A 72,089-nucleotide genomic window follows, 5' to 3' on the forward strand; every position below is an offset into this window, starting at 1 on the left:
GCGGTGTAGATATTTCCATGTTTATGCAGATAGTGGTGTAGATATCTCCATCTTAATACAGATGGCGGTGTAGATATTTAAATGTTCATACAGATGGCGGTGCAGATATTTCCATGTTCATACAGATGGCGGTGTAGATATTTCCATGTTCCTACAGATAGCGGTGTAGTTATTTCCATGTGTAAAGAGATAGCTGTGTAGATATTTCCATGTATAAGCAGATAGCTGTGTAGATATTTCCGTTTTCATGCAGATAGCGGTGTATGTATTTCCCTGTTCAAACAGTTAGCCGTGTAGGTATTTCCATGTACATAAAGATAGCGGAGTAGATATTTCCATGTTCATCCACATGGCTGTGTAGATATATCCATGTTCATACAGATGGCGGTGGAGATATTTCCATGTTCATACAGATAGCGGTGTAGATATTTCCATGTTCATACAGATAGCGGTGAAGATATTTCCATGTTCATACAGATAGTGGTGTAGGTATTTCCATGTTCATACAGATAGCGGTGTAGATATTTCCATGTTCATCCTGATGGCTGTGTAGATATTTCCATGTTCATACAGATAGCGGTGTAGATATTTCCATGTTCATACAGATAGCGGTGTAGATATTTCCATGTTCATCCAGATGGCTGTGTAGATATTTCCATGTTCATACAGATGGCGGTGAAGATATTTCCATGTTCATACAGATGGCGTTGTAGATATTTCCACGTTCATACAGATAGCTGTGTAGATATTGCCATGTTCATACCGATAGTGGTGCTGATACTTCCATGTTTATACAGGTAGCGGTGTACATATTTCCGTGTTTATACAGGTAGCGGTGTAGATATTTCCATGTTCATACAGATAGCGATGTAGATATTTCCATGTTTATACAGATAGCGGTGTAGATATCTCCTTCTTAATACAGATGGCGGTGTAGATATTTATATGTTCATACAGATGGCGGTGCAGATATTTCCATGTTCATACAGATGGTGGTGTAGATATTTCCATGTTTATAGAGGTAGCGGTGTAGTTATTTCCATGTGCAAAGAGATAGCTGTGTAGATATTTCCATGCATATGCAGATAGCTGTGTAGATATTTCCATTTTCATGAAGATAGCGGTGTAGATATTTCCATGTTCAAACAGATAGCAGTGTAGATATTTCCATATTCATACAGATAGCGGTGTGCATATTTCCATGTTTATACAGATAGCGGTGAAGATGTATGCATGTTTACACAGATAGCGGTGTAGATATTTCCATGTTCATACAGATAGCGGTGTAGATATTTCCATGTTCATCCAGACGGCTGTGTAGACATATCCATGTTCATACAGATGGCGGTGAAGATATTTCCATGTTCATACAGATGGCTGTGTAGATATATCCATGTTCATACAGATGGCGGTGAAGGTTTTTCCATATTCATACAGATTCCGGTGTAGATATTTCCATGTTCATACAGATACCGGTGCTGATATTTCCATGTTTATACAGGTAGCAGTGTAGATATTTCCATGTTTATACAGATAGCGGTGTAGATATTTCCATGTTTATACAAGTAGTGGTATAGATATTTCCATTTTTATACAGATAGCGGTGTAGATATCTCCATCTTAATACAGATGGCGGTGTAGATATTTATATGTTCATACAGATGGCGGTGCAGATATTTCCATGTTCATACAGATGGCAGTGAAGATATTTCCATGTTCATACAGATGGCGGTGTAGATACTTCCATGTTCATACTGATAGCGGTGCTGATATTTCCATGTTTATACAGGTAGCGGTGTAGAGATTTCCATGTTTATACAGATAGCAGTGTAGATATTTCCATGTTTATACACATAGCGGTGTAGATATTTCCATGTTTATACAGATAGCGTTGTAGATATCTCCATCTTAATACAGATGGCGGTGTAGATATTTATATGTTCATTCAGATGGCGGTGCATATATTTCCATGTTCATACAGATGGCGGTGTAGATATTTCCATGTTCATACAGATAGCGGTGTAGTTATTTCCATGTGTAAAGAGATAGCTGTGTAGATATTTCCATGTATATGCAGATAGCTGTGTAGACATTTCCATTTTCATGCAGATAGCGGTGTATATATTTCCCTGTTCAAACAGTTAGCTGTGTAGATATTTCCATGTTCATAAAGATAGCATTGTAGATATTTCCATGTTTATACAGATAGCGGTGAAGATGTATGCATGTTTACACAGATAGCGGTGTAGATACTTCCATGTTCATCCAGATGGCTGTGTAGATATATCCATGTTCATACAGATAGCGGTGTAGATATTTCCATGTTCATACAGATAGCGGTGCAGATATTTCCATGTTCATCCAGATGGCTGTGTAGATATATCCATGTTCATACAGACGGCGGTGAACAAATTTCCATGTTCATACAGATAGCGGTGTAGATATTTCCATGTTCATACAGATAGCGGTGTAGATATTTCCATGTTCATACAGATAGCGGTGTATGTATTTCCATGTTCATACAGATCGCGGTGTAGATATTTCCATGTTCATCCAGATGGCTGTGTAGATATATCCATGTTCATACAGATAGCGCTGAAGATATTTCCATGTTCATCCAGAGGGCTGTGTAGCTATTTCCATGTTCACACAGATAGTGGTGTAGATATTTCCATGTTCATACAGATAGCGGTGTAGATATTTCCATGTTCATACAGATAGCCGTGTAGATATTGCCATGTTCATACCGATAGCGCTGCTGATACTTCCAGGTTTATACAGGTAGCGGTGTACATATTTCCGTGTTTATACAGGTAGCGGTGTAGATATTTCCATGTTCATTCAGATAGCGGTGTAGATATTTCCATGTTTATACAGACAGCGGTGTAGATATCTCCTTCTTAATACAGATGGCGGTGTAGATATTTATATGTTCATACAGATGGTAGTGCAGATATTTCCATGTTCATACAGATGGTGGTGTAGATATTTCCATGTTTATAGAGATAGCGGTGTAGTTATTTCCATGTGCAAAGAGATAGCTGTGTAGATATTTCCATGTATATGCAGATAGCTTTGTAGATATTTCCATTTTCATGCAGATAGCGGTGTAGATAATTCCATGTACAAACAGATAGCGGTGTAGATATTTCCATGTTCATACAGATAGCGGTGAGGATATTTCCATGTTTTTACAGATAGCGGAGAAGATGTATGCATGTTTACACAGATAGCGGTGTAGATATTTTCATGTTCATACAGATAGCGGTGTAGATATTTCCATGTTCATCCAGACGGCTGTGTAGACATATCCATGTTCATACAGATGGCGGTGAAGATATTTCCATGTTCATACAGATGGCTGTGTAGATATATCCATGTTCATACAGATGGCGGTGAAGATTTTTAAATGTTCATACAGATGGCGGTGTAGATACTTCCATGTTCATACTGATAGCGGTGCTGATATTTCCATGTTTATACAGGTAGCGGTGTAGATATTTCCATGTTTATACAGATAGCAGTGTAGATATTGCCATGTTTATACACGTAGCGGTGTAGATATTTCCATGTTTATACAGATAGCGGTGTAGATATCTCCATCTTAATACAGATGGCGGTGCAGATATTTATATGTTCATTCAGATGGCGGTGCCGATATTTCCATGTTCATACAGATGGCGGTGTAGATATTTCCATGTTCATACAGATAGCAGTTTAGTTATTTCCATGTGTAAAGAGATAGCTGTGTAGATATTTCCATGTATATGCAGTTAGCTGTGTAGACATTTCCATTTTCAAGCAGATAGCGGTGTATATATTTCCCTGTTCAAACAGTTAGCGGTGTAGATATTTCCATGTTCATAAAGATAGCAGTGTAGATATTTCCATGTTTATACAGATAGCGGTGAAGATGTATGCATGTTTACACAGATAGCGGTGTAGATATTTCCATGTTCATCCACATGGCTGTGTAGATATATCCATGTTCATACAGATAGCAGTGTAGATATTTCCATGTTCATACAGATAGCGGTGCAGTTATTTCCATGTTCATCCAGATGGCTGTGTAGATATATCCATGTTCATACAGATGGCGGTGAAGATATTTCCATGTTCATACAGATAGCGGTGTAGATATTTCCATGTTCATACAGATAGCGGTGTAGATATTTCCATGTTCATACAGATAGCGGTGCAGATATTTCCATGTTCATCCAGATGGCTGTGTAGATATATCCATGTTCATACAGATAGCGGTGTAGATATTTCCATGTTCATCCAGATGGCTGTGTAGCTATTTCCATGTTCATACAGATAGTGGTGTAGATATTTCCATGTTCATACAGATAGCGATGTAGATATTTCCATGTTCATACAGATAGCCATGTAGATATTGCCATGTTCATACCGATAGCGGTGCTGATACTTCCATGTTTATACAGGTAGTGGTGTACATATTTCCGTGTTTATACAAGTAGCGGTGTAGATATTTCCATGTTCATATAGATAGCGGTGTAGATGTTTCCATGTTTATACAGATAGCGGTGTAGATATCTCCTTCTTAATACAGATGGTGGTGTAGATATTTATATGTTCATACAGACGGCGGTGCAGATATTTCCATGTTCATACAGATGGTGGTGTAGATATTTCCATGTTGATACTGATAGCGGTGTGGATATTTCCATGTTTATACAGATAGCGGTGAAGATGTATGCATGTTTACACAGATAGTGGTGTAGATATTTCCATGTTCATACAGATAGCGGTGTAGATATTTCCATGATCATCCAGACGGCTGTGTAGACATATCCAGGTTCATACAGATGGCGGTGAAGATATTTCCATGTTGATACAGATGGCTGTGTAGATATATCCATGTTCATACAGATGGCGGTGAAGATTTTTCCATGTTCATACAGATGGCGGTGTAGATATTTCCATATTCATACAGATAGCGGTGCTGATATTTCCATGTTTATACAGGTAGCAGTGTAGATATTTCCATGTTTATACAGATAGCGGTGTAGATATTTCCATGTTTATACACATAGCGGTGTAGATATTTCCATGTTTATACAGATAGCGGTGTAGATATCTCCATCTTAATACAGATGGTGGTGTAGATATTTATATGTTCATACAGATGGCGGTGCAGATATTTCCATGTTCATACAGATGGCGGTGAAGATATTTCCATGTTCACACAGATGGCGGTGTAGATACTTCCATGTTCATACTGATAGCGGTGATGATGTTTCCATGTTTATACAGGTAACGGTGTAGATATTTCCATGTTTATACAGATAGCGGTGTAGATATTTCCATGTTTTTACACATAGCTGTGTAGATATTTCCATTTCCATGCAGAAAGCGGTGTAGATATTTCCATGTTCAAACAGATAGCGGTGTAGATATTTCCATGTTTTTACACATAGCTGTGTAGATATTTCCATTTTTATACAGATAGCGGTGAAGCTGTATGCTTGTTTACACGGATAGCGGTGTAGATATTTCCATGTTCATACAGATAGCGGTGTAGTTATTTCCATGTGTAAAGAGATAGCTGTGTAGATATTTCCATGTATATGCAGTTAGCTGTGTAGACATTTCCATTTTCAAGCAGATAGCGGTGTATATATTTCCCTGTTCAAACAGTTAGAGGTGTAGATATTTCCATGTTCATAAAGATAGCAGTGTAGATATTTCCATGTTTATACAGATAGCGGTGAAGATGTATGCATGTTTACACAGATAGCGGTGTAGATATTTCCATGTTCATCCAGATGGCTGTGTAGATATATCCATGTTCATACAGATAGCGGTGTAGATATTTCCATGTTCATACACATAGCGGTGCAGATATTTCCATGTTCATTCAGATGGCTGTGTAGATATATCCATGTTCATACAGATGGCGGTGAAGATATTTCCATGTTCATACAGATAGCGGTGTAGATATTTCCATGTTCATACAGATAGCGGTGTAGATAATTCCATGTTCATACAGATAGTGGTGTAGATATTTCCATGTTTATACAGATAGCGGTGTACGTATTTCCAAGTTCATACAGATAGCGGTGTAGATATTTCCATGTTCATCCAGATGGCTGTGTAGATATATCCATGTTCATTCAGATAGCGGTGTAGATATTTCCATGTTCATCCAGATGGGTGTGTAGCTATTTCCATGTTCATACAGATAGTGGTGTAGATATTTCCATGTTCATACAGATAGCGATGTAGATATTTCCATGTTCATACAGATAGCCATGTAGATATTGCCATGTTCATACCGATAGCGGTGCTGATACTTCCATGTTTATACAGGTAGCGGTGTACATATTTCCGTGTTTATACAGGTAACGGTGTAGATATTTCCATGTTCATATAGATAGCCGTGTAGATATTTCCATGTTTATACAGATAGCGGTGTAGATATCTCCTTCTTAATACAGATGGCGGTGTAGATATTTATATGTTCATACAGACGGCGGTGCAGATATTTCCATGTTCATACAGATGGTGGTGTAGATATTTCCATGTTCATACAGATAGCGGTGTGGATATTTCCATGTTTATACAGATAGCGGTGAAGATGTATGCATGTTTACACAGATAGTGGTGTAGATATTTCCATGTTCATACAGATAGCGGTGTAGATATTTCCATGTTCATACAGATAGCGGTGTAGATATTTCCATGTTCATCCAGACGGCTGTGTAGACATATCCATGTTCATACAGATGGCGGTGAAGATATTTCCATGTTGATACAGATGGCTGTGTAGATATATCCATGTTCATACAGATGGCGGTGAAGATTTTTCCATGTTCATACAGATGGCGGTGTAGATATTTCCATGTTCATACAGATAGCGGTGCTGATATTTCCATGTTTATACAGGTATCAGTGTACATATTTCCATGTTTATACAGGTAGCAGTGTAGATATTTCCATGTTTATACCGATAGCGGTGTAGATATTTCCATGTTTATACACATAGCGGTGTTGATATTTCCATGTTTATACAGATAGCGGTGTAGATAAATCCATCTTAATACAGATGGTGGTGTAGATATTTATATGTTCATACAGATGGCGGTGCAGATATTTCCATGTTCATACAGATGGCGGTGAAGATATTTCCATGTTCACACAGATGGCAGTGTAGATACTTCCATGTTCATACTGATAGCGGTGATGATATTTCCATGTTTATACAGGTAGCGGTGTAGATATTTCCATGGTTATACAGATAGCCGTGTAGATATTGCCATGTTTATACACGTAGCGGTGTAGATATTTCCATGTTTATACAGATAGCGGTGTAGATATCTCCATCTTAATACAGATGGCGGTGTAGATAATTATATGTTCATTCAGATGGCGTTGCAGATATTTTCATGTTCATACAGATGGCGGTGTAGATATTTCCATGTTCATACAGATAGCGGTGTAGTTATTTCCATGTGTAAAGAGATAGCTGTGTAGATATTTCCATGTATATGCAGATAGCTGTGTTGCCATTTCCATTTTCAAGCAGATAGTGGTGTATATATTTCCCTGTTCAATCAGTTAGCGGTGTAGATATTTCCATGTTCATAAAGATAGCAGTGTAGATATTTCCATGTTTATACAGATAGCGGTGAAGATGTATGCATGTTTACACAGATAGCGGTGTAGATATTTCCATGTTCATCCAGATGGCTCTGTAGATATATCCATGTTCATACAGATAGCGGTGTAGATATTTCCAAGCTCATACAGATAGCGGTGCAGATATTTCCATGTTCATCCAGATGGCTGTGTAGATATATCCATGTTCATACAGATGGCGGTGAAGATATTTCCATGTTCATACAGATAGCGGTGTAGATATTTCCATGTTCATACAGATAGCGGTGTAGATATTTCCATGTTCATACAGATAGCGGTGTATGTATTTCCATGTTCATACAGATAGCGGTGTAGATATTTCCATGTTCATCCAGATGGCTGTGTAGATATATCCATGTTCATACAGATAGCGGTGTAGATATTTCCATGTTCATCCAGATGGCTGTGTAGCTATTTCCATGTTCATACAGATAGTGGTATAGATATTTCCATGTTCATACAGATAGCGATGTAGATATTTCCATGTTCATACAGATAGCCGTGTAGATATTGCCATGTTCATACCGATAGCGGTGCTGATACTTCCATGTTTATACAGGTAGCGGTGTACATATTTCCGTGGTTATACAGGTAGCGGTGTAGATATTTCCATGTTCATATAGATAGCGGTGTAGATATTTCCATGTTTATACAGATAGCGGTGTAGATATCTCCTTCTTAATACAGATGGCGGTGTAGATATTTATATGTTCATACAGACGGCGGAGCAGATATTTCAATGTTCATACAGATGGTGGTGTAGATATTTCCATGTTCATACAGATAGCGGTGTGGATATTTCCATGTTTATACAGATAGCGGTGAAGATGTATGCATGTTTACACAGATAGTGGTGTAGATATTTCCATGTTCATACAGATAGCGGTGTAGATATTTCCATGTTCATCCATACGGCTGTGTAGACATATCCATGTTCATAAAGGTGGCGGTGAAGATATTTCCATGTTGATACAGATGGCTGTGTAGATATATCCATGTTCATACAGATGGCGGTGAAGATTTTTCCATGTTCATACAGATGGCGGTGTAGATATTTCCATGTTCATACAGACAGCGGTGCTGATATTTCAATGTTTATACAGGTAGCAGTGTAGATATTTCCATGTTTATACCGATAGCGGTGTAGATATTTCCATGTTTATACACATAGCGGTGTAGATATTTCCATGTTTATACAGATAGCGGTGTAGATATATCCATCTTAATACAGATGGTGGTGTAGATATTTATATGTTCATACAGATGGCGGTGCAGATATTTCCATGTTCATACAGATGGCGGTGAAGATATTTCCATGTTCACACAGATGGCAGTGTAGATACTTCCATGTTCATACTGATAGCGGTGCTGATATTTCCATGTTTATACAGGTAGCGGTGTAGATATTTCCATGTTTATACAGATAGCAGTGTAGATATTGCCATGTTTATACACGTAGCGGTGTAGATATTTCCATGTTTATACAGATAGCGGTGTAGATATCTCCATCTTAATACAGATGGCGGTGCAGATATTTATATGTTCATTCAGATGGCGGTGCAGATATTTCCATGTTCATACAGATGGCGGTGTAGATATTTCCATGTTCATACAGATAGCAGTTTAGTTATTTCCATGTGTAAAGAGATAGCTGTGTAGATATTTCCATGTATATGCAGTTAGCTGTGTAGACATTTCCATTTTCAAGCAGATAGCGGTGTATATATTTCCCAGTTCAAACAGTTAGAGGTGCAGATATTTCCATGTTCAGAAAGGTAACAGTGTAGATAATTCCATGTTTATACAGATAGCGGTGAAGATGTATGCATGTTTACACAGATAGCGGTGTATATATTTCCATGTTCATCCAGATGGCTGTGTAGATATATCCATGTTCATACAGATAGCGGTGTAGATATTTCCATGTTCATACAGATAGCGGTGCAGATATTTCCATGTTCATCCAGATGGCAGTGTAGATATATCCATGTTCATACAGATGGCGGTGAAGATATTTCCATGTTCATACAGATAGCGGTGTAGATATTTCCATGTTCATACATATAGCGGTGTAGATATTTCCATGTTCATACAGATAGCGGTGTATGTATTTCCATGTTCATACAGATAGCAGTGTAGATATTTCCATGTTCATCCAGATGGCTGTGTAGATATATCCATGTTCATACAGATAGCGGTGTAGATATTTCCATGTTCATCCAGATGGCTGTGTAGCTATTTCCATGTTCATACAGATAGTGGTGTAGATATTTCCATGTTCATACAGATAGCGGTGTAGATATTTCCATGTTCATACAGATAGCCGTGTAGATATTGCTATGTTCATACCGATAGCGGTGCTGATACTTCCATGTTTATACAGGTAGCAGTGTACATATTTCCGTGTTTATACAGGTAGCGGTGTAGATATTTCCATGTTCATACAGATAGCGGTGTAGATATTTCCATGTTTATACAGATAGCGGTGTAGATATCTCCTTCTTAATACAGATGGCGGTGTAGATATTTATATGTTCATACAGATGGCGGTGCAGATATTTCCATGTTCATACAGATGGTGGTGTAGATATTTCCATGTTTGTAGAGATAGCGGTGTAGTTATTTCCATGTGCAAAGAGATAGCTGTGTAGATATTTCCATGTATATACAGATAGCTGTGTAGATATTTCCATTTCCATGCAGATAGCGGTGTAGATATTTCCATGTTCAAACAGATAGCGGTGTAGATATTTCCATGTTCATACAGATAGCGGTGTGGATATTTCCATGTTTATACAGATAGCGGTGAATATGTATGCATGTTTACACAGATAGCGGTGTAGATATTTCCATGTTCATACAGATAGCGGTGTAGATATTTCCATGTTCATCCAGACGTCTGTGTAGACATATCCATGTTCATACAGATGGCGGTGAAGATATTTCCATGCTTATACAGAAGCTGTGTAGATTTATCCATGTTGATACAGATGGCGGTGAAGATTTTTCCATGTTCATACAGATGGCGGTGTAGATATTTTCATGTCCATACAGATAGCGGTGCTGATATTTCCATGTTTATACAGGTAGCAGTGTCGATATTTCCATGTTTATGCAGATAGTGGTGTAGATATTTCCATGTTTATACACATAGCGGTGTAGATATTTCCATGTTTATACAGATAGCGGTGTAGATATCTCCATCTTAATACAGATGGCGGTGTAGATATTTATATGTTCATACAGATGGCGGTGCAGATATTTCCATGTTCATACAGATGGCGTTGAAGATATTTCCATGTTCATACAGATGGCGGTGAAGATACTTCCATGTTCATACTTATAGCGATGCTGATATTTCCATGTTTATACAGGTAGCGGTGTAGATATTTCCATGTTTATACAGATAGCGGTGTAGATATTTCCATGTTTATACACATAGCGGTGTAGATATTTCCTTGTTTATACACATAGCAGTGTAGATATCTCCATCTTAATACAGATGGTGGTGTAGATATTTATATGTTCATACAGATGGCGGTGCAGATATTTCCATGTTCATACAGATGGCGGTGTATATATTTCCATGTTCATACAGATAGCGGTGTAGTTATTTCCATGTGTAAAGAGATAGCTGTGTAGATATTTCCATGTATATGCAGATAGCTGTGTAGACATTTCCATTTTCATGCAGACAGCACTGTATATATTTCCCTGTTCAAACAGTTAGCGGTGTAGATATTTCCATGTTCATAAAGATAGCAGTGTAGATATTTCCATGTTCATACAGATAGCAGTGTAGTTATTTCCATGTGTAAAGAGATAGATGTGTAGATATTTCCATGTATATGCAGATAGCTTTGTAGACATTTCCATTTACATGCAGATAGCGGTGTATATATTTCCCTGTTCAATCAGTTAGCGGTGCAGATATTTCCATGTTCATAAAGACAGCAGTGTAGATAATTCCATGTTTATGCAGATAGCGGTGAAGATGTATGCATGTTTACACAGATAGCGGTGTATATATTTCCATGTTCATACAGATAGCGGTGTATGTATTTCCATGTTCATACAGATAGCAGTGTAGATATTTCCATGTTCATCCAGATGGCTGTGTAGATATATCCATGTTCATACAGATGGCGGTGAAGATATTTCCATGTTCATACAGATAGCGGTGTAGATATTTCCATGTTCATACAGATAGCGGTGTGGATATTTCCATGTTTATACAGATAGCGGTGAAGGTGTATGCATGCTTACACAGATAGCGGTGTAGATATTTCCATGTTCATACAGATAGCGGTGTAGATATTTCCATGTTCATCCAGACGGCTGTGTAGACATATCCATGTTCATACAGATGGCGGTGAAGATGTTTCCATGCTTATACAGAAGCTGTGTAGATTTATCCATGTTGATACAGATGGCGGTGAAGATTTTTCCATGTTCATACAGATGGCGGTATAGATATTTGCATGTCCATACAGATAGCGGTGCTGATATTTCCATGTTTATACAGGTAGCAGTGTCGATATTTCCATGTTTATACAGATAGTGGTGTAGATATTTCCATGTTTATACACATAGCGGTGTAGATATTTCCATGTTTATACAGATAGCGGTGTAGATATCTCCATCTTAATACAGATGGCGGTGTAGATATTTATATGTTCATACAGATGGCGGTGCAGATATTTCCATGTTCATACAGATGGCGGTGAAGATATTTCCATGTTCATACAGATGGCGGTGTAGATACTTCCATGTTCATACTGATAGCGGTGCTGATATTTCCATGTTTATACAGGTAGCGGTGCAGATATTTCCATGTTTATACAGATAGCGGTGTAGATATTTCCATGTTTATACACATGGCGGTGTAGATATTTCCATGTTTATACACATAGCAGTGTAGATATCTCCATCTTAATACAGATGGCGGTGTAGATATTTATATGTTCATTCAGATGGCGGTGCAGATATTTCCATGTTCATCCAGATGGCTGTGTAGATATATCCATGTTCATACAGATAGCGGTGTAGATATTTCCATGTTCATACAGATAGCGGTGCAGATATTTCCATGTTCATCCAGATGGCTGTGTAGATATATGCATGTTCATACAGATGGCGGTGAAGATATTTCCATGTTCATACAGATAGCGTTGTAGATATTTCCATGTTCATACAGATAGCGGTGTAGATATTTCCATTTTCATACAGATAGCGGTGTATGTATTTCCATGTTCATACAGATCGCGGTGTAGATATTTCCATGTTCATCCAGATGGCTGAGTAGCTATTTCCATGTTCATACAGATAGAGGTGTAGATATTTCCATGTTCATACAGATAGCGGTGTAGATATTTCCATGTTCATACAGATAGCCGTGTAGATATTGCCATGTTCATACCGACAGCGGTGCTGATACTTCCATGTTTATACAGGTAGCGGTGTACATATTTCCGTGTTTATTCAGGTAGCGGTGTAGATATTTCCATGTTCATACAGATAGCGGTGTAGCTATTTCCATGTTTATAGAGATAGCGGTGTAGATATCTCCTTCTTAATACAGATGGCGGTGTAGATATTTATATGTTCATACAGATGGCGGTGCAGATATTTCCATGTTCATACAGATGGTGGTGTAGATATTTCCATGTTTATAGAGATAGCGGTGTAGTTATTTCCATGTGCAAAGAGATAGCTGTGTAGATATTTCCATGTATATGCAGATAGCTGTGTAGATATTTCCATTTTCATGCAGATAGCGGTGTAGATATTTCCATGTTCAAACAGATAGCGGTGTAGATATTTCCATGTTCATGCAGATAGCGGTGTGGATATTTCCATGTTTATACAGATAGCGGTGAAGATGTATGCATGTTTACACAGAGAGCGGTGTAGATATTTCCATGTTCATACAGATAGCGGTGTATATATTTCCATGTTCATCCAGACGGCTGTGTAGACATATCCATGTTCATACAGATGGCGGTGAAGGTATTTCCATGTTCATACAGATGGCTGTGTAGATATATCCAGGTTCATAGAGATGGCGGTGAAGACTTTTCCATGTTCATACAGAAGCGGTGTAGATATTTCCATGTTCATACAGATAGCGGTGCTGTTATTTCCATGTTTATACAGGTAGCAGTGTAGATATTTCCATGTTTATACAGATAGCGGTGTAGATATTTCCATGTTTATACACATAGCGGTGTAGACATTTCCATGTTTATACAGATAGCGTGTAGATATCTCCATCTTAATACAGATGGCGGTGTAGATATTTATATGTTCATACAGATGGCGGTGCAGATATTTCCATGTTCATACAGATGGCGGTGAAGATATTTCCATGTTCATACAGATGGTGGTGTAGATACTTCCATGTTCATACTGATAGCGGTGCTGATATTTCCATGTTTATACAGGTAGCGGTGTAGATATTTCCATGTTTATACATATAGCGGTGTAGATATTTCCATGTTTATACCCATAGTGGTGTAGATATTTCCATGTTTATACATATAGCGGTGTAGATATGTCCATCTTAATACAGATGGCGGTGTAGATATATATATGTTCATTCAGATGGCGGTGGAGATATTTCCATGTTCATACAGATAGCGGTGTAGTTATATTCCATGTGTAAAGAGATAGCTGTGTAGATATTTCCATGTATATGCAGACAGCTGTGTAGACATTTCCATTTTCATGCAGATAGCGGTGTATATATTTCCCTGTTAAAACAGTTAGCGGTGTAGATATTTCCATGTTCATAAAGATAGCAGTGTAGATATTTCCATGTTTATACAAAAAGCGGTGAAGATGTATGCATGTTTACACAGATAGCGGTGTAGATATTTCCATGTTCATACAGATAGCGGTGTAGATATTTCCATGTTCATCCAGACGGCTGTGTAGACATATCCATGTTCATACAGATGGCGGTGAAGATATTTCCATGTTCATACAGATGGCTGTGTAGATATATCCAAGTTCATACAGACGGCAGTGAAGATATTTCCATGTTCATACAGATAGCGGTGTAGATATTTCCATGTTCATACAGATAGCGGTGTAGATATTTCCATGTTCATACAGATAGCGGTGTATGTATTTCCATGTTCATACAGATAGCGGTGTAGATATTTCCATGTTCATCCAGATGGCTGTGTAGATATATCCATGTTCATACAGATAGCGTTGTAGATATTTCCATGTTCATCCAGATGGCTGTGTAGCTATTTCCATGTTCATACAGATAGTGGTGTAGATATTTCCATGTTCATACAGATAGCGGTGTAGATATTTCCATGTTCATACAGATAGCCGTGTAGATATTGCCATGTTCATACCGATAGCGCTGCTAATACTTCCATGTTTATACAGGTAGCGGTGTACATATTTCCGTGTTTATACAGGTAGCGGTGTAGATATTTCCATGTTCATACAGAAAGCGGTGTAGATATTTCCATGTTTATACAGATAGCGGTGTAGATATCTCCTTCTTAATACAGATGGCGGTGTAGATATTTCTATGTTCATACAGACGGCAGTGCAGATATTTCCATGTTCATACAGATGGTGGTGTAGATATTTCCATGTTTATAGAGATAGCGGTGTAGTTATTTCCATGTGCAAAGAGATAGCTGTGTAGATATTTCCATGTATATGCAGATAGCTTTGTAGGTATTTCCATTTTCATGCAGATAGCGGTGTAGATATTTCCATGTTCAAACAGATAGCGGTGTAGATATTTCCGTGTTCATACAGATAGCGGTGTGGATATTTCCATGTTTTTACAGATAGCGGTGAAGATGTATGCATGTTTACACAGATAGCGGTGTAGATATTTTCATGTTCATACAGATAGCGGTGTAGATATTTCCATGTTCATCCAGACGGCTGTGTAGACATATCCATGTTCATACAGATGGCGGTGAAGATATTTCCATGTTCATACAGATGGCTGTGTAGATATATCCATGTTCATACAGATGGCGGTGAAGATTTTTCCATGTTCATACAGATGGCGGTGTAGATATTTCCATGTTCATACAGATAGCGGGGCTGATATTTCCAAGTTTATACAGGTAGCAGTGTAGATATTTCCATGTTTATACAGATAGCGGTGTAGATATTTCCAGGTTTATACACATAGCGGTGTAGATATTTCCTTGTTTATACAGATAGCGGTGTAGATATCTCCATCACAATACAGATGGCGTAGTAGATATTTATATGTTCATACAGATGGCGGTGCAGATATTTCCATGTTCATACAGATGGCGGTGAAGATATTTCCATGTTCATACAGATGGCGGTGTAGATACTTCCATGTTCATACTGATAGCGGTGCTGATATTTCCATGTTTATACAGGTAGCGGTGTAGATATTTCCATGTTTATACAGATAGCGGTGTAGGTATTTCCATGTTTATACACATAGCGGTGTAGATATTTCCATGTTTATGCAGATAGTGGTGTAGATATCTCCATCTTAATACAGATGGCGGTGTAGATATTTAAATGTTCATACAGATGGCGGTGCAGATATTTCCATGTTCATACAGATGGCGGTGTAGATATTTCCATGTTCCTACAGATAGCGGTGTAGTTATTTCCATGTGTAAAGAGATAGCTGTGTAGATGTTTCCATGTATAAGCAGATAGCTGTGTAGATATTTCCGTTTTCATGCAGATAGCGGTGTATGTATTTCCCTGTTCAAACAGTTAGCCGTGTAGGTATTTCCATGTGCATAAATATAGCGGAGTAGATATTTCCATGTTCATCCACATGGCTGTGTAGATATATCCATGTTCATACAGATGGCGGTGAAGATATTTCCATGTTCATACAGATAGCGGTGTAGATATTTCCATGTTCATACAGATAGCGGTGAAGATATTTCCATGTTCATACAGATAGTGGTGTAGGTATTTCCATGTTCATACAGATAGCGGTGTAGATATTTCCATGTTCATCCTGATGGCTGTGTAGATATTTCCATGTTCATACAGATAGCGGTGTAGATATTTCCATGTTCATACAGATAGCGGTGTAGATATTTCCATGTTCATCCAGATGGCTGTGTAGATATTTCCATGTTCATACAGATGGCGGTGAAGATATTTCCATGTTCATACAGATGGCGTTGTAGATATTTCCACGTTCATACAGATAGCTGTGTAGATATTGCCATGTTCATACCGATAGCGGTGCTGATACTTCCATGTTTATACAGGTAGCGGTGTACATATTTCCGTGTTTATACAGGTAGCGGTGTAGATATTTCCATGTTCATATAGATAGCGATGTAGATATTTCCATGTTTATACAGATAGCGGTGTAGATATCTCCTTCTTAATACAGATGGCGGTGTAGATATTTATATGTTCATACAGATGGCGGTGCAGATATTTCCATGTTCATACAGATGGTGGTGTAGATATTTCCATGTTTATAGAGGTAGCGGTGTAGTTATTTCCATGTGCAAAGAGATAGCTGTGTAGATATTTCCATGCATATGCAGATAGCTGTGTAGATATTTCCATTTTCATGCAGATAGCGGTGTAGATATTTCCATGTTCAAACAGATAGCAGTGTAGATATTTCCATATTCATACAGATAGCGGTGTGCATATTTCCATGTTTATACAGATAGCGGTGAAGATGTATGCATGTTTACACAGATAGCGGTGTAGATATTTCCATGTTCATACAGATAGCGGTGTAGATATTTCCATGTTCATCCAGACGGCTGTGTAGACATATCCATGTTCATACAGATGGCGGTGAAGATATTTCCATGTTCATACAGATGGCTGTGTAGATATATCCATGTTCATACAGATGGCGGTGAAGGTTTTTCCATATTCATACAGATTCCGGTGTAGATATTTCCATGTTCATACAGATAGCGGTGCTGATATTTCCATGTTTATACAGGTAGCAGTGTAGATATTTCCATGTTTATACAGATAGCGGTGTAGATATTTCCATGTTTATACAAGTAGTGGTATAGATATTTCCATTTTTATACAGATAGCGGTGTAGATATCTCCATCTTAATACAGATGGCGGTGTAGATATTTATATGTTCATACAGATGGCGGTGCAGATATTTCCATGTTCATACAGATGGCAGTGAAGATATTTCCATGTTCATACAGATGGCGGTGTAGATACTTCCATGTTCATACTGATAGCGGTGCTGATATTTCCATGTTTATACAGGTAGCGGTGTAGAGATTTCCATGTTTATACAGATAGCAGTGTAGATATTTCCATGTTTATACACATAGCGGTGTAGATATTTCCATGTTTATACAGATAGCGTTGTAGATATCTCCATCTTAATACAGATGGCGGTGTAGATATTTATATGTTCATTCAGATGGCGGTGCATATATTTCCATGTTCATACAGATGGCGGTGTAGATATTTCCATGTTCATACAGATAGCGGTGTAGTTATTTCCATGTGTAAAGAGATAGCTGTGTAGATATTTCCATGTATATGCAGATAGCTGTGTAGACATTTCCATTTTCATGCAGATAGCGGTGTATATATTTCCCTGTTCAAACAGTTAGCTGTGTAGATATTTCCATGTTCATAAAGATAGCATTGTAGATATTTCCATGTTTATACAGATAGCGGTGAAGATGTATGCATGTTTACACAGATAGCGGTGTAGATACTTCCATGTTCATCCAGATGGCTGTGTAGATATATCCATGTTCATACAGATAGCGGTGTAGATATTTCCATGTTCATACAGATAGCGGTGCAGATATTTCCATGTTCATCCAGATGGCTGTGTAGATATATCCATGTTCATACAGACGGCGGTGAACAAATTTCCATGTTCATACAGATAGCGGTGTAGATATTTCCATGTTCATACAGATAGCGGTGTAGATATTTCCATGTTCATACAGATAGCGGTGTATGTATTTCCATGTTCATACAGATCGCGGTGTAGATATTTCCATGTTCATCCAGATGGCTGTGTAGATATGTCCATGTTCATACAGATAGCGCTGAAGATATTTCCATGTTCATCCAGAGGGCTGTGTAGCTATTTCCATGTTCATACAGATAGTGGTGTAGATATTTCCATGTTCATACAGATAGCGGTGTAGATATTTCCATGTTCATACAGATAGCCGTGTAGATATTGCCATGTTCATACCGATAGCGCTGCTGATACTTCCATGTTTATACAGGTAGCGGTGTACATATTTCCGTGTTTATACAGGTAGCGGTGTAGATATTTCCATGTTCATTCAGATAGCGGTGTAGATATTTCCATGTTTATACAGACAGCGGTGTAGATATCTCCTTCTTAATACAGATGGCGGTGTAGATATTTATATGTTCATACAGATGGCAGTGCAGATATTTCCATGTTCATACAGATGGTGGTGTAGATATTTCCATGTTTATAGAGATAGCGGTGTAGTTATTTCCATGTGCAAAGAGATAGCTGTGTAGATATTTCCATGTTTATGCAGATAGCTTTGTAGATATTTCCATTTTCATGCAGATAGCGGTGTAGATAATTCCATGTACAAACAGATAGCGGTGTAGATATTTCCATGTTCATACAGATAGCGGTGAGGATATTTCCATGTTTTTACAGATAGCGGAGAAGATGTATGCATGTTTACACAGATAGCGGTGTAGATATTTTCATGTTCATACAGATAGCGGTGTAGATATTTCCATGTTCAAACAGATAGCGGTGTAGATATTTCCATGTTCATGCAGATAGCGGTGTGGATATTTCCATGTTTATACAGATAGCGGTGAAGATGTATGCATGTTTACACAGAGAGCGGTGTAGATATTTCCATGTTCATACTGATAGCGGTGCTGATATTTCCATGTTTCTACAGGTAGCGGTGTAGATATTTCCATGTTTATACAGATAGCGGTGTAGGTATTTCCATGTTTATACACACAACGGTGTAGATATTTCCATGTTTATACAGATAGCGGTGTAGATATCTCCATCTTAATACAGATGGCGGTGTAGATATTTATATGTTCATTCAGATGGAGGTGCAGATATTTCCATGTTCATACAGATGGCGGTGTAGATATTTCCATGTTCATACAGATAGCGGTGTAGTTATTTCCATGTGTAAAGAGATAGCTGTGTAGATATTTCCATGTATATGCAGATAGCTGTGTAGACATTTCCATTTTCATGCAGATAGCGGTGTATATATTTCCCTGTTCAAACAGCGTTGTAGATATTTCCATGTTCATAAAGATAGCAGTGTAGATATTTCCATGTTTTTACAGATAGCGGTGTAAGATGTATGCATGTTTACACAGATTGCGGTGTAGATATTTCCATGTTCATACAGATGGCTGTGTAGATATTTCCATGTTCATACAGATAGCGGTGTAGTTATATCCATGTGTAAAGAGATAGCTGTGTAGATATTTCCAAGTATATACAGATAACTGTGTAGACATTTCCATTTACATGCAGATAGCGGTGTATATATTTCCCTGTTCAAACAGTTAGCGGTGTAGATATTTCCATGTTCATAAAGATAGCAGTGTAGATATTTCCTTGTTTATACAGATAGCGGTGAAGATGTATGCATGTTTACACAGATAGCGGTGTAGATATTTCCATGTTCATCCAGAGGGCTGTGTAGATATATCCATGTTCATACAGATAGCTGTGCAGATATTTCCATGTTCATACAGATAGCGGTGCAGATATTTCCATGTTCATCCAGATGGCTGTGTAGATATATGCATGTTCATACAGATGGCGGTGAAGATATTTCCATGTTCATACAGATAGCGTTGTAGATATTTCCATGTTCATACAGATAGCGGTGTAGATATTTCCATTTTCATACAGATAGCGGTGTATGTATTTCCATGTTCATACAGATCGCGGTGTATATATTTCCATGTTCATCCAGATGGCTGTGTAGATATATCCATGTTCATACAGATAGCGCTGAAGATATTTCCATGTTCATCCAGAGGGCTGTGTAGCTATTTCCATGTTCATACAGATAGTGGTGTAGATATTTCCATGTTCATACAGATAGCGGTGTAGATATTTCCATGTTCATACAGATAGCCGTGTAGCTATTGCCATGTTCATACCGATAGCGGTGCTGATAGTTCCATGTTTATACAGGTAGCGGTGTACATATTTCCGTGTTTATACAGGTAGCGGTGTAGATATTTCCATGTTCATACAGATAGCGGTGTAGCTATTTCCATGTTTATACAGATAGCGGTGTAGATATCTCCTTCTTAATACAGATGGCGGTGTAGATATTTATATGTTCATACAGATGGCGGTGCAGATATTTCCATGTTCATACAGATGGTGGTGTAGATATTTCCATGTTTATAGAGATAGCGGTGTAGTTATTTCCATGTGCAAAGAGACAGCTGTGTAGATATTTCCATGTATATGCAGATAGCTGTGTAGATATTTCCATTTTCATGCAGATAGCGGTGTAGATATTTCCATGTTCAAACAGATAGCGGTGTAGATATTTCCATGTTCATGCAGATAGCGGTGTGGATATTTCCATGTTTATACAGATAGCGGTGAAGATGTATGCATGTTTACACAGAGAGCGGTGTAGATATTTCCATGTTCATAAAGATAGCGGTGTAGATATTTCCATGTTCATCCCGACGGCTGTGTAGACATATCCATGTTCATACAGATGGCGGTGAAGATGTTTCCATACTTATACAGAAGCTGTGTAGATTTATCCATGTTGATACAGATGGCGGTGAAGATTTTTCCATGTTCATACAGATGGCGGTATAGATATTTCCATGTCCATACAGATAGCGGTGCTGATATTTCCATGTTTATACAGGTAGCAGTGTCGATATTTCCATGTTTATACAGATAGTGGTGTAGATATTTCCATGTTTATACACATAGCGGTGTAGATATTTCCATGTTCATACAGATAGCGGTGTAGTCATTTCCATGTGTAAAGTGATAGCTGTGTAGATATTTCCATGTATATGCAGATAGCTGTGTTGCCATTTCCATTTTCAAGCAGATAGTGGTGTATATATTTCCCTGTTCAAACAGTTAGCGGTGTAGATATTTCCATGTTCATAAAGATAGCAGTGTAGATATTTCCATGTTTATACAGATAGCGGTGAAGATGTATGCATGTTTACACAGATAGCGGTGTAGATATTTCCATGTTCATCCAGATGGCTGTGTAGATATATCCATGTTCATACAGATAGAGGTGTAGATATTTCCATGTTCATCCAGATGGCTGTGTAGCTATTTCCATGTTCATACAGATAGTGGTGTAGATATTTCCATGTTCATACAGATAGCGGTGTAGATATTTCCATGTTCATACAGATAGCCGTGTAGATATTGCCATGTTCATACCGATAGCGCTGCTGATACTTCCATGTTTATACAGGTAGCGGTGTACATATTTCCGTGTTTATACAGGTAGCGGTGTAGATATTTCCATGTTCATTCAGATAGCGGTGTAGGTATTTCCATGTTTATACAGACAGCGGTGTAGATATCTCCTTCTTAATACAGATGGCGGTGTAGATATTTATATGTTCATACAGATGGCAGTGCAGATATTTCCATGTTCATACAGATGGTGGTGTAGATATTTCCATGTTTATAGAGATAGCGGTGTAGTTATTTCCATGTGCAAAGAGATAGCTGTGTAGATATTTCCATGTTTATGCAGATAGCTTTGTAGATATTTCCATTTTCATGCAGATAGCGGTGTAGATAATTCCATGTACAAACAGATAGCGGTGTAGATATTTCCATGTTCATACAGATAGCCGTGTAGATATTGCCATGTTCATACCGATAGCGGTGCTGATACTTCCATGTTTATACAGGTAGCGGTGTACATATTTCCGTGGTTATACAGGTAGCGGTGTAGATATTTCCATGTTCATATAGATAGCGGTGTAGATATTTCCATGTTTATACAGATAGCGGTGTAGATATCTCCTTCTTAATACAGATGGCGGTGTAGATATTTATATGTTCATACAGATGGCGGAGCAGATATTTCCAAGTTCATACAGATGGTGCTGTTGATATTTCCATGTTCATACAGATAGCGGTGTGGATATTTCCATGTTTATACAGATAGCGGTGAAGATGTATGCATGTTTACACAGATAGTGGTGTAGATATTTCCATGTTCATCCATACGGCTGTGTAGACATATCCATGTTCATAAAGATGGCGGTGAAGATATTTCCATGTTGATACAGATGGCTGTGTAGATATATCCATGTTCATACAGATGGCGGTGAAGATTTTTCCATGTTCATACAGATGGCGGTGTAGATATTTCCATGTTCATACAGATAGCGGTGCTGATATTTCCATGTTTATACAGGTAGCAGTGTAGATATTTCCATGTTTATACCGATAGCGGTGTAGATATTTCCATGTTTATACACATAGCGGTGTAGATATTTCCATGTTTATACAGATAGCGGTGTAGATATATCCATCTTAATACAGATGGTGGTGTAGATATTTATATGTTCATACAGATGGCGGTGCAGATATTTCCATGTTCATACAGATGGCGGTGAAGATATTTCCATGTTCACACAGATGGCAGTGTAGATACTTCCATGTTCATACTGATAGCGGTGCTGATATTTCCATGTTTATACAGGTAGCGGTGTAGATATTTCCATGTTTATACAGATAGCAGTGTAGATATTGCCATGTTTATACACGTAGCGGTGTAGATATTTCCATGTTTATACAGATAGCGGTGTAGATATCTCCATCTTAATACAGATGGCGGTGCATATATTTATATGTTCATTCAGATGGCGGTGCAGATATTTCCATGTTCATACAGATGGCGGTGTAGATATTTCCATGTTCATACAGATAGCAGTTTAGTTATTTCCATGTGTAAAGAGATAGCTGTGTAGATATTTCCATGTATATGCAGTTAGCTGTGTAGACATTTCCATTTTCAAGCAGATAGCGGTGTATATATTTCCCTGTTCAAACAGTTAGCGGTGTAGATATTTCCATGTTCATAAAGATAGCAGTGTAGATATTTCCATGTTTATACAGATAGCGGTGAAGATGTATGCATGTTTACACAGATAGCGGTGTAGATATTTCCATGTTCATCCACATGGCTGTGTAGATATATCCATGTTCATACAGATAGCAGTGTAGATATTTCCATGTTCATACAGATAGCGGTGCAGTTATTTCCATGTTCATCCAGATGGCTGTGTAGATATATCCATGTTCATACAGATGGCGGTGAAGATATTTCCATGTTCATACAGATAGCGGTGTAGATATTTCCATGTTCATACAGATAGCGGTGTAGATATTTCCATGTTCATACAGATAGCGGTGCAGATATTTCCATGTTCATCCAGATGGCTGTGTAGATATATCCATGTTCATACAGATAGCGGTGTAGATATTTCCATGTTCATCCAGATGGCTGTGTAGCTATTTCCATGTTCATACAGATAGTGGTGTAGATATTTCCATGTTCATACAGATAGCGATGTAGATATTTCCATGTTCATACAGATAGCCATGTAGATATTGCCATGTTCATACCGATAGCGGTGCTGATACTTCCATGTTTATACAGGTAGTGGTGTACATATTTCCGTGTTTATACAAGTAGCGGTGTAGATATTTCCATGTTCATATAGATAGCGGTGTAGATGTTTCCATGTTTACACAGATAGCGGTGTAGATGTCTCCTTCTTAATACAGATGGCGGTGTAGATATTTATATGTTCATACAGACGGCGGTGCAGATATTTCCATGTTCATACAGATGGTGGTGTAGATATTTCCATGTTGATACTGATAGCGGTGTGGATATTTCCATGTTTATACAGATAGCGGTGAAGATGTATGCATGTTTACACAGATAGTGGTGTAGATATTTCCATGTTCATACAGATAGCGGTGTAGATATTTCCATGATCATCCAGACGGCTGTGTAGACATATCCAGGTTCATACAGATGGCGGTGAAGATTTTTCCATGTTCATACAGATGGCGGTGTAGATATTTCCATATTCATACAGATAGCGGTGCTGATATTTCCATGTTTATACAGGTAGCAGTGTAGATATTTCCATGTTTATACAGATAGCGGTGTAGATATTTCCATGTTTATACAGATAGCGGTGTAGATATTTCCATGTTTATACAGATAGCGGTGTAGATATCTCCATCTTAATACAGATGGTGGTGTAGATATTTATATGTTCATACAGATGGCGGTGCAGATATTTCCATGTTCATACAGATGGCGGTGAAGATATTTCCATGTTCACACAGATGGCGGTGTAGATACTTCCATGTTCATACTGATAGCAGTGATGATGTTTCCATGTTTATACAGGTAACGGTGTAGATATTTCCATGTTTATACAGATAGCGGTGTAGATATTTCCATGTTTTTACACATAGCTGTGTAGATATTTCCATGTTTATACAGATAGCGGTGTATATATCTCCATCTTAATACAGATGGCGGTGAAGATATTTATATGTTCTTTCAGATGGCGGTGCAGATATTTCCATGTTCATACAGATGGCGTTGTAGACATTTCCTTGTTCATACAGATAACGGTGTAGTTATTTCCATGTGTAAAGAGATAGCTGTGTAGATATTTCCATGTATATGCAGTTAGCTGTGTAGACATTTCCATTTTCAAGCAGATAGCGGTGTATATATTTCCCTGTTCAAACAGTTAGAGGTGTAGATATTTCCATGTTCATAAAGATAGCAGTGTAGATATTTCCATGTTTATACAGATAGCGGTGAAGATGTATGCATGTTTACACAGATAGCGGTGTAGATATTTCCATGTTCATCCAGATGGCTGTGTAGATATATCCATGTTCATACAGATAGCGGTGTAGATATTTCCATGTTCATACACATAGCGGTGCAGATATTTCCATGTTCATTCAGATGGCTGTGTAGATATATCCATGTTCATACAGATGGCGGTGAAGATATTTCCATGTTCATACAGATAGCGGTGTAGATATTTCCATGTTCATACAGATAGCGGTGTAGATAATTCCATGTTCATACAGATAGTGGTGTAGATATTTCCATGTTTATACAGATAGCGGTGTACGTATTTCCAAGTTCATACAGATAGCGGTGTAGATATTTCCATGTTCATCCAGATGGCTGTGTAGATATATCCATGTTCATTCAGATAGCGGTGTAGATATTTCCATGTTCATCCAGATGGGTGTGTAGCTATTTCCATGTTCATACAGATAGTGGTGTAGATATTTCCATGTTCATACAGATAGCGATGTAGATATTTCCATGTTCATACAGATAGCCATGTAGATATTGCCATGTTCATACCGATAGCGGTGCTGATACTTCCATGTTTATACAGGTAGCGGTGTACATATTTCCGTGTTTATACAGGTAACGGTGTAGATATTTCCATGTTCATATAGATAGCCGTGTAGATATTTCCATGTTTATACAGATAGCGGTGTAGATATCTCCTTCTTAATACAGATGGCGGTGTAGATATTTATATGTTCATACAGACGGCGGTGCAGATATTTCCATGTTCATACAGATGGTGGTGTAGATATTTCCATGTTCATACAGATAGCGGTGTGGATATTTCCATGTTTATACAGATAGCGGTGAAGATGTATGCATGTTTACACAGATAGTGGTGTAGATATTTCCATGTTCATACAGATAGCGGTGTAGATATTTCCATGTTCATCCAGACGGCTGTGTAGACATATCCATGTTCATACAGATGGCGGTGAAGATATTTCCATGTTGATACAGATGGCTGTGTAGATATATCCATGTTCATACAGATGGCGGTGAAGATTTTTCCATGTTCATACAGATGGCGGTGTAGATATTTCCATGTTCATACAGATAGCGGTGCTGATATTTCCATGTTTATACAGGTATCAGTGTAGATATTTCCATGTTTATACAGGTAGCAGTGTAGATATTTCCATGTTTATACCGATAGCGGTGTAGATATTTCCATGTTTATACACATGGCGGTGTTGATATTTCCATGTTTATACAGATAGCGGTGTAGATAAATCCATCTTAATACAGATGGTGGTGTAGATATTTATATGTTCATACAGATGGCGGTGCAGATATTTCCATGTTCATACAGATGGCGGTGAAGATATTTCCATGTTCACACAGATGGCAGTGTAGATACTTCCATGTTCATACTGATAGCGGTGATGATATTTCCATGTTTATACAGGTAGCGGTGTAGATATTTCCATGTTTATACAGATAGCCGTGTAGATATTGCCATGTTTATACACGTAGCGGTGTAGATATTTCCATGTTTATACAGATAGCGGTGTAGATATCTCCATCTTAATACAGATGGCGGTGTAGATAATTATATGTTCATTCAGATGGCGTTGCAGATATTTCCATGTTCATACAGATGGCGGTGTAGATATTTCCATGTTCATACAGATAGCGGTGTAGTTATTTCCATGTGTAAAGAGATAGCTGTGTAGATATTTCCATGTATATGCAGATAGCTGTGTTGCCATTTCCATTTTCAAGCAGATAGTGGTGTATATATTTCCCTGTTCAAACAGTTAGCGGTTTAGATATTTCCATGTTCATAAAGATAGCAGTGTAGATATTTCCATGTTTATACAGATAGCGGTGAAGATGTATGCATGTTTACACAGATAGCGGTGTAGATATTTCCATGTTCATCCAGATGGGTCTGTAGATATATCCATGTTCATACAGATAGCAGTGTAGATATTTCCAAGTTCATACAGATAGCGGTGCAGATATTTCCATGTTCATCCAGATGGCTGTGTAGATATATCCATGTTCATACAGATGGCGGTGAAGATATTTCCATGTTCATACAGATAGCGGTGTAGATATTTCCATGTTCATACAGATAGCGGTGTAGATATTTCCATGTTCATACAGATAGCGATGTATGTATTTCCATGTTCATACAGATAGCGGTGTAGATATTTCCATGTTCATCCAGATGGCTGTGTAGATATATCCATGTTCATACAGATAGCGGTGTAGATATTTCCATGTTCATCCAGATGGCTGTGTAGCTATTTCCATGTTCATACAGATAGTGGTGTAGATATTTCCATGTTCATACAGATAGCGATGTAGATATTTCCATGTTCATACAGATAGCCGTGTAGATATTGCCATGTTCATACCGATAGCGGTGCTGATACTTCCATGTTTATACAGGTAGCGGTGTACATATTTCCGTGGTTATACAGGTAGCGGTGTAGATATTTCCATGTTCATATAGATAGCGGTGTAGATATTTCCATGTTTATACAGATAGCGGTGTAGATATCTCCTTCTTAATACAGATGGCTGTGTAGATATTTATATGTTCATACAGACGGCGGAGCAGATATTTCAATGTTCATACAGATGGTGGTGTAGATATTTCCATGTTCATACAGATAGCGGTGTGGATATTTCCATGTTTATACAGATAGCGGTGAAGATGTATGCATGTTTACACAGATAGTGGTGTAGATATTTCCATGTTCATACAGATAGCGGTGTAGATATTTCCATGTTCATCCATACGGCTGTGTAGACATATCCATGTTCATAAAGGTGGCGGTGAAGATATTTCCATGTTGATACAGATGGCTGTGTAGATATATCCATGTTCATACAGACGGCGGTGAAGATTTTTCCATGTTCATACAGATGGCGGTGTAGATATTTCCATGTTCATACAGACAGCGGTGCTGATATTTCAATGTTTATACAGGTAGCAGTGTAGATATTTCCATGTTTATACCGATAGCGGTGTAGATATTTCCATATTTATACACATAGCGGTGTAGATATTTCCATGTTTATACAGATAGCGGTGTAGATATATCCATCTTAATACAGATGGTGGTGTAGATATTTATATGTTCATACAGATGGCGGTGCAGATATTTCCATGTTCATACAGATGGCGGTGAAGATATTTCCATGTTCACACAGATGGCAGTGTAGATACTTCCATGTTCATACTGATAGCGGTGCTGATATTTCCATGTTTATACAGGTAGCGGTGTAGATATTTCCATGTTTATACAGATAGCAGTGTAGATATTGCCATGTTTATACACGTAGCGGTGTAGATATTTCCATGTTTATACAGATAGCGGTGTAGATATCTCCATCTTAATACAGATGGCGGTGCAGATATTTATATGTTCATACAGATGGCGGTGCAGATATTTCCATGTTCATACAGATGGCGGTGTAGATATTTCCATGTTCATACAGATAGCAGTTTAGTTATTTCCATGTGTAAAGAGATAGCTGTGTAGATATTTCCATGTATATGCAGTTAGCTGTGTAGACATTTCCATTTTCAAGCAGATAGCGGTGTATATATTTCCCTGTTCAAACTGTTAGCGGTGTAGATATTTCCATGTTCATAAAGATAGCAGTGTAGATATTTCCATGTTTATACAGATAGCGGTGAAGATGTATGCATGTTTACACAGATAGCGGTGTAGATATTTCCATGTTCATCCACATGGCTGTGTAGATATATCCATGTTCATACAGATAGCAGTGTAGATATTTCCATGTTCATACAGATAGCGGTGCAGTTATTTCCATGTTCATCCAGATGGCTGTGTAGATATATCCATGTTCATACAGATGGCGGTGAAGATATTTCCATGTTCATACAGATAGCGGTGTAGATATTTCCATGTTCATCCAGATGGCTGTGTAGATATATCCATGTTCATACAGATAGCGGTGTAGATATTTCCATGTTCATCCAGATGGCTGTGTAGCTATTTCCATGTTCATACAGATAGTGGTGTAGATATTTCCATGTTCATACAGATAGCGATGTAGATATTTCCATGTTCATACAGATAGCCATGTAGATATTGCCATGTTCATACCGATAGCGGTGCTGATACTTCCATGTTTATACAGGTAGTGGTGTACATATTTCCGTGTTTATACAAGTAGCGGTGTAGATATTTCCATGTTCATATAGATAGCGGTGTAGATGTTTCCATGTTTATACAGATAGCGGTGTAGATATCTCCTTCTTAATACAGATGGCGGTGTAGATATTTATATGTTCATACAGACGGCTGTGCAGATATTTCCATGTTCATACAGATGGTGCTGTAGATATTTCCATGTTGATACTGATAGCGGTGTGGATATTTCCATGTTTATACAGATAGCGGTGAAGATGTATGCATGTTTACACAGATAGTGGTGTAGATATTTCCATGTTCATACAGATAGCGGTGTAGATATTTCCATGATCATCCAGACGGCTTTGTAGACATATCCAGGTTCATACAGATGGCGGTGAAGATATTTCCATGTTGATACAGATGGCTGTGTAGATATATCCATGTTCATACAGATGGCGGTGAAGATTTTTCCATGTTCATACAGATGGCGGTGTAGATATTTCCATATTCATACAGATAGCGGTGCTGATATTTCCATGTTTATACAGGTAGCAGTGTAGATATTTCCATGTTTATACAGATAGCGGTGTAGATATTTCCATGTTTATACACATAGCGGTGTAGATATTTCCATGTTTATACAGATAGCGGTGTAGATATCTCCATCTTAATACAGATGGTGGTGTAGATACTTATATGTTCATACAGATGGCGGTGCAGATATTTCCATGTTCATACAGATGGCGGTGAAGATATTTCCATGTTCACACAGATGGCGGTGTAGATACTTCCATGTTCATACTGATAGCGGTGATGATGTTTCCATGTTTATACAGGTAACGGTGTAGATATTTCCATGTTTATACAGATAGCGTTGTAGATATTTCCATGTTTTTACACATAGCTGTGTAGATATTTCCATGTTTATACAGATAGCTGTGTAGATATCTCCATCTTAATACAGATGGCGGTGAAGATATTTATATGTTCTTTCAGATGGCGGTGCAGATATTTCCATGTTCATACAGATGGCGTTGTAGACATTTCCATGTTCATACAGATAGCGGTGTAGTTATTTCCATGTGTAAAGAGATAGCTGTGTAGATATTTCCATGTATATGCAGTTAGCTGTGTAGACATTTCCATTTTCAAGCAGATAGCGGTGTATATATTTCCCTGTTCAAACAGTTAGATGTGTAGATATTTCCATGTTCATAAAGATAGCAGTGTAGATATTTCCATGTTTATACAGATAGCGGTGAAGATGTATGCATGTTTACACAGATAGCGGTGTAGATATTTCCATGTTCATCCAGATGGCTGTGTTGATATATCCATGTTCATACAGATAGCGGTGTAGATATTTCCATGTTCATACACATAGCGGTGCAGATATTTCCATGTTCATCCAGATGGCTGTGTAGATATATCCATGTTCATACAGATGGCGGTGAAGATATTTCCATGTTCATACAGATAGCGGTGTAGATATTTCCATGTTCATACAGATAGCGGTGTAGATAATTCCATGTTCATACAGATAGCGGTGTAGATATTTCCATGTTTTTACAGATAGCGGTGTATGTATTTCCAAGTTCATACAGATAGCGGTGTAGATATTTCCATGTTCATCCAGATGGCTGTGTAGATATATCCATGTTCATTCAGATAGCGGTGTAGATATTTCCATGTTCATCCAGATGGGTGTGTAGCTATTTCCATGTTCATACAGATAGTGGTGTAGATATTTCCATGTTCATACATATAGCGATGTAGATATTTCCATGTTCATACAGATAGCCATGTAGATATTGCCATGTTCATACCGATAGCGGTGCTGATACTTCCATGTTTATACAGGTAGCGGTGTACATATTTCCGTGTTTATACAGGTAACGGTGTAGATATTTCCATGTTCATATAGATAGCCGTGTAGATATTTCCATGTTTATACAGATAGCGGTGTAGATATATCCTTCTTAATACAGATGGCGGTGTAGATATTTATATGTTCATACAGACGGCGGTGCAGATATTTCCATGTTCATACAGATGGTGGTGTAGATATTTCCATGTTCATACAGATAGCGGTGTGGATATTTCCATGTTTATACAGATAGCGGTGAAGATGTATGCATGTTTACACAGATAGTGGTGTAGATATTTCCATGTTCATACAGATAGCGGTGTAGATATTTCCATGTTCATCCAGACGGCTGTGTAGACATATCCATGTTCATACAGATGGCGGTGAAGATATTTCCATGTTGATACAGATGGCTGTGTAGATATATCCATGTTCATACAGATGGCGGTGAAGATTTTTCCATGTTCATACAGATGGCGGTGTAGATATTTCCATGTTCATACAGATAGCGGTGCTGATATTTCCATGTTTATACAGGTAGCGGTGTAGATATTTCCATGTTTATACAGATAGCCGTGTAGATATTGCCATCTTTATACACGTAGAGGTGTAGATATTTCCATGTTTATACAGATAGCGGTGTAGATATCTCCTTCTTAATACAGATGGCGGTGTAGATATTTATATGTTCATACAGACGGCGGTGCAGATATTTCCATGTTCATACAGATGGTGGTGTAGATATTTCCATGTACATACAGATAGCGGTGTGGATATTTCCATGTTTATACAGATAGCGGTGAAGATGTATGCATGTTTACACAGATAGTGGTGTAGATATTTCCATGTTCATACAGATAGCGGTGTAGATATTTCCATGTTCATCCAGACGGCTGTGTAGACATATCCATGTTCATACAGATGGCGGTGAAGATATTTCCATGTTGATACAGATGGCTGTGTAGATATATCCATGTTCATACAGATGGCGGTGAAGATTTTTCCATGTTCATACAGATTGCGGTGTAGATATTTCCATGTTCATACAGATAGCGGTGCTGATATTTCCATGTTTATACAGGTATCAGTGTAGATATTTCCATGTTTATACAGGTAGCAGTGTAGATATTTCCATGTTTATACCGATAGCGGTGTAGATATTTCCATGTTTATACACATAGCGGTGTTGATATTTCCATGTTTATACAGATAGCGGTGTAGATAAATCCATCTTAATACAGATGGTGGTGTAGATATTTATATGTTCATACAGATGGCGGTGCAGATATTTCCATGTTCATACAGATGGCGGTGAAGATATTTCCATGTTCACACAGATGGCAGTATAGATACTTCCATGTTCATACTGATAGCGGTGATGATATTTCCATGTTTATACAGGTAGCGGTGTAGATATTTCCATGTTTATACAGATAGCCGTGTAGATATTGCCATGTTTATACACGTAGCGGTGTAGATATTTCCATGTTTATACAGATAGCGGTGTAGATATCTCCATCTTAATACAGATGGCGGTGTAGATAATTATATGTTCATTCAGATGGCGGTGCAGATATTTCCATGTTCATACAGATGGCGGTGTAGATATTTCCATGTTCATACAGATAGCGGTGTATGTATTTCCATGTTCATACAGATAGCGGTGTAGATATTTCCATGTTCATCCAGATGGCTGTGTAGATATATCCATGTTCATACAGATAGCGGTGTAGATATTTCCATGTTCATCCAGATGGCTGTGTAGCTATTTCCATGTTCATACAGATAGTGGTGTAGATATTTCCATGTTCATACAGATAGCGATGTAGATATTTCCATGTTCATACAGATAGCCGTGTAGATATTGCCATGTTCATACCGATAGCGGTGCTGATACTTCCATGTTTATACAGGTAGCGGTGTACATATTTCCGTGGTTATACAGGTAGCGGTGTAGATATTTCCATGTTCATATAGATAGCGGTGTAGATATTTCCATGTTTATACAGATAGCGGTGTAGATATCTCCTTCTTAATACAGATGGCGGTGTAGATATTTATATGTTCATACAGACGGCGGAGCAGATATTTCCATGTTCATACAGATGGTGGTGTAGATATTTCCATGTTCATACAGATAGCGGTGTGGATATTTCCATGTTTATACAGATAGCGGTGAAGATGTATGCATGTTTACACAGATAGTGGTGTAGATATTTCCATGTTCATACAGATAGCGGTGTGGATATTTCCATGTTTATACAGATAGCGGTGAAGATGTATGCATGTTTTCACAGATAGTGGTGTAGATATTTCCATGTTCATACAGATAGCGGTGTAGATATTTCCATGTTCATCCATACGGCTGTGTAGACATATCCATGTTCATAAAGGTGGCGGTGAAGATTTTTCCATGTTCATACAGATGGCGGTGTAGATATTTCCATGTTCATACAGATAGCGGTGCTGATATTTCCATGTTTATACAGGTAGCAGTGTAGATATTTCCATGTTTATACCGATAGCGGTGTAGATATTTCCATGTTTATACACATAGCGGTGTAGATATTTCCATGTTTATACAGATAGCGGTGTAGATATATCCATCTTAATACAGATGGTGGTGTAGATATTTATATGTTCATACAGATGGCGGTGCAGATATTTCCATGTTCATACAGATGGCGGTGAAGATATTTCCATGTTCACACAGATGGCAGTGTAGATACTTCCATGTTCATACTGATAGCGGTGCTGATATTTCCATGTTTATACAGGTAGCGGTGTAGATATTTCCATGTTTATACAGATAGCAGTGTAGATATTGCCATGTTTATACACGTAGCGGTGTAGATATTTCCATGTTTATACAGATAGCGGTGTAGATATCTCCATCTTAATACAGATGGCGGTGCAGATATTTATATGTTCATTCAGATGGCGGTGCAGATATTTCCATGTTCATACAGATGGCGGTGTAGATATTTCCATGTTCATACAGATAGCAGTTTAGTTATTTCCATGTGTAAAGAGATAGCTGTGTAGATATTTCCATGTATATGCAGTTAGCTGTGTAGACATTTCCATTTTCAAGCAGATAGCGGTGTATATATTTCCCTGTTCAAACAGTTAGCGGTGTAGATATTTCCATGTTCATAAAGATAGCAGTGTAGATATTTCCATGTTTATACAGATAGCGGTGAAGATGTATGCATGTTTACACAGATAGCGGTGTAGATATTTCCATGTTCATCCACATGGCTGTGTAGATATATCCATGTTCATACAGATAGCAGTGTAGATATTTCCATGTTCATACAGATAGCGGTGCAGTTATTTCCATGTTCATCCAGATGGCTGTGTAGATATATCCATGTTCATACAGATGGCGGTGAAGATATTTCCATGTTCATACAGATAGCGGTGTAGATATTTCCATGTTCATACAGATAGCGGTGTAGATATTTCCATGTTCATACAGATAGTGGTGCAGATATTTCCATGTTCATCCAGATGGCTGTGTAGATATATCCATGTTCATACAGATATCGGTGTAGATATTTCCATGTTCATCCAGATGGCTGTGTAGCTATTTCCATGTTCATACAGATAGTGGTGTAGATATTTCCATGTTCATACAGATAGCGATGTAGATATTTCCATGTTCATACAGATAGCCATGTAGATATTGCCATGTTCATACCGATAGCGGTGCTGATACTTCCATGTTTATACAGGTAGTGGTGTACATATTTCCGTGTTTATACAAGTAGCGGTGTAGATATTTCCATGTTCATATAGATAGCGGTGTAGATGTTTCCATGTTTATACAGATAGCGGTGTAGATATCTCCTTCTTAATACAGATGGCGGTGTAGATATTTATATGTTCATACAGACGGCTGTGCAGATATTTCCATGTTCATACAGATGGTGGTGTAGATATTTCCATGTTGATACTGATAGCGGTGTGGATATTTCCATGTTTATACAGATAGCGGTGAAGATGTATGCATGTTTACACAGATAGTGGTGTAGATATTTCCATGTTCATACAGATAGCGGTGTAGATATTTCCATGATCATCCAGACGGCTGTGTAGACATATCCAGGTTCATACAGATGGCGGTGAAGATATTTCCATGTTGATACAGATGGCTGTGTAGATATATCCATGTTCATACAGATGGCGGTGAAGATTTTTCCATGTTCATACAGATGGCGGTGTAGATATTTCCATATTCATACAGATAGCGGTGCTGATATTTCCATGTTTATACAGGTAGCAGTGTAGATATTTCCATGTTTATACAGATAGCGGTGTAGATATTTCCATGTTTATACACATAGCGGTGTAGATATTTCCATGTTTATACAGATAGCCGTGTAGATATTGCCATCTTTATACACGTAGCGGTGTAGATATTTCCATGTTTATACAGATAGCGGTGTAGATATCTCCATCTTAATACAGATGGAGGTGCAGATATTTATATGTTCATTCAGATGGCGGTGCAGATATTTCCATGTTCATACAGATGGCGGTGTAGATATTTCCATGTTCATACAGATAGCAGTTTAGTTATTTCCATGTGTAATGAGATAGCTGTGTAGATATTTCCATGTATATGCAGGTAGCTGTGTAGACATTTCCATTTTCAAGCAGATAGCGGTGTATATATTTCCCTGTTCATACAGTTAGCGGTGTAGATATTTCCATGTTCATAAAGATAGCAGTGTAGATATTTCCATGTTTATACAGATAGCGGTGAAGATGTATGCATGTTTACACAGATAGCGGTGTACATATTTCCATGTTCATCCAGATGGCTGTGTAGATATATCCATGTTCATACAGATAGCAGTGTAGATATTTCCATGTTCATACAGATAGCGGTGCAGTTATTTCCATGTTCATCCAGATGGCTGTGTAGATATATCCATGTTCATACAGATGGCAGTGAAGATATTTCCATGTTCATACAGATAGTGGTGTAGATATTTCCATGTTCATACAGATAGCGGTGTAGATGTTTCCATGTTCATACAGATAGCGGTGCAGGTATTTCCATGTTCATCCAGATGGCTGTGTAGATATATCCATGTTTATACAGATGGCGGTGAAGATATTTCCATGTTCATACAGATAGCGGTGTAGATATTTCCATGTTCATAGAGATAGCGGTGTAGATATTTCCATGTTCATCCAGATGGCTGTGTAGATATATCCATGTTCATACAGATAGCGGTGTAGATATTTCCATGTTCATCCAGATGGCTGTGTAGCTATTTCCATGTTCATATAGATAGTGGTGTAGATATTTCCATGTTCATACAGATAGCAATGTAGATATTTCCATGTTCATACAGATAGCCGTGTAGATATTGCCATGTTCATACCGATAGCGGTGCTGATACTTCCATGTTTATACAGGTAGTGGTGTACATATTTCCGTGTTTATACAAGTAGCGGTGTAGATATTTCCATGTTCATATAGATAGCGGTGTAGATATTTCCATGTTTATACAGATAGCGGTGTAGATATCTCCTTCTTAATACAGATGGCGGTGTAGATATTTATATGTTCATACAGACGGCGGTGCAGATATTTCCATGTTCATACAGATGGTGGTGTAGATATTTCCATGTTGATACAGATAGCGGTGTGGATATTTCCATGTTTATACAGATAGCGGTGAAGATGTATGCATGTTTACACAGATAGTGGTGTAGATATTTCCATGTTCATACAGATAGCGGTGTAGATATTTCCATGATCATTCAGACGTCTGTGTAGACATATCCATGTTCATACAGATGGCGGTGAAGATATTTCCATGTTGATACAGATGGCTGTGTAGATATATCCATGTTCATACAGATGGCGGTGAAGATTTTTCCATGTTCATACAGATGGCGGTGTAGATATTTCCATGTTCATACAGATAGCGGTGTAGTTATTTCCATGTGTAAAGAGATAGCTGTGTAGATATTTCCATGTATATGCAGTTAGCTGTGTAGACATTTCCATTTTCAAGCAGATAGCGGTGTATATATTTCCCTGTTCAAACAGTTAGAGGTGTAGATATTTCCAAGTTCATAAAGATAGCAGTGCAGATATTTCCATGTTTATACAGATAGCGGTGAAGATGTATGCATGTTTACACAGATAGCGGTGTAGATATTTCCATGTTCATCCAGATGGCTGTGTAGATATATCCATGTTCATACAGATAGCGGTGTAGACATTTCCATGTTCATACAGATAGCGGTACAGATATTTCCATGTTCATCCAGATGGCTGTGTAGATATATCCATGTTCATACAGATGGCGGTGAAGATATTTCCATGTTCATACAGATATCAGTGTAGATATTTCCATGTTCATACAGATAGCGGTGTAGATAATTCCATGTTCATACAGATAGCGGTGTAGATATTTCCATGTTTATACAGATAGCAGTGTATGTATTTCCAAGTTCATACAGATAGCGGTGTAGATATTTCCATGTTCATCCAGATGGCTGTGTAGATATATCCATGTTCATTCAGATAGCGGTGTAGATACTTCCATGTTCATCCAGATGGCTGTGTAGCTATTTCCATGTTCATACAGATAGTGGTGTAGATATTTGCATGTTCATACAGATAGCGATGTAGATATTTCCATGTTCATACAGGTAGCCATGTAGATATTGCCATGTTCATACCGATAGCGGTGCTGATACATCCATGTTTATACAGGTAGCGGTGTACATATTTCCGTGTTTATACAGGTAACGGTGTAGATATTTCCATGTTCATATAGATAGCGGTGTAGATATTTCCATGTTTATACAGATAGCGGTGTAGATATCTCCTTCTTATACAGATGGCGGTGTAGATATTTATATGTTCATACAGACGGCGGTGCAGATATTTCCATGTTCATACAGATGGTGTTGTAGATATTTCCATGTTCATACAGATAGCGGTGTGGATATTTCCATGTTTATACAGATAGCGGTGAAGATGTATGCATGTTTACACAGATAGTGGTGTAGATATTTCCATGTTCATACAGATAGAGGTGTAAATAATTCCATGTTCATCCAGACGGCTGTGTAGACATATCCATGTTCATACAGATGGCGGTGAAGATATTTCCATGTTGATACAGATGGCTGTGTAGATATATCCATGTTCATACAGATGGCGGTGAAGATTTTTCCATGTTCATACAGATGGCGGTGTAGATATTTCCATGTTCATACAGATAGCGGTGCTGATATTTCCATGTTTATACAGGTAGCAGTGTAGATATTTACATGTTTATACAGATAGCGGTGTAGATATTCCCATGTTTATACACATAGCGGTGTAGATATTTCCATGTTTATACAGATAGCGGTGTAGATATCTCCATCTTAATACAGATGGTGGTGTAGATATTTATATGTTCATACAGATGGCGGTGCAGATATTTCCATGTTCATACAGATGGCGGTGAAGATATTTCCATGTTCACACAGATGGCGGTGTAGATACTTCCATGTTCATACTGATAGCGGTGCTGATATTTCCATGTTTATACAGGTTGCGGTGTAGATATTTCCATGTTTATACAGATGGCGGTGTAGATATTTCCATGTTTATACACATAGCGGTGTAGATATTTCCATGTTTATACAGATAGCGGTGTAGATATCTCCATCTTAATACAGATGGCGGTGCAGATATTTATATGTTCATTCAGATGGCGGTGCAGATATTTCCATGTTCATACAGATGGCGGTGTAGATATTTCCATGTTCATACAGATAGCGGTGTACTTATTTCCATGTGTAAAGAGATAGCTGTGTAGATATTTCCATGTATATGCAGTTAGCTGTGTAGACATTTCCATTTTCAAGCAGATAGCGGTGTATATATTTCCCTATTCAATCAGATAGCGGTGTAGATATTTCCATGTTCATAAAGATAGCAGTGTAGATATTTCCATGTTTATACAGATAGCGGTGAAGATGTATGCATGTTTACACAGATAGCGGTGTAGATATTTCCATGTTCATCCAGATGGCTGTGTAGATATATCCATGTTCATACAGATAGCGGTGTAGATATTTCCATGTTCATACAGATAGCGGTGCAGTTATTTCCATGTTCATCCAGATGGCTGTGTATATATATCCATGTTCATACAGATGGCGGTGAAGATATTTCCATGTTCATACAGATAGCGGTGTAGATATTTCCATGTTCATACAGATAGCGTTGTAGATATTTCCATGTTCATACAGATAGCGGTGTATGTATTTCCATGTTCATACAGATAGCGGTGTAGATATTTCCATGTTCCTACTGAGGGCGGTGCTGATATTTCCATGTTTATACAGGTAGCGGTGTAGATATTTCCATGTTTATACAGATAGCGGTGTAGATATTTCCATGTTTATACACGTAGCGGTGTAGATATTTCCATGTTTATACAGATAGCGGTGTAGATATCTCCATCTTAATACAGATGGCGGTGTAGATATTTATATGTTCATACAGATGGCGGTGCAAATATTTCCATGTTCATACAGATGGCGGTGTAGATATTACCATGTTTATAGAGACAGCGGTGTAGTTATTTCCATGTGTAAAGAGATAGCTGTGTAGATATTTCCATGTATATGCAGATAGCTTTGTAGATATTTCCATTTTCATGCAGATAGCGGTGTAGATATTTCCATGTTCAAACAGATAGCGGTGTAGATATTTCCATGTTCATACAGATAGCAGTGTAGATATTTCCATGTTTATACAGATAGCGGTGAAGATGTATGCATGTTTACACAGATAGCGGTGTAGATATTTCCATGTTCATACTGATAGCGTTGTAGATATTTCCATGTTCATCCAGATGGCAGTGTAGATATATCCATGTTCTTCCAGATGGCTGTGAAGATATATCCATGTTCATACAGATGGCGGTGAAGATATTTCCATGTTCATACAGATAGCGGTGTAGATATTTCCATATTCATACAGATAGCAGTGTATGTATTTCCATGTTCATACAGATAGCGGTGTAGGTATTTCCATGTTCATCCAGATGGCTGTGTAGATATATCCATGTTCATACAGATAGCAGTGTAGATATTTCCATGTTCATCCAGATGGCTGTGTAGCTATTTCCATGTTCATACAGATAGTGGTGTAGATATTTCCATGTTCATACAGATAGCGGTGTAGATATTTCCATGTTCATACAGATAGCCGTGTAGATATTGCCATGTTCATACCGATAGCGGTGCTGATACTTCCATGTTTATACAGGTAGCGGTGTACATATTTCCGTGTTTATACAGGTAGCAGTGTAGATATTTCCATGTTCATACAGATAGCGGTGTAGATATTTCCATGTTTATACAGATACTGGTGTAGATATCTCCTTCTTAATACAGATGGCGGTGTAGATATTTATATGTTCATACAGATGGCGGTGCAGATATTTCCATGTTCATACAGATGGTGGTGTAGATATTTCCATGTTTATAGAGATAGCGGTGTAGTTATTTCCACGTGCAAAGAGATAGCTGTGTAGATATTTCCATGTATATGCAGATAGCTGTGTAGATATTTCCATTTTCATGCAGATAGCGGTGTAGATATTTCCATGTTCAAACAGATAGCGGTGTAGATATTTCCATGTTCATACAGATAGCAGTGTAGATATTTCCATGTTTATACAGATAGCGGTGAAGATGTATGCATGTTTACACAGATAGCGGTGTAGATATTTCCATGTTCATACAGATAGCGGTGTAGATATTTCCATGTTCATCCAGATGGCTGTTAAGATATATCCATGTTCATCCAGATGGCTGTGTAGATATATCCATGTTCATACAGATGGCGTTGAAGATATTTCCATGTTCATACAGATAGCGGTGTAGATATTTCCATATTCATACAGATAGCAGTGTATGTATTTCCATGTTCATACAGATAGCGGTGTAGATATTTCCATGTCCATCCAGATGGCTGTGTAGATATATCCATGTTCATACAGATAGCGGTGTAGATATTTCCATGTTCATCCAGATGGCTGTGTAGCTATTTCCATGTTCATACAGATAGTGGTGTAGATATTTCCATGTTCATACAGATAGCGGTGTAGATATTTCCATGTTCATACAGATAGCAGTGTAGATATTGCCATGTTCATACCGTTAGCGGTGCTGATACTTCCATGTTTATACAGGTAGCGGTGTACATACTTCCGTGTTTATACAGGTAGCGGTGTAGATATTTCCATGTTCATACAGATAGCGGTGTAGATATTTCCATGTTTATACAGATAGCGGTGTAGATATCTCCTTCTTAATACAGATGGCGGTGTAGATATTTATATGTTCATACAGATGGCGGTGCAGATATTTCCATGTTCATACAGATGGTGGTGTAGATATTTCCATGTTTATAGAGATAGCGGTGTAGTTATTTCCATGTGCAAAGAGATAGCTGTGTAGATATTTCCATGTATATGCAGATAGCTGTGTAGATATTTCCATTTTCATGCTCATAGCGGTGTAGATATTTCCATGTTCAAACAGCGTTGTAGATATTTCCATGTTCATACAGATAGCGGTGTGGATATTTCCATGTTTATACAGATAGCAGTGAAGATGTATGCATGTTTACGCAGATAGAGGTGTAGATATTTCCATGTTCATACAGATAGCGGTGTAGATATTTCCATGTTCATCCAGACGGCTGTGTAGACATATCCATGTTCATACAGATGGCGCTGAAGATATTTTCATGTTCATACAGATGGCTGTGTAGATATATCCATGTTCATACAGATGGCGGTGAAGATTTTTCCATGTTAATACAGATGGCGGTGTAGATATTTCCATGTTCATACAGATAGCGGTGTAGATATCTCCATCTTACTACAGATGGCGGTGTAGATATTTATATGTTCATACAGATGGCGGTGCAGATATTTCCATGATCATACAGATGGCGGTGAAGATATTTCCATGTTCATACAGATGGCGGTGTAGATACTTCCATGTTCATACTGATAGTGGTGCTGTTATTTCCATGTTTATACAGGTAGCGGTGTAGATATTTCCATGTTTATACAGATAGCGGTGTAGATATTTCCATGTTTATACACATAGCGGTGTAGATATTTCCATGTTTATACAGATTGCGGTGTAGATATCTCCATCTTAATACAGATGGCGGTGTAGATATTTATATGTTCATTCAGATGGCGGTGCAGATATTTCCATGTTCATACAGATGGCGGTGTAGATATTTCCATGTTCATACAGATAGCGGTGTAGTTATTTCCATGTGTAAAGAGATAGCTGTGTAGATATTTCCATGTATATGCAGAAAGCTGTGTAGACATTTCCATTTTCATGCAGATAGCGGTGTATATATTTCCCTGTTCAAACAGTTAGCGGTGTAGATATTTCCATGTTCATAAAGATAGCAGTGTAGATATTTCCATGTTTATACAGATAGCGGTGAAGATGTATGCATGTTTACACAGATAGCGGTGTAAATATTTCCATGTTCATCCAGATGGCTCTGTAGATATATCCATTTTCATACAGATAGCGGTGTAGATATTTCCATGTTCATACAGATAGCGGTGCAGATATTTCCATGTTCATCCAGATGGCTGTGTAGATATATCCATGTTCAAACAGATGGCGGTGAAGATATTTCCATGTTCATACAGATAGCGGTGTAGATATTTCCATGTTCATACAGATAACGGTGTAGATATTTCCATGTTCATACAGATAGCGGTGTATGTATTTCCATGTTCATACAGATAGCGGTGTATGTATTTCCATGTTCATACAGATAGCGGTGTAGATATTTCCATGTTCATCCAGATGGCTGTGTAGATATTCCCATGTTCATCCAGATGGCTGTGTAGCTATTTCCATGTTCATTCAGATAGCCGTGTAGATATTGCCATGTTCATTCCGATAATTGTGCTGATACTTCCATGTTTATACAGGTAGCGGTGTACATATTTCCGTGTTTATACAGGTAGTGGTGTAGATATTTCCATGTTCATACAGATTGTGGTGTAGATATTTCCATGTTTATACAGATAGCGGTGTAGATATCTCATTCTTAATACAGATGGCGGTGTAGATATTTATATGTTCATAGAGATGGCGGTGTAGATATTTCCATGTTCATACAGATGGTGGTGTAGATATTTCCATGTTCATACAGATAGCGGTGTGGATATTTCCATGTTTATACAGATAGCGGTGAAGATGTATGCATGTTTACACAGATAGCGGTGTAGATATTTCCATGTTCATACAGATAGCGGTGTAGATATTTCCATGTTCTTCCAGACGGCTGTGTAGACATTTCCATGTTCATACAGATGGCTGTGAAGATATTTCCATGTTCATACAGATGGCTATGTAGATATATCCATGTTCATACAGATGGCGGTGAAGATATTTCCATGTTCATACAGATGGCGGTGTAGATATTTCAATGTTCATACAGAGTGCGGTGCTGATATTTCCATGTCTATACAGGTAGCAGTGTAGATATTTCCATGTTTATACAGATAGCGGTGTAGATATTTCCATGTTTATACACATTGTGGTGTAGATATTTCCATGTTTATACAGATAGCGGTGTAGATATTTCCATCTTAATACAGATGGCGTTGTAGATATTTATATGTTCATACAGACGGCGGTGCAGATATTTCCATGATCATACAGATGGCGGTGAAGATATTTCCATGTTCATACAGATGGCGGTGTAGATATTACCAGGTTTACAGAGATAGCAGTGTAGTTATTTACATGTGTAAAGAGATAGCTGTGTAGATATTTCCATGTATATGCAGATAGCTGTGTAGATATTTCCATTTTCATGCAGATAGCAGTGTAGATATTTCCATGTTTATAAAGATAGCGGTGAAGATGTATGCATGTTTACACAGATAGCGGTGTAGATCTTTCCATGTTCATACAGATAGCGGTGTAGATATCTCCATCTTAATACAGATGGTTGTGTAGATATTTATATGTTCATACAGATGACGGTGCAGATATTTCCATGTTCATACAGATGGCGGTGAAGATATTTCCATGTTCACACAGATGGCGGTGTAGATACTTCCACGTTCATACTGATAGCGGTGCTGATATTTCCATGTTTATACAGGTAGCGGTGTAGTTATTTCCATGTTTATACAGATGGCGGTGTAGATATTTCCATGTTTATACACATAGCGGTGTAGATATTTCCATGTTTATACAGATAGCGGTGTAGATATCTCCATCTTAATACAGATGGCGGTGCAGATATTTATATGTTCATTCAGATGGCGGTGCAGATATTTCCATGTTCATACAGATGGCGGTGTAGATATTTCCATGTTCATACAGATAGCGGTGTACTTATTTCCATGTGTAAAGAGATTGCTGTGTAGATATTTCCATGTATATGCAGTTAGCTGTGTAGACATTTCCATTTTCAAGCAGATAACGGTGTATATATTTCCCTGTTCAATCAGTTAGCGGTGTAGATATTTCCATGTTCATAAAGATAGCAGTGTAGATATTTCCATGTTTATACAGATAGCGGTGAAGATGTATGCATGTTTACACAGATAGCGGTGTAGATATTTCCATGTTCATCCAGATGGCTGTGTAGATATATCCATGTTCATACAGATAGCGGTGTAGATATTTCCATGTTCATACAGATAGCGGTGCAGTTATTTCCATGTTCATCCAGATGGCTGTGTAGATATATCCATGTTCATACAGATGGCGGTGAAGATATTTCCATGTTCATACAGATAGCGGTGTAGATATTTCCATGTTCATACAGATAGCGGTGTAGATATTTCCATGTTCCTACAGAGGGCGGTGCTGATATTTCCATGTTGATACAGGTAGCGGTGTAGGTATTTCCATGTTTATACAGATAGCGGTGTAGATATTTCCATGTTTATACATGTAGCGGTGTAGATATTTCCATGTTTATACAGATAGCGGTGTAGATATCTCCATCTTAATACAGATGGCGGTGTAGATATTTATATGTTCATACAGATGGCGGTGCAAATATTTCCATGTTCATACAGATGGCGGTGTAGATATTACCATGTTTATAGAGACAGCGGTGTAGTTATTTCCATGTGTAAAGAGATAGCTGTGTAGATATTTCCATGTATATGCAGATAGCTGTGTAGATATTTCCATTTTCATGCAGATAGCGGTTTAGATATTTCCATGTTCAAACAGATAGCGGTGTAGATATTTCCATGTTCATACAGATAGCAGTGTAGATATTTCCATGTTTATACAGATAGCGGTGAAGATGTATGCATGTTTACACAGATAGCGGTGTAGATATTTCCATGTTCATACAGATAGCGGTGTAGATATTTCCATGTTCATCCAGATGGCTGTGTAGATATATCCATGTTCATCCAGATGGCTGTGTAGATATATCCATGTTCATACAGATGGCGGTGAAGATATTTCCATGTTCATACAGATAGCGGTGTAGATATTTCCATATTCATACAGATAGCAGTGTATATATTTCCATGTTCATACAGATAGCGGTGTAGATATTTCCATGTTCATCCAGATGGCTGTGTAGATATATCGATGTTCATACAGATAGCGGTGTAGATATTTCCCTGTTAAAACAGTTAGCGGAGTAGATATTTCCATGTTCATAAAGATAGCAGTGTAGATATTTCCATGTTTCTACAGATAGCGGTGAAGATGTATGCATGTTTACACAGATAGCGGTGTAGATATTTCCATGTTCATCCAGATGGCTCTGTAGATATATCCATGTTCATACAGATAGCGGTGTAGATATTTCCATGTTCATACAGATAGCGGTGCAGATATTTCCATGTTCATCCAGATGGCTGTGTAGATATATCCATGTTCATACAGATGGCGGTGAAGATATTTCCATGTTCATACAGATAGCGGTGTAGATATTTCCATGTTCATACAGATAGCGGTGTAGATATTTCCATGTTCATACAGATAGCGGTGTATGTATTTCCATGTTCATACAGATAGCAGTTTAGATATTTCCATGTTCATCCAGATGGCTGTGTAGATATATCCATGTTCATACAGATAGCGGTGTAGATATTTCCATGTTCATCCAGATGGCTGTGTAGCTATTTCCATGTTCATACAGATAGTGGTGTAGATATTTCCATGTTCATACTGATAGCCGTGTAGATATTGCCATGTTCATACCGATAGCGGTGCTGATACTTCCATGTTTATACAGGTAGCGGTGTACATATTTCCGTGTTTATACAGGTAGCGGTGTAGATATTTCCATGTTCATACAGATAGCAGTGTAGATATTTCCATGTTTATACAGATAGCGGTGTAGATATCTCCTTCTTAATACAGATGGTGGTGTAGATATTTATATGTTCATACAGACGGCGGTGCAGATACATCCATGTTCATACAGATGGTGGTGTTGATATTTCCATGTTTATAGAGATAGCGGTGTAGTTATTTCATGTGCAAAGAGATAGCTGTGTAGATATTTCCATGTATATACAGATAGCTGTGTAGATATTTCCATTTCCATGCAGACAGCGGTGTAGATATTTCCATGTTCAAACAGATAGCGGTGTAGATATTTCCATGTACATACAGATAGCGGTGTGGATATTTCCATGTTTATACAGATAGCGGTGAAGATGTATGCATGTTTACACAGAGAGCGGTGTAGATATTTCCATGTTCATACAGATAGCGGTGTAGATATTTCCATGTTCATCCAGACGGCTGTGTAGACATATCCATGTTCATACAGATGGCGGTGAAGATGTTTCCATGCTTATACAGAAGCTGTGTAGATTTATCCATGTTGATACAGATGGCGGTGAAGATTTTTCCATGTTTATACAGATGGCGGTATAGATATTTTCATGTCCATACAGATAGCGGTGCTGATATTTCCATGTTTATACAGGTAGCAGTGTCGATATTTCCATGTTTATACAGATAGTGGTGTAGATATTTCCATGTTTATACACATAGCGTTGTAGATATTTCCATGTTTATACAGATAGCGGTGTAGATATCTCCATCTTAATACAGATGGCGGTGTAGATATTTATATGTTCATACAGATGGCGGTGCAGATATTTCCATGTTCATACAGATGGCGGTGAAGATATTTCCATGTTCATACAGATGGCGGTGTAGATACTTCCATGTTCATACTGATAGCGGTGCTGATATTTCCATGTTTATACAGGTAGCGGTGTAGATATTTCCATGTTTATACAGATAGCGGTGTAGATATTTCCATGTTTATACACATAGCGGTGTAGATAATTATATGTTCATTCAGATGGCGGTGCAGATATTTCCATGTTCATACAGATGGCGGTGTAGATATTTCCATGTTCATACAGATAGCGGTGTAGTTATTTCCATGTGTAAAGAGATAGCTGTGTAGATATTTAAATGTATATGCAGATAGCTGTGTTGCCATTTCCATTTTCAAGCAGATAGTGGTGTAAATATTTCCCTGTTCAAACAGTTAGCGGTGTAGATATTTTCATGTTCATAAAGATAGCAGTTTAGATATTTCCATGTTTATACAGATAGCGGTGAAGATGTATGCATGTTTACACAGATAGCGGTGTAGATATTTCCATGTTCATCCAGATGGCTCTGTAGATATATCCATGTTCATACAGATAGCGGTGAAGGTATTTCCAAGTTCATACAGATAGCGGTGCAGATATTTCCATGTTCATCCAGATGGCTGTGTAGATATATCCATGTTCATACAGATGGCGGTGAAGATATTTCCATGTTCATACAGATAGCGGTGTAGATATTTCCATGTTCATACAGATAGCGGTGTAGATATTTCCATGTTCATACAGATAGCGGTGTATGTATTTCCATGTTCATACAGATAGCGGTGTAGATATTTCCATGTTCATCCAGATGGCTGTGTAGATATATCCATGTTCATACAGATAGCGGTGTAGATATTTCCATGTTCATCCAGATGGCTGTGTAGCTATTTCCATGTTCATACAGATAGTGGTGTAGATATTTCCATGTTCATACAGATAGCGATGTAGATATTTCCGTGTTCATACAGATAGCCGTGTAGATATTGCCATGTTCATACCGATAGCGGTGCTGATACTTCCATGTTTATACAGGTAGCGGTGTACATATTTCCTTGGTATACAGGTAGCGGTGTAGATATTTCCATGTTCATATAGATAGCGGTGTAGATATTTCCATGTTTATACAGATAGCGGTGTAGATATCTCCTTCTTAATACAGATGGCGGTGTAGATATTTATATGTTCATACAGACGGCGGAGCAGATATTTCCATGTTCATACAGATGGTGGTGTAGATATTTCCATGTTCATACAGATAGCGGTGTGGATATTTCCATGTTTATACAGATAGCGGTGAAGATGTATGCATGTTTACACAGATAGTGGTGTAGATATTTCCATGTTCATACAGATAGCGGTGTAGATATTTCCATGTTCATCCATACGGCTGTGTAGACATATCCATGTTCATAAAGATTGCGGTGAAGATATTTCCATGTTGATACAGATGGCTGTGTAGATATATCCATGTTCATACAGATGGCGGTGAAGATTTTTCCATGTTCATACAGATGGCGGTGTAGATATTTCCATGTTCATACAGATAGCGGTGCTGATATTTCCATGTTTATACAGGTAGCAGTGTAGATATTACCATGTTTATACCGATAGCGGTGTAGATATTTCCATGTTTATACACATAGCGGTGTAGATATTTCCATGTTTATACAGATAGCGGTGTAGATATATCCATCTTAATACAGATGGTGGTGTAGATATTTATATGTTCATACAGATGGCGGTGCAGATATTTCCATGTTCATACAGATGGCGGTGAAGATATTTCCATGTTCACACAGATGGCAGTGTAGATACTTCCATGTTCATACTGATAGCAGTGCTGATATTTCCATGTTTATACAGGTAGCGGTGTAGATATTTCCATGTTTATACAGATAGCCGTGTAGATATTGCCATGTTTATACACGTAGCGGTGTAGATATTTCCATGTTTATACAGATAGCGGTGTAGATATCTCCATCTTAATACAGATGGCGGTGTAGATAATTATATGTTCATTCAGATGGCGGTGCAGATATTTCCATGTTCATACAGATGGCGGTGTAGATATTTCCATGTTCATACAGATAGCGGTGTAGTTATTTCCATGTGTAAAGAGATAGCTGTGTAGATATTTCCATGTATATGCAGATAGCTGTGTTGCCATTTCCATTTTCAAGCAGATAGTGGTGTATATATTTCCCTGTTCAAACAGTTAGCGGTGTAGATATTTCCATGTTCATAAAGATAGCAGTGTAGATATTTCCATGTTTATACAGATAGCGGTGAAGATGTATGCATGTTTACACAGATAGCGGTGTAGATATTTCCATGTTCATCCAGATGGCTGTGTAGATATATCCATGTTCATACAGATAGCGGTGTAGATATTTCCATGTTCATACAGATAGCGGTGCCGATATTTCCATGTTCATCCAGATGGCTGTGTAGATATATCCATGTTCATACAGATGGCGGTGAAGATATTTCCATGTTCATACAGATAGCGGTATACATATTTCCATGTTCATACAGATAGCGGTGTAGATATTTCCATGTTCATACAGATAGCGGTGTATGTATTTCCATGTTCATACAGATAGCGGTGTAGATATTTCCATGTTCAACCAGATGGCTGTGTGGATATATCCATGTTCATACAGATAGCGGTGTGGCTATTTCCATGTTTATACAGATAGCGGTGAAGATGTATGCATGTTTACTCAGATAGTGGTGTAGATATTTCCATGTTCATACAGATAGCGGTGTAGATATTTCCATGTTCATCCATACGGCTGTGTAGACATATCCATGTTCATAAAGATGGCGGTGAAGATATTTCCATGTTGATACAGATGGCTGTGTAGATATATCCAGGTTCATAGAGATGGCGGTGAAGATTTTTCCATGTTCATACAGAAGCGGTGTAGATATTTCCATGTTCATACAGATAGCGGTGCTGTTATTTCCATGTTTATGCAGGTAGCAGTGTAGATATTTCCATGTTTATACAGATAGCGGTGTAGATATTTCCATGTTTATACACATAGCGGTGTAGATATTTCCATGTTTATACAGATAGCGTGTAGATATCTCCATCTTAATACAGATGGCGGTGTAGATATTTATATGTTCATACAGATGGCGGTGCAGATATTTCCATGTTCATACAGATGCGGTGAAGATATTTCCATGTTCATACAGATGGTGGTGTAGATACTTCCATGTTCATACTGATAGCGGTGCTGATATTTCCAAGTTTATACAGGTAGCGGTGTAGATATTTCCATGTTTATACATATAGCGGTGTAGATATTTCCATGTTTATACACATAGCGGTGCAGATATTTCCATGTTTATACAGATAGCGGTGTAGATATTTCCATCTTAATACAGATGGCGGTGTAGATATTTATATGTTCATTCAGATGGCGGTGGAGATATTTCCATGTTCATACAGATAGCGGTGTAGTTATATTCCATGTGTAAAGAGATAGCTGTGTAGATATTTCCATGTATATGCAGACAGCTGTGTAGACATTTCCATTTTCATGCAGATAGAGGTGTATATATTTCCCTTTTAAAATAGCGGTGTAGATATTTCCATGTTCATTAAGATAGCAGTGTAGATATTTCCATGTTTATACAAAAAGCGGTGAAGATGTATGCATGTTTACACAGATAGCGGTGTAGATATTTCCATGTTCATCCAGATGGCTGTGTAGAAATATCCATGTTCATACAGATAGCGGTGTAGATATTTCCATGTTCATACAGATAGCGGTGCAGATATTTCCATGTTCATCCAGATGGCTGTGTAGATATATCCATGTTCATACAGATGGCGGTGAAGATATTTCCATGTTCATACAGATAGCGGTGTAGATATTTCCATGTTCATACAGATAGCGGTGTTGTTATTTCCAAGTTCATACAGATAGCGGTGTATGTATTTCCATGTTCATACAGATAGCGGTGTAGATATTTCCATGTTCATACAGATGGCGGTGTAGTTTTTCCATGTTCATAGGGATGGCGGTGTAGATATTTCCATATTTATAGAGATAGCGGTGTAGTTATTTCCATGTTCCTGGAGATAGCGGTGTAGATATTTCCATGTATATTCAGTTAGCTTTGTACATATTTCCATGTTCAGACAGATAGCGGTGTAGATATTTCCATGTTCATCCAGATGGCTGTGTAGATATATCCATGTTCATACAGATAGCGGTGTAGATATTTCCATGTTCATCCAGATGGCTGTGTATCTATTTCCATGTTCATACAGATAGTGGTGTAGATATTTCCATGTTCATACAGATAGCGATGTAGATATTTCCATGTTCATACAGATAGCCGTGTAGATATTGCCATGTTCATACCGATAGCGGTGCTGATACTTCCATGTTTATACAGGTAGCGGTTTTCATATTTCCGTGGTTATACAGGTAGCGGTGTAGATATTTCCATGTTAATATAGATAGCGGTGTAGATATTTCCATGTTTATACTGATAGCGGTGTAGATATCTCCTTCTTAATACAGATGGCGGTGTAGATATTTATATGTTCATACAGACGGCGGAGCAGATATTTCCATGTTCATACAGATGGTGGTGTAGATATTTCCATGTTCATACAGATAGCGGTGTGGATATTTCCATGTTTATACAGATAGCGGTGAAGATGTATGCATGTTTACTCAGATAGTGGTGTAGATATTTCCATGTTCATACAGATAGCGGTGTAGATATTTCCATGTTCATCCATACGGCTGTGTAGACATATCCATGTTCATAAAGATGGCGGTGAAGATATTTCCATGTTGATACAGATGGCTGTGTAGATATATCCATGTTCATACAGATGGCGGTGAAGATTTTTCCATGTTCATACAGATGGCGGTGTAGATATTTCCATGTTCATACAGATAGCGGTGTGGATATTTCCATGTTTATACAGATAGCGGTGAAGATGTATGCATGTTTACACAGATAGCGGTGTAGATATTTCCATGTTCATCCAGATGGCTGTGTAGAAATATCCATGTTCATACAGATAGCGGTGTAGATATTTCCATGTTCATACAGATAGCGGTGCAGATATTTCCATGTTCATCCATATGGCTGTGTAGATATATCCATGTTCATACAGATGGCGGTGAAGATATTTCCATGTTCATACAGATAGCGGTGTAGATATTTCCATGTTCATACAGATAGCGGTGTAGTTATTTCCAAGTTCATACAGATAGCGGTGTATGTATTTCCATGTTCATACAGATAGCGGTGTAGATATTTCCATGTTCATACAGATGGCGGTGTAGTTTTTCCATGTTCATAGGGATGGCGGTGTAGATATTTCCATATTTATAGAGATAGCGGTGTAGTTATTTCCATGTTCCTGGAGATAGCGGTGTAGATATTTCCATGTATATTCAGTTAGCTTTGTACATATTTCCATGTTCAGACAGATAGCGGTGTAGATATTTCCATGTTCATCCAGATGGCTGTGTAGATATATCCATGTTCATACAGATAGCGGTGTAGATATTTCCATGTTCATCCAGATGGCTGTGTATCTATTTCCATGTTCATACAGATAGTGGTGTAGATATTTCCATGTTCATACAGATAGCGATGTAGATATTTCCATGTTCATACAGATAGCCGTGTAGATATTGCCATGTTCATACCGATAGCGGTGCTGATACTTCCATGTTTATACAGGTAGCGGTGTTCATATTTCCGTGGTTATACAGGTAGCGGTGTAGATATTTCCATGTTCATATAGATAGCGGTGTAGATATTTCCATGTTTATACAGATAGCGGTGTAGATATCTCCTTCTTAATACAGATGGCGGTGTAGATATTTATATGTTCATACAGACGGCGGAGCAGATATTTCCATGTTCATACAGATGGTGGTGTAGATATTTCCATGTTCATACAGATAGCGGTGTGGATATTTCCATGTTTATACAGATAGCGGTGAAGATGTATGCATGTTTACTCAGATAGTGGTGTAGATATTTCCATGTTCATACAGATAGCGGTGTAGAAATTTCCATGTTCATCCATACGGCTGTGTAGACATATCCATGTTCATAAAGATGGCGGTGAAGATATTTCCATGTTGATACAGATGGCTGTGTAGATATATCCATGTTCATACAGATGGCGGTGAAGATTTTTCCATGTTCATACAGATGGCGGTTTAGATATTTCCATGTTCATACAGATAGCGGTGCTGATATTTCCATGTTTATACAGGTAGCAGTGTAGATATTTCCATGTTTATACCGATAGCGGTGTAGATATTTCCATGTTTATACACATAGCGGTGTAGATATTTCCATGTTTATACAGATAGCGGTGTAGATATATCCATCTTAATACAGATGGTGGTGTAGATATTTATATGTTCATACAGATGGCAGTGCAGATATTTCCATGTTCATACAGATGGCGGTGAATATATTTCCATGTTCACACAGATGGCAGTGTAGATACTTCCATGTTCATACTGATAGCGGTGCTGATATTTCCATGTTTATACAGGTAGCGGTGTAGATATTTCCATGTTTATACAGATAGCCGTGTAGATATTGCCATGTTTATAACGTAGCGGTGTAGATATTTCCATGTTTATACAGATAGTGGTGTAGATATCTCCATCTTAATACAGATGGCGGTGTAGATAATTATATGTTCATTCAGATGGCGGTGCAGATATTTCCATGTTCATACAGATGGCGGTGTAGATATTTCCATGTTCATACAGATAGCGGTGTAGTTATTTCCATGTGTAAAGAGATAGCTGTGTAGATATTTCCATGTATATGCAGATAGCTGTGTTGCCATTTCCATTTTCAAGCAGATAGTGGTGTATATATTTCCCTGTTCAAACAGTTAGCGGTGTAGATATTTTCATGTTCATAAAGATAGCAGTTTAGATATTTCCATGTTTATACAGATAGCGGTGAAGATGTATGCATGTTTACACAGATAGCGGTGTAGATATTTCCATGTTCATCCAGATGGCTCTGTAGATATATCCATGTTCATACAGATAGCGGTGAAGGTATTTCCAAGTTCATACAGATAGCGGTGCAGATATTTCCATGTTCATCCAGATGGCTGTGTAGATATATCCATGTTCATACAGATGGCGGTGAAGATATTTCCATGTTCATACAGATAGCGGTGTAGATATTTCCATGTTCATACAGATAGCGGTGTAGATATTTCCATGTTCATACAGATAGCGGTGTATGTATTTCCATGTTCATACAGATAGCGGTGTAGATATTTCCATGTTCATCCAGATGGCTGTGTAGATATATCCATGTTCATACAGATAGCGGTGTAGATATTTCCATGTTCATCCAGATGGCTGTGTAGCTATTTCCATGTTCATACAGATAGTGGTGTAGATATTTCCATCTTCATACAGATAGCGATGTAGATATTTCCGTGTTCATACAGATAGCCGTGTAGATATTGCCATGTTCATACCGATAGCGGTGCTGATACTTCCATGTTTATACAGGTAGGGGTGTACATATTTCCTTGGTATACAGGTAGCGGTGTAGATATTTCCATGTTCATATAGATAGCGGTGTAGATATTTCCATGTTTATACAGATAGCGGTGTAGATATCTCCTTCTTAATACAGATGGCGGTGTAGATATTTATATGTTCATACAGACGGCGGAGCAGATATTTCCATGTTCATACAGATGGTGGTGTAGATATTTCCATGTTCATACAGATAGCGGTGTGGATATTTCCATGTTTATACAGATAGCGGTGAAGATGTATGCATGTTTACACAGATAGTGGTGTAGATATTTCCATGTTCATACAGATAGCGGTGTAGATATTTCCATGTTCATCCGTACGGCTGTGTAGACATATCCGTGTTCATAAAGACTGCGGTGAAGATATTTCCATGTTGATACAGATGGCTGTGTAGATATATCCATGTTCATACAGACGGCGGTGAAGATTTTTCCATGTTCATACAGATGGCGGTGTAGATATTTCCATGTTCATACAGATAGCGGTGCTGATATTTCCATGTTTATACAGGTAGCAGTGTAGATATTACCATGTTTATACCGATAGCGGTGTAGATATTTCCATGTTTATACACATAGCGGTGTAGATATTTCCATGTTTATACAGATAGCGGTGTAGATATATCCATCTTAATACAGATGGTGGTGTAGATATTTATATGTTCATACAGATGGCGGTGCAGATATTTCCATGTTCATACAGATGGCGGTGAAGATATTTCCATGTTCACACAGATGGCAGTGTAGATACTTCCATGTTCATACTGATAGCGGTGCTGATATTTCCATGTTTATACAGGTAGCGGTGTAGATATTTCCATGTTTATACAGATAGCCGTGTAGATATTGCCATGTTTATACACGTAGCGGTGTAGATATTTCCATGTTTATACAGATAGCGGTGTAGATATCTCCATCTTAATACAGATGGCGGTGTAGATAATTATATGTTCATTCAGATGGCGGTGCAGATATTTCCATGTTCATACAGATGGCGGTGTAGATATTTCCATGTTCATACAGATAGCGGTGTAGTTATTTCCATGTGTAAAGAGATAGCTGTGTAGATATTTCCATGTATATGCAGATAGCTGTGTTGCCATTTCCATTTTCAAGCAGATAGTGGTGTATATATTTCCCTGTTCAAACAGTTAGCGGTGTAGATATTTCCATGTTCATAAAGATAGCAGTGTAGATATTTCCATGTTTATACAGAAAGCGGTGAAGATGTATGCATGTTTACACAGATAGCGGTGTAGATATTTCCATGTTCATCCAGATGGCTCTGTAGATATATCCATGTCCATACAGATAGCGGTGTAGATATTTCCATGTTCATACAGATAGCGGTGCAGATATTTCCATGTTCATCCAGATGGCTGTGTAGATATATCCATGTTCATACAGATGGCGGTGAAGATATTTCCATGTTCATACAGATAGCGGTGTAGATATTTCCATGTTCATACAGATAGCGGTGTAGTTATTTCCATGTTCATACAGATAGCTGTGTATGTATTTCCATGTTCATACAGATAGCGGTGTAGATATTTCCATGTTCATCCAGATGGCTGTGTAGATATATCCATGTTCATACAGATAGCGGTGTAGATATTTCCATGTTCATCCAGATGGCTGTGTAGCTATTTCCATGTTCATCCAGATAGTGGTGTAGATATTTCCATGTTCATACAGATAGCGGTGTAGATATTTCCATGTTCATACAGATAGCCGTGTAGATACTGCCATGTTCATACCGATAGCGGTGCTGATACTTCCATGTTTATACAGGTAGTGGTGTACATATTTCCGTGTTTATACAGGTAGCGATGTAGATATTTCCATGTTCATACAGATAGCGGTGTAGATATTTACATGTTTATACAGATAGCGGTGTAGATATCTCATTCTTCATACAGATGGCGGTGTAGATATTTATATGTTCATACAGATGGCGGTGCAGATATTTCCATGTTCATACAGATAGCGGTGTAGATATTTCCATGTTGATACAGATAGCGGTGTAGATATCTCATTCTTAATACAGATGGCGGTGTAGGTATTTATATGTTCATCCAGACGGCTGTGTAGACATGTCCATGTTCATACAGATGGCGGTGAAGATATTTCCATGTTCATACAGATGGCTGTCTAGATATATCCATGTTCATACAGATGGCGGTGAAGGTTTTTCCATGTTCATACAGATGGCGGTGTAGATATTTCCATGTTCATACAGATAGCGGTGCTGATATTTCCATGTTTATACAGGTAGCAGTGTAGATATTTCCATGTTTATACAGATAGCGGTGTAGATATTTCCATGTTTATACACATAGCGGTGTAGATATTTCCATGTTTATACAGATAGCGGTGTAGATATCTCCATCTTAATACAGATGGCGGTGTAGATATTTATATGTTCATACAGATGGCGGTGCAGATATTTCCATGTTCATACAGATGGCGGTGAAGATATTTCCATGATCATACAGATCGCGGTGTAGATACTTCCATGTTCATACTGATAGCGGTGCTGATATTTCCATGTTTATACAGGTAGCGGTGTAGATATTTCCATGTTTATACAGATGGCGGTGTACATATTTCCATGTTCATACAGATAGCGGTGTAGTTATTTCCATGTGTAAAGAGATAGGTGAGTAGATATTTCCATGTATATGCAGATAGCTGTGTAGACATTTTCCATTTTCATGCAGATAGCGGTGTATATATTTCCCTGTTCAAACAGTTAGCGGTGTAGATATTTCCATGTTCATAAAGATAGCAGTGTAGATATTTCCATGTTTATACAGATAGCGGTGAAGATGTATGCATGTTTACACAGATAGCGGTGTAGATATTTCCATGTTCATCCAGATGGCTGTGTAGATATATCCATGTTCATACAGATAGCGGTGTAGATATTTCCATGTTCATACAGATAGCGGTGCCGATATTTCCATGTTCATCCAGATGGCTGTGTAGATATATCCATGTTCATACAGATGGCGGTGAAGATATTTCCATGTTCATACAGATAGCGGTATACATATTTCCATGTTCATACAGATAGCGGTGTAGATATTTCCATGTTCATACAGATAGCGGTGTATGTATTTCCATGTTCATACAGATAGCGGTGTAGATATTTCCATGTTCAACCAGATGGCTGTGTGGATATATCCATGTTCATACAGATAGCGGTGTGGATATTTCCATGTTTATACAGATAGCGGTGAAGATGTATGCATGTTTACTCAGATAGTGGTGTAGATATTTCCATGTTCATACAGATAGCGGTGTAGATATTTCCATGTTCATCCATACGGCTGTGTAGACATATTCATGTTCATAAAGATGGCGGTGAAGATATTTCCATGTTGATACAGATGGCTGTGTAGATATATCCAGGTTCATAGAGATGGCGGTGAAGATTTTTCCATGTTCATACAGAAGCGGTGTAGATATTTCCATGTTCATACAGATAGCGGTGCTGTTATTTCCATGTTTATGCAGGTAGCAGTGTAGATATTTCCATGTTTATACAGATAGCGGTGTAGATATTTCCATGTTTATACACATAGCGGTGTAGATATTTCCATGTTTATACAGATAGCGTGTAGATATCTCCATCTTAATACAGATGGCGGTGTAGATATTTATATGTTCATACAGATGGCGGTGCAGATATTTCCATGTTCATACAGATGCGGTGAAGATATTTCCATGTTCATACAGATGGTGGTGTAGATACTTCCATGTTCATACTGATAGCGGTGCTGATATTTCCAAGTTTATACAGGTAGCGGTGTAGATATTTCCATGTTTATACATATAGCGGTGTAGATATTTCCATGTTTATACACATAGCGGTGCAGATATTTCCATGTTTATACAGATAGCGGTGTAGATATTTCCATCTTAATACAGATGGCGGTGTAGATATTTATATGTTCATTCAGATGGCGGTGGAGATATTTCCATGTTCATACAGATAGCGGTGTAGTTATATTCCATGTGTAAAGAGATAGCTGTGTAGATATTTCCATGTATATGCAGACAGCTGTGTAGACATTTCCATTTTCATGCAGATAGAGGTGTATATATTTCCCTTTTAAAATAGCGGTGTAGATATTTCCATGTTCATAAAGATAGCAGTGTAGATATTTCCATGTTTATACAAAAAGCGGTGAAGATGTATGCATGTTTACACAGATAGCGGTGTAGATATTTCCATGTTCATCCAGATGGCTGTGTAGAAATATCCATGTTCATACAGATAGCGGTGTAGATATTTCCATGTTCATACAGATAGCGGTGCAGATATTTCCATGTTCATCCAGATGGCTGTGTAGATATATCCATGTTCATACAGATGGCGGTGAAGATATTTCCATGTTCATACAGATAGCGGTGTAGATATTTCCATGTTCATACAGATAGCGGTGTAGTTATTTCCAAGTTCATACAGATAGCGGTGTATGTATTTCCATGTTCATACAGATAGCGGTGTAGATATTTCCATGTTCATACAGATGGCGGTGTAGTTTTTCCATGTTCATAGGGATGGCGGTGTAGATATTTCCATATTTATAGAGATAGCGGTGTAGTTATTTCCATGTTCCTGGAGATAGCGGTGTAGATATTTCCATGTATATTCAGTTAGCTTTGTACATATTTCCATGTTCAGACAGATAGCGGTGTAGATATTTCCATGTTCATCCAGATGGCTGTGTAGATATATCCATGTTCATACAGATAGCGGTGTAGATATTTCCATGTTCATCCAGATGGCTGTGTATCTATTTCCATGTTCATACAGATAGTGGTGTAGATATTTCCATGTTCATACAGATAGCGATGTAGATATTTCCATGTTCATACAGATAGCCGTGTAGATATTGCCATGTTCATACCGATAGCGGTGCTGATACTTCCATGTTTATACAGGTAGCGGTGTTCATATTTCCGTGGTTATACAGGTAGCGGTGTAGATATTTCCATGTTCATATAGATAGCGGTGTAGATATTTCCATGTTTATACAGATATCGGTGTAGATATCTCCTTCTTAATACAGATGGCGGTGTAGATATTTATATGTTCATACAGACGGCGGAGCAGATATTTCCATGTTCATACAGATGGTGGTGTAGATATTTCCATGTTCATACAGATAGCGGTGTGGATATTTCCATGTTTATACAGATAGCGGTGAAGATGTATGCATGTTTACTCAGATAGTGGTGTAGATATTTCCATGTTCATACAGATAGCGGTGTAGATATTTCCATGTTCATCCATACGGCTGTGTAGACATATCCATGTTCATAAAGATGGCGGTGAAGATATTTCCATGTTGATACAGATGGCTGTGTAGATATATCCATGTTCATACAGATGGCGGTGAAGATTTTTCCATGTTCATACAGATGGCGGTGTAGATATTTCCATGTTCATACAGATAGCGGTGCTGATATTTCCATGTTTATACAGGTAGCAGTGTAGATATTTCCATGTTTATACCGATAGCGGTGTAGATATTTCCATGTTTATACACATAGCGGTGTAGATATTTCCATGTTTATACAGATAGCGGTGTAGATATATCCATCTTAATACAGATGGTGGTGTAGATATTTATATGTTCATACAGATGGCAGTGCAGATATTTCCATGTTCATACAGATGGCGGTGAATATATTTCCATGTTCACACAGATGGCAGTGTAGATACTTCCATGTTCATACTGATAGCGGTGCTGATATTTCCATGTTTATACAGGTAGCGGTGTAGATAATTCCATGTTTATACAGATAGCCGTGTAGATATTGCCATGTTTATAACGTAGCGGTGTAGATATTTCCATGTTTATACAGATAGTGGTGTAGATATCTCCATCTTAATACAGATGGCGGTGTAGATAATTATATGTTCATTCAGATGGCGGTGCAGATATTTCCATGTTCATACAGATGGCGGTGTAGATATTTCCATGTTCATACAGATAGCGGTGTAGTTATTTCCATGTGTAAAGAGATAGCTGTGTAGATATTTCCATGTATATGCAGATAGCTGTGTTGCCATTTCCATTTTCAAGCAGATAGTGGTGTATATATTTCCCTGTTCAAACAGTTAGCGGTGTAGATATTTTCATGTTCATAAAGATAGCAGTTTAGATATTTCCATGTTTATACAGATAGCGGTGAAGATGTATGCATGTTTACACAGATAGCGGTGTAGATATTTCCATGTTCATCCAGATGGCTCTGTAGATATATCCATGTTCATACAGATAGCGGTGAAGGTATTTCCAAGTTCATACAGATAGCGGTGCAGATATTTCCATGTTCATCCAGATGGCTGTGTAGATATATCCATGTTCATACAGATGGCGGTGAAGATATTTCCATGTTCATACAGATAGCGGTGTAGATATTTCCATGTTCATACAGATAGCGGTGTAGATATTTCCATGTTCATACAGATAGCGGTGTATGTATTTCCATGTTCATACAGATAGCGGTGTAGATATTTCCATGTTCATCCAGATGGCTGTGTAGATATATCCATGTTCATACAGATAGCGGTGTAGATATTTCCATGTTCATCCAGATGGCTGTGTAGCTATTTCCATGTTCATACAGATAGTGGTGTAGATATTTCCATGTTCATACAGATAGCGATGTAGATATTTCCGTGTTCATACAGATAGCCGTGTAGATATTGCCATGTTCATACCGATAGCGGTGCTGATACTTCCATGTTTATACAGGGAGCGGTGTACATATTTCCTTGGTATACAGGTAGCGGTGTAGATATTTCCATGTTCATATAGATAGCGGTGTAGATATTTCCATGTTTATACAGATAGCGGTGTAGATATCTCCTTCTTAATACAGATGGCGGTGTAGATATTTATATGTTCATACAGACGGCGGAGCAGATATTTCCATGTTCATACAGATGGTGGTGTAGATATTTCCATGTTCATACAGATAGCGGTGTTGATATTTCCATGTTTATACAGATAGCGGTGAAGATGTATGCATGTTTACACAGATAGTGGTGTAGATATTTCCATGTTCATACAGATAGCGGTGTAGATATTTCCATGTTCATCCATACGGCTGTGTAGACATATCCATGTTCATAAAGATTGCGGTGAAGATATTTCCATGTTGATACAGATGGCTGTGTAGATATATCCATGTTCATACAGATGGCGGTGAAGATTTTTCCATGTTCATACAGATGGCGGTGTAGATATTTCCATGTTCATACAGATAGCGGTGCTGATATTTCCATGTTTATACAGGTAGCAGTGTAGATATTACCATGTTTATACCGATAGCGGTGTAGATATTTCCATGTTTATACACATAGCGGTGTAGATATTTCCATGTTTATACAGATAGCGGTGTAGATATATCCATCTTAATACAGATGGTGGTGTAGATATTTATATGTTCATACAGATGGCGGTGCAGATATTTCCATGTTCATACAGATGGCGGTGAAGATATTTCCATGTTCACACAGATGGCGGTGTAGATACTTCCATGTTCATACTGATAGCGGTGCTGATATTTCCATGTTTATACAGGTAGCGGTGTAGATATTTCCATGTTTATACAGATAGCCGTGTAGATATTGCCATGTTTATACACGTAGCGGTGTAGATATTTCCATGTTTATACAGATAGCGGTGTAGATATCTCCATCTTAATACAGATGGCGGTGTAGATAATTATATGTTCATTCAGATGGCGGTGCAGATATTTCCATGTTCATACAGATGGCGGTGTAGATATTTCCATGTTCATACAGATAGCGGTGTAGTTATTTCCATGTGTAAAGAGATAGCTGTGTAGATATTTCCATGTATATGCAGACAGCTGTGTTGCCATTTCCATTTTCAAGCAGATAGTGGTGTATATATTTCCCTGTTCAAACAGTTAGCGGTGTAGATATTTCCATGTTCATAAAGATAGCAGTGTAGATATTTCCATGTTTATACAGAAAGCGGTGAAGATGTATGCATGTTTACACAGATAGCGGTGTAGATATTTCCATGTTCATCCAGATGGCTCTGTAGATATATCCATGTCCATACAGATAGCGGTGTAGATATTTCCATGTTCATACAGATAGCGGTGCAGATATTTCCATGTTCATCCAGATGGCTGTGTAGATATATCCATGTTCATACAGATGGCGGTGAAGATATTTCCATGTTCATACAGATAGCGGTGTAGATATTTCCATGTTCATACAGATAGCGGTGTAGTTATTTCCATGTTCATACAGATAGCTGTGTATGTATTTCCATGTTCATACAGATAGCGGTGTAGATATTTCCATGTTCATCCAGATGGCTGTGTAGATATATCCATGTTCATACAGATAGCGGTGTAGATATTTCCATGTTCATCCAGATGGCTGTGTAGCTATTTCCATGTTCATCCAGATAGTGGTGTAGATATTTCCATGTTCATACAGATAGCGGTGTAGATATTTCCATGTTCATACAGATAGCCGTGTAGATACTGCCATGTTCATACCGATAGCGGTGCTGATACTTCCATGTTTATACAGGTAGCGGTGTACATATTTCCGTGTTTATACAGGTAGCGATGTAGATATTTCCATGTTCATACAGATAGCGGTGTAGATATTTACATGTTTATACAGATAGCGGTGTAGATATCTCATTCTTCATAGAGATGGCGGTGTAGATATTTATATGTTCATACAGATGGCGGTGCAGATATTTCCATGTTCATACAGATAGCGGTGTAGATATTTCCATGTTGATACAGATAGCGGTGTAGATATCTCATTCTTAATACAGATGGCGGTGTAGGTATTTATATGTTCATCCAGACGGCTGTGTAGACATGTCCATGTTCATACAGATGGCGGTGAAGATATTTCCATGTTCATACAGATGGCTGTCTAGATATATCCATGTTCATACAGATGGCGGTGAAGGTTTTTCCATGTTCATACAGATGGCGGTGTAGATATTTCCATGTTCATACAGATAGCGGTGCTGATATTTCCATGTTTATACAGGTAGCAGTGTAGATATTTCCATGTTTATACAGATAGCGGTGTAGATATTTCCATGTTTATACACATAGCGGTGTAGATATTTCCATGTTTATACAGATAGCGGTGTAGATATCTCCATCTTAATACAGATGGCGGTGTAGATATTTATATGTTCATACAGATGGCGGTGCAGGTATTTCCATGTTCATACAGATGGCGGTGAAGATATTTCCATGATCATACAGATCGCGGTGTAGATACTTCCATGTTCATACTGATAGCGGTGCTGATATTTCCATGTTTATACAGGTAGCGGTGTAGATATTTCCATGTTTATACAGATGGCGGTGTACATATTTCCATGTTCATACAGATAGCGGTGTAGTTATTTCCATGTGTAAAGAGATAGGTGTGTAGATATTTCCATGTATATGCAGATAGCTGTGTAGACATTTTCCATTTTCATGCAGATAGCGGTGTATATATTTCCCTGTTCAAACAGTTAGCGGTGTAGATATTTCCATGTTCATAAAGATAGCAGTGTAGATATTTCCATGTTTATACAGATAGCGGTGAAGATGTATGCATGTTTACACAGATAGCGGTGTAGATATTTCCATGTTCATCCAGATGGCTGTGTAGATATATCCATGTTCATACAGATAGCGGTGTAGATATTTCCATGTTCATACAGATAGCGGTGCCGATATTTCCATGTTCATCCAGATGGCTGTGTAGATATATCCATGTTCATACAGATGGCGGTGAAGATATTTCCATGTTCATACAGATAGCGGTATACATATTTCCATGTTCATACAGATAGCGGTGTAGATATTTCCATGTTCATAAAGATAGCGGTGTATGTATTTCCATGTTCATACAGATAGCGGTGTAGATATTTCCATGTTCAACCAGATGGCTGTGTGGATATATCCATGTTCATACAGATAGCGGTGTAGATATTTCCATGTTCATCCATATGGCTGTGTAGCTATTTCCATGTTCATACAGATAGTGGTGTAGATATTTCCACGTTCATACAGATAGCGGTGTAGATATTTCCATGTTCATACAGATAGCCGTGTAGATATTTCTATGTTCATACCGATAGCGGTGCTGATACTTCCATGTTTATACAGGTAGCGGTGTACATATTTCCGTGTTTATACAGGTAGCGGTGTAGATATTTCCATGTTCATTCAGATAGCGGTGTAGATATTTCCATGTTTATACAGATAGCGGTGTAGATATCTCCTTCTTAATACAGATGGCGGTGTAGATATTTAAATGTTCATACAGATGTCGGTGCAGATATTTCCATGTTCATACAGATGGCGGTGTAGATATTTCCATGTTCATACAGATAGCGGTGTAGATATTTCCATGTGTAAAGAGACAGCTTTGTAGATATTTTATGTATAAGCAGATAGCTGTGTAGATATTTCCGTTTTCATGCAGATAGCGGTGTATGTATTTCCCTGTTCAAACAGATAGCGGTGTTGATATTTCCATGTACATAAAGATAGCGGTGTAGATATTAACATGTTCATCCACATGGCTGTGTAGATATATCCATGTTCATACAGATGGCGGTGAAGATATTTCCATGTTCGTACAGATAGCGGTGTAGATATTTCCATGTTCATACAGATAGCGGTGTAGATATTTCCATGTTCATACAGATAGCAGTGTATGTATTTCCATGTTCATACAGATAGCGGTGTAGATATTTCCATGTTCATCCTGATGGCTGTGTAGATATTTCCATGTTCATACAGATAGCGGTGTAGATATTTCCATGTTCATACAGATAGCGGTGTAGATATTTCCATGTTCATCCAGATGGCTGTGTAGATATATCCATGTTCACACAGATGGCGGTGAAGATATTTCCAAGTTCATACAGATGGCGTTGTAGATATTTCCATGTTCATACAGATAGCCGTGTAGATATTGCCATGTTCATAGCGATAGCGGTGCTGATACTTCCATGTTTATACAGGTAGCGGTGTACATATTTCCGTGTTTATACAGGTAGCGGAGTAGATATTTCCATGTTCATACATATAGCGGTGTAGATATTTCCATGTTTATAAAGATAGTGGTGTAGATATCTCCTTCTTAATACAGATGGAGGTGTAGATATTTATATGTTCATACAGATGGCGGTGCAGATATTTCCATGTTCATCCAGACGGCTGTGTAGACATATCCATGTTCATACAGATGGCGGTGAAGATATTTCCATGTTCATACTGATGGCTGTGTAGATATATCCATGTTCATACAGACGGCGGTGAAGATATTTCCATGTTCATACAGATAGCGGTGTAGATATTTCCATGTTCATACAGATAGCGGTGTAGATATTTCCATGTTCATACAGATAGCGGTGTATGTATTTCCATGTTCATACAGATAGCGGTGTAGATATTTCCATGTTCATACAGATAGCCGTGTAGATATTGCCATGTTCATACCGATAGCGCTGCTGATACTTCCATGTTTATACAGGTAGCGGTGTACATATTTCCGTGTTTATACAGGTAGCGGTGTAGATATTTCCATGTTCATACAGATAGCGGTGTAGATATTTCCATGTTTATACAGATAGCGGTGTAGATATCTCCTTCTTAATACAGATGGCGGTGTAGATATTTCTATGTTCATACAGACGGCAGTGCAGATATTTCCATGTTCATACAGATGGTGGTGTAGATATTTCCATGTTTATAGAGATAGCAGTGTAGTTATTTCCATGTGCAAAGAGATAGCTGTGTAGATATTTCCATGTATATGCAGATAGCTTTGTAGGTATTTCCATTTTCATGCAGATAGCGGTGTAGATATTTCCATGTTCAAACAGATAGCGGTGTAGATATTTCCGTGTTCATACAGATAGCGGTGTGGATATTTCCATGTTTTTACAGATAGCGGTGAAGATGTATGCATGTTTACACAGATAGTGGTGTAGATATTTTCATGTTCATACAGATAGCGGTGTAGATATTTCCATGTTCATCCAGACGGCTGTGTAGACATATCCATGTTCATACAGATGGCGGTGAAGATATTTCCATGTTCATACAGATGGCTGTGTAGATATATCCATGTTCATACAGATGGCGGTGAAGATTTTTCCATGTTCATACAGATGGCGGTGTAGATATTTCCATGTTCATACAGATAGCGGGGCTGATATTTCCAAGTTTATACAGGTAGCAGTGTAGATATTTCCATGTTTATACAGATAGCGGTGTAGATATTTCCTGGTTTATACACATAGCGGTGTAGATATTTCCATGTTTATACAGATAGCGGTGTAGATATCTCCATCACAATACAGATGGCGTAGTAGATATTTATATGTTCATACAGATGGCGGTGCAGATATTTCCATGTTCATACAGATGGCGGTGAAGATATTTCCATGTTCATACAGATGGCGGTGTAGATACTTCCATGTTCATACTGATAGCGGTGCTGATATTTCCATGTTTATACAGGTAGCAGTGTAGATATTTCCATGTTTATACAGATAGCGGTGTAGGTATTTCCATGTTTATACACATAGCGGTGTAGATATTTCCATGTTTATGCAGATAGTGGTGTAGATATCTCCATCTTAATACAGATGGCGGTGTAGATATTTAAATGTTCATACTGATGGCGGTGCAGATATTTCCATGTTCATACAGATGGCGGTGTAGATATTTCCATGTTCCTACAGATAGCGGTGTAGTTATTTCCATGTGTAAAGAGATAGCTGTGTAGATATTTCCATGTATAAGCAGATAGCTGTGTAGATATTTCCGTTTTCATGCAGATAGCGGTGTATGTATTTCCCTGTTCAAACAGTAAGCCGTGTAGGTATTTCCATGTACATAAAGATAGCGGAGTAGATATTTCCATGTTCATCCACATGGCTGTGTAGATATTTCCATGTTCATACAGATAGCGGTGTAGATATTTCCATGTTCATACAGATAGTGGTGTAGGTATTTCCATGTTCATACAGATAGCGGTGTAGATATTTCCATGTTCATCCTGATGGCTGTGTAGATATTTCCATGTTCATACAGATAGCGGTGTAGATATTTCCATGTTCATACAGATAGCGGTGTAGATATTTCCATGTTCAACCACATGGCTGTGTAGATATTTCCATGTTCATACAGATGGCGGTGAAGATATTTCCATGTTCATACAGATGGCGTTGTAGATATTTCCATGTTCATACAGATAGCTGTGTAGATATTGCCATGTTCATACCGATAGCGGTGCTGATACTTCCATGTTTATACAGGTAGCGGTGTACATATTTCCGTGTTTATACAGGTAGCGGTGTAGATATTTCCATGTTCATACAGATAGCGGTGTAGATATTTCCATGTTTATACAGATAGCGGTGTAGATATCTCCTTCTTAATACAGATGGCGGTGTAGATATTTATATGTTCATACAGATGGCGGTGCAGATATTTCCATGTTCATACAGATGGTGGTGTAGATATTTCCATGTTTATAGAGGTAGCGGTGTAGTTATTTCCATGTGCAAAGAGATAGCTGTGTAGATATTTCCATGCATATGCAGATAGCTGTGTAGATATTTCCATTTTCATGCAGATAGCGGTGTAGATATTTCCATGTTCAAACAGATAGCAGTGTAGATATTTCCATATTCATACAGATAGCGGTGTGCATATTTCCATGTTTATACAGATAGCGGTGAAGATGTATGCATGTTTACACAGATAGCGGTGTAGATATTTCCATGTTCATACAGATAGCGGTGTAGATATTTCCATGTTCATCCAGACGGCTGTGTAGACATATCCATGTTCATACAGATAGCGGTGAAGATATTTCCATGTTCATACAGATGGCTGTGTAGATATATCCATGTTCATACAGATGGCGGTGAAGGTTTTTCCATGATCATACAGATTCCGGTGTAGATATTTCCATGTTCATGCAGATAGCGGTGCTGATATTTCCATGTTTATACAGGTAGCAGTGTAGATATTTCCATGTTTATACAGATAGCGGTGTAGATATTTCCATGTTTATACAAGTAGTGGTATAGATATTTCCATTTTTATACAGATAGCGGTGTAGATATCTCCATCTTAATTCAGATGGCGGTGTAGATATTTATATGTTCATACAGATGGCGGTGCAGATATTTCCATGTTCATACAGATGGCAGTGAAGATATTTCCATGTTCATACAGATGGCGGTGTAGATACTTCCATGTTCCTACTGATAGCGGTGCTGATATTTCCATGTTTATACAGGTAGCGGTGTAGAGATTTCCATGTTTATACAGATAGCAGTGTAGATATTTCCATGTTTATACACATAGCGGTGTAGATATTTCCATGTTTATACAGATAGCGTTGTAGATATCTCCATCTTAATACAGATGGCGGTGTAGATATTTATATGTTCATTCAGATGGCGGTGCATATATTTCCATGTTCATACAGATGGCGGTGTAGATATTTCCATGTTCATACAGATAGCGGTGTAGTTATTTCCATGTGTAAAGAGATAGCTGTGTAGATATTTCCATGTATATGCAGATAGCTGTGTAGACATTTCCATTTTCATGCAGATAGCGGTGTATATATTTCCCTGTTCAAACAGCGGTGTAGATATTTCCATGTTCATAAAGATAGCAGTGTAGATATTTCCATGTTTATACAGATAGCGGTGAAGATGTATGCATGTTTACACAGATAGCGGTGTAGATACTTCCATGTTCATCCAGATGGCTGTGTAGATATATCCATGTTCATACAGATAGCGGTGTAGATATTTCCATGTTCATACAGATAGCGGTGCAGATATTTCCGTGTTCATCCAGATGGCTGTGTAGATATATCCATGTTCATACAGACGGCGGTGAACATATTTCCATGTTCATACAGATAGCGGTGTAGATATTTCCATGTTCATACAGATAGCGGTGTAGATATTTCCATGTTCATACTGATAGCGGTGTATGTATTTCCATGTTCATACAGATAGCGGTGTAGATATTTCCATGTTCATCCAGATGGCTGTGTAGATATATCCATGTTCATACAGATAGCGTTGTAGATATTTCCATGTTCATCCAGATGGCTGTGTAGCTATTTCCATGTTCATACAGATAGTGGTGTAGATATTTCCATGTTCATACAGATAGCGGTGTAGATATTTCCATGTTCATACAGATAGCCGTGTAGATATTGCCATGTTCATACCGATAGCGCTGCTGATACTTCCATGTTTATACAGGTAGCGGTGTACATATTTCCGTGTTTATACAGGTAGCGGTGTAGATATTTCCATGTTCATACAGATAGCGGTGTAGATATTTCCATGTTTATACAGATAGCGGTGTAGATATCTCCTTCTTAATACAGATGGCGGTGTAGATATTTATATGTTCATACAGATGGCAGTGCAGATATTTCCATGTTCATACAGATGGTGGTGTAGATATTTCCATGTTTATAGAGATAGCGGTGTAGTTATTTCCATGTGCAAAGAGATAGCTGTGTAGATATTTCCATGTATATGCAGATAGCTTTGTAGATATTTCCATTTTCATGCAGATAGCGGTGTAGATAATTCCATGTTCAAACAGATAGCGGTGTAGATATTTCCATGTTCATACAGATAGCGGTGAGGATATTTCCATGTTTTTACAGATAGCGGAGAAGATGTATGCATGTTTACACAGATAGCGGTGTAGATATTTTCATGTTCATACAGATAGCGGTGTAGATATTTCCATGTTCATCCAGACGGCTGTGTAGACATATCCATGTTCATACAGATGGCGGTGAAGATATTTCCATGTTCATACAGATGGCTGTGTAGATATATCCATGTTCATACAGATGGCGGTGAAGATTTTAAATGTTCATACAGATTGCGGTGTAGATACTTCCATGTTCATACTGATAGCGGTGCTGATATTTCCATGTTTATACAGGTAGCGGTGTAGATATTTCCATGTTTAAACAGATAGCGGTGTAGGTATTTCCATGTTTATACACACAGCGGTGTAGATATTTCCATGTTTATACAGATAGCGGTGTAGATATTTCCATCTTAATACAGATGGCGGTGTAGATATTTATATGTTCATTCAGATGGAGGTGCAGATATTTCCATGTTCATACAGATGGCGGTGTAGATATTTCCATGTTCATACAGATAGCGGTGTAGTTATTTCCATGTGTAAAGAGATAGCTGTGTAGATATTTCCATGTATATGCAGATAGCTGTGTAGACATTTCCATTTTCATGCAGATAGCGGTGTATATATTTCCCTGTTCAAAGAGCGGTGTAGATATTTCCATGTTCATAAAGATAGCAGTGTAGATATTTCCATGTTTTTACAGATAGCGGTGTAAGATGTATGCATGTTTACACAGATTGCGGTGTAGATATTTCCATGTTCATACAGATGGCGGTGTAGATATTTCCATGTTCATACAGATAGCGGTGTAGTTATTTCCATGTGTAAAGAGATAGCTGTGTAGCTATTTCCATGTTCATCCAGATAGTGGTGTTGATATTTCCATGTTCATACAGATATCGGTGTAGATATTTCCATGTTCATACAGATAGCCGTGTAGATACTGCCATGTTCATACCGATAGC

The sequence above is a fragment of the Gorilla gorilla genome, chromosome 7 (assembly GCF_029281585.2).
Source record: "Gorilla gorilla gorilla isolate KB3781 chromosome 7, NHGRI_mGorGor1-v2.1_pri, whole genome shotgun sequence".
In the NCBI taxonomy this organism is placed as follows: Eukaryota; Metazoa; Chordata; class Mammalia; order Primates; family Hominidae; genus Gorilla; species Gorilla gorilla.